The 66,941-nt window shown below is 41.1% G+C and overlaps 2 protein-coding genes across 3 annotated transcripts; both read right to left on the bottom strand.

Annotated features, from left to right (window-relative positions):
* Positions 1–9,042: 9,042 nt before the first annotated feature.
* Positions 9,043–11,220, bottom strand: LOC307136852 (uncharacterized protein). Its single transcript, XM_079834173.1, has 2 exons — positions 11,168–11,220; positions 9,043–9,875 (listed from the first exon to the last, which is right to left on the bottom strand). The coding sequence occupies exons 1-2, from the start codon at positions 11,196–11,198 to the stop codon at positions 9,226–9,228; spliced, it is 681 nt and encodes a 226-aa protein (XP_079690299.1). The 5' UTR covers positions 11,199–11,220; the 3' UTR covers positions 9,043–9,225.
* A 1,669-nt stretch (positions 11,221–12,889) lies between these two features.
* Positions 12,890–50,225, bottom strand: LOC307136815 (uncharacterized protein). 2 transcript variants are annotated; one of them, XM_079834114.1, is made up of 6 exons: positions 50,132–50,225; positions 49,625–49,744; positions 31,438–31,620; positions 26,959–27,078; positions 13,621–17,124; positions 12,890–13,410 (listed from the first exon to the last, which is right to left on the bottom strand). In XM_079834114.1, the coding sequence occupies exons 3-5, from the start codon at positions 31,487–31,489 to the stop codon at positions 15,551–15,553; spliced, it is 1,746 nt and encodes a 581-aa protein (XP_079690240.1). In that variant the 5' UTR covers positions 31,490–31,620; positions 49,625–49,744; positions 50,132–50,225; the 3' UTR covers positions 12,890–13,410; positions 13,621–15,550. The 2 variants fall into 2 exon arrangements, with proteins under 2 accessions (XP_079690240.1, XP_079690239.1); XM_079834113.1 differs by lacking the exon at positions 31,438–31,620 and having other exon boundaries at positions 50,132–50,222.
* Positions 50,226–66,941: the final 16,716 nt, after the last annotated feature.

The following is a 66,941-nucleotide window of genomic DNA, read 5'->3' as shown; positions in this document are numbered from 1 at the left end:
TCTTTCTCTACTAATGTCTCCACTGCTAAAACTACATACTACCACAACAAAATCAACAACTGCTCTGACTCTCGTGCACTTTTCAGAACTTTCTCTTTGCTCCTTTGTCCCCCCCCCCTCTTTCATCAACTCTTACAGCTGATGACTTTGCATCATTTTTCACAAACAAAACCTCCTCCATCAGCAGCCAATTCTCCACACCACAAACCGACACACACATCTCAACAGCCATCACACACACGCTCCCCTCCTTCTCTCTGCTCTCCGAAGCAGATGTCTCCAAACTCATCCTTTCCAATCATCCCACTATCTGTCCACTTGATCCTATCCCCACCCACCTCCTTCAGGCCATTTCTTCTTCTGTTACTCCTGCACTCACTCACATTGTCAACTCCTCTCTTCACACCGGGACCTTCCCCACAGCATTTAAGCAGGCTCGGGTAACCCCACTGCTTAAGAAACCCTCTCTAAACCCAGCACTTTTAGAAAACTACAGACCGGTATCCCTTCTGCCTTACATTGCAAAGACACTTGAGCGAGTTGTGTTTAACCAGCTCTCTACATTTCTTGAACAGAACAACCTCCTGGACATCAACCAATCCGGCTTCAAAAGCGGCCACTCAACTGAGACTGCCCTGCTCTCGGTTACGGAGGCACTGAGACAGGCAAGAGCAGCTTCCAAATCCACAGTACTTATCTTACTGGATTTGTCTGCTGCTTTCGACACAGTTAATCACCAGATCCTCCAGGCAACTCTCATGAAGATGGGCATCTCAGGAACTGTTCTCCAGTGGTTCAAGTCTTACCTCTCAGGTAGGTCCTTCAGGGTGTCATGGAGAGGCAAAGTGTCTAAGTCACACCTGATCGATTGCTCTCCTGCCTGATCGATTGCTCCTGTCTGCCTGCTGTGTCTGTTGCTCTGTAGCTCAAGTCTGTAGCTCTGTAGAGCCTTGCTTACATTTGAATCTTTATTTTGATATTTCCTCTTTCTTCTACTGCTAAATATAACTTACTCATCACCATACATTGTTTAAAAATTGCCTATCACGTTAAATTTGACTTTAATTTGTGATTTAATTTAAACAAATTTAGACACACTAAACTCTATTGGAGTTAGGCAACACGTGTCAGGAGCCACTCATCGCCATAATCATACTTTAGACCTAATATTGTCACATGGAATAAATGTTGATACTGTTGAAATTCTGCAGCAGAGCGATGACATCTCAGATCATTACTTAGTATCATGTATACTTAATTTAGCTAAGGTTGCAAAGCCGCCCCCTCGCTTTAAAAATGGCAGGACAATCACTGCCGCTACTAAAGATTGCTTTTTAAATAATCTCCCTCATCAGTATCATCTGCTCAGCATCCCAGATAGTATAGAAGAACTCGATGTTGCAACAGAAACTATTGACTCTCTCTTTTCCAGTACTTTAGACACAGTTGCTCCTCTGCGCTTAAAGAAGATTAAAGAAAATAGTCCAACGCCGTGGTACAATGAGCACACCCGGGCCCTTAAAACAGCAGCCAGAAAAATGGAGCGCAGCTGGAAGAAAACAAAATTAGAGGTATTTCGTAATTCGTGGAAAGAGCACATGATCACATACAGAAAGGCTGTAAAAACTGCTAGATCTGCTTATTTCTCAACTCTCTTGGAAGAAAACAAACACAACCCAAGGTATTTATTCGATACAGTGGCTAAATTAACCAAAAATAAAGCTTCAACTTCTGATGATTGTAAACAGCACAGCAGTAATGACTTTATGAACTTCTTCACATGTAAGATTGATAATATTAGGAAACATTTTTTAACCATGCAGCCGTCTAATACAGCATCACATCAGACAGAGCATTGTAGTGTCACTGAGGAAAAATTACACTCATTCACTGCTATAGGAGAAGAAGAATTGGCTAAACTCGTTAAATCATCAAAATCGACAACATGTATGCTCGACCCTATACCAACTAGGCTATTAAAAGAGATGCTACCAGAGGTCATAGATCCTCTTCTTAATATCATTAATTCATCTTTGTCATTAGGGTATGTACCGAAAACTTTTAAGTTGGCTATTATTAAATCACTTATTAAAAAACCGCAACTTGATCCTACAGATTTAGTCAATTATAGACCAATCTCGAATCTACCCTTTCTGTCAAAAATACTTGAAAAGGCAGTGTCTTCACAATTATGTTCCTTTTTAGAAAGAAATGGTATCTGTGAGGATTTCCAGTCAGGATTTAGACCGTATCATAGCACTGAGACTGCTCTCGTCAGAGTTACAAATGATTTGCTCTTATCATCCGATCGTGGCTGTATCTCTTTATTAGTGTTACTCGATCTTAGCGCTGCATTTGATACTATCGACCACAACATTCTTTTGAATAGACTCGAAAATTATGTAGGTATTAGTGGAATTGCATTATAATGGTTTAAATCATACCTATGTGACCGTTATCAGTTTGTAGTAGTAAATGAAGATATGTCACACCGATCGCAAGTTCAGTATGGAGTACCACAAGGCTCAGTGCTAGGACCGCTACTCTTCACCCTGTACATGCTACCACTGGGAGATATCATTAGGAAGCATGGCGTTAGTTTTCATTGTTATGCTGACGATACTCAGCTCTATATTTCTTCACGCCCTGAAGAAACTTACCAACTCACAAGATTAACGGAATGCATAGCTGATATAAAACATTGGATGACTGGTAATTTCCTGCAACTCAATTCAGAAAAAACTGAATTTTTAATTATTGGACAAAAAAGCTCCACAAGTAGTAACCTGAATACTGTCTAACACTTGATGGCTGTTCTGTCAAGTCCTCGTCGTCAGTGAGGAACCTGGTTGTGCTCTTTGATACCAATCTTTCGTTTGAAAGCCACGTTTCTAGCATCTGTAAAACTGCTTTCTACCATCTTAAAAATATATCTAAATTACGGCACATGCTCTCAATGCAAAATGCTGAACAGTTAGTTCATGCGTTCATGACCTCAAGGTTAGATTATTGTAATGCTCTACTGGGTGGTTGCCCTGCTCGCTTAATAAATAAACTCCAGCTGGTCCAAAACGCAGCAGCTCGAGTTCTTACTAGAACCAGGAAGTATGACCATATTAGCCCAGTTCTGTCAACACTGCACTGGCTGCCTATTAAACATCGCATAAATTTTAAAATCTTACTTATTACTTACAAAGCACTAAATGGTTTAGCTCCCCAATACTTGAGCGAGCTCTTAACATATTATACTCCATCACGTCTACTGCGGTCTCAAAATTCTGGCCAGTTGATCATACCGAGAATATCCAAATCAACTGCAGGCGGTCGATCGTTTTCCTATTTAGCACCTAAACTCTGGAACAGTCTTCCTAACATTGTTCGGGAAGCAGACACACTCTGTCAGTTTAAATCTAGACTAAAAACACATCTCTTTACTGTGGCATACACATAAAACACTTTTTCAATGAAATGATTGTTAGGCTGCATTAACTAGTTCAGCCGGAACCGGGAACACTTCCCATAACACCTGATGTACTCGTTACATCATCAGAAGAATGGCATCTACGCTAATGATAGTCTCTCTGTTTTATCCCGAGGTTTACTGCAGTCAGCCGGATCCGGGCCGTATCCAGTTCAGATGGTGGACCTGCGCCCAGAGAAGACCAACACAGGACCCTGAAGTGTCTGCAGAGGCTGTGATTGGACTCCCCCTGCAACTGCCTCATCGACACGGCATCTCAATAAACCCGTCTCCGGCGTGTTGACTCAGAATGTTCGAATATTACAATTAAATAATACTTAAATCGATATGTCATCCTCAATAAACCCGTCTCCAGCGTGTTGCCTCCGATCATTCGAATATTGCACTTTAATAATTATTTAATCAACATCATCCTCAATAAACCCGTCTCCAGCATGTTGCCCCCGGTCCCTCGAATATTCTGATCTATTATGACCTCCGAGCTGTAAAACTGCCAGAATAATAATAATAATACGCTGTTTGTTAATTGGCCAGAGGAGAACTGGCACCCCGACTGAGCCTGGTTTCTCCCAAGGTTTATTTTTCTCCATTAGGTCACCTAATGGGGTTTTGGTTTCCTTGCCACTGTTGCCTCTGGCTTGGCGTGCTCAGTTGGGGACACTAAAATTTTTCAACTAAACATCGAAATACATCTAAATAATAAACTAAATTAACCATTTAAACTAAATTACTGATCAAATTATTGATCTAAAGCCCACACTGTCACTGTATGATACTTGAAATTTTTCCAGAATGGCTATACAGCTGAATAAAATTATGCTGCATTATTTTCCTGTTTAACACTGTAAAGCTGCTTTGAAACAATCTACATTGTTAAAAGCGCTATATAAATAAAGTTGACTTGACTTGACTGACATCATCTAGCCACTGGCGTTCCCCAGGGCTCAGTGTTTGGACCACTTCTCTTCTCCATCTACATGTCATCACTGGGATCTGTCATTCAGAAACATGGCTTTTCATATCACTGCTATGCTGACGACACTCAACTCTACTTCTCATTTCAACCAGATGATACCACGGTTGGTGTTCATATCGCTGCCTGCCTAACAGACATTTCTGCCTGGATGAAGGAACATCACCTGCAACTCAACCTTGCAAAGACAGAACTGCTTGTGGTCTCAGCCAACCCAGCACTTCATCACAATCTCTCCATTCAGCTAGGTTCATCAACCATAACTCCGTCCAGGACAGCCAGGAACCTTGGGGTTGTGATTGATGATCAGCTAAAATTCACTGACCACATTACTGCAACAACCCGGTCCTGCAGATTTGCGCTTTACAACATTAGGAAGATTAGACCCTTCCTATCAGAGCAGGCCACACAACTCCTGGTACAAGCTCTTGTTCTCTCCAGACTGGACTACTGTAATGCTCTTCTTGCGGGCCTTCCGACATGCACTATCAAACCCTTGCAACTGATCCAGAATGCAGCAGCGAGGGTGGTCTTTAATGAGCCAAAGAGAGTGCACGTCACGCCTCTCTTCATCAGTCTGCACTGGCTACCAATAGCTGCTCGCATCAAATTCAAGGCACTGGTGCTCGCCTTCAAAGCAACCACTGGCTCTGCACCAATATACCTAAACTCGCTCATTTAGACTTACGCACCCTCCAGGAGCTTACTTTCTGCCAGTGAACGACACCTTGTGGTGCCATACCAAAGAGGCATGAAATCACTCTCACGGACCTTTTCCTGGACCGCCCCCACCTGGTGGAATGACCTGCCTATCTCAATTTGTGCGGCCGAGTCTGTAGCCATTATCAAAAAACATCTAAAGACACATCTCTTCCAGCCGCACCTGACCAATCAAGAATAGCACTTATCATTCTATTCATTTTCTGTCTGTCTAATTTATACAAAAAAAAATAAAAAATTCTGTTCTGTGCTAGATCAACTGTGACTTGTTACAGCTCTTACATATTGTTGCCCTTGACTGTTCTAGTTGCTCTATTGCTTTCATTTGAAAGTCGCTTTGGATAAAAGCGTCTGCTAAATGACTAAATGTAAATGTAATAAAATTGTTACATTTTGATCCTTTCTTAATTACTCCAGAATGGAACGATATAATTGCAACAAAAGGTTAAAAGGAATGATTAAATGTGTGACTAACAGCCAATTGGCATTCTATCCTAAATTCGACAATATGATAAATGGAGTCAGATAAAGAATTATAGTTAAATCCATTTTGCCCAGCTGAAACATGAACGCGCAAGCGACCTTCAGCCGCAGCTCGTTACAAGTATTGACAATTTTCAATCTGGTTTCCGACTGCATCACAGCACAGAGACGGCCCTCATAAAGATTATAAATGATGGTCTTTTTGGGAAATGATGGTCTTAATGGTCTTTTTGGGAAGGCCAGTGAGAAGACCATTACAATAGTCCAACCTGCTGGTGATAAAAGCATGAACGAGTTTCTCTAAGTCTTGCCTGGAAACAAAGCTTCTAATTCTTGATATATTTTTGAGATGATAGTAAGCTGATTTAGTTATTGCTTTGACATGACTACTGAAACTCAGGTCTAACTCCAAAATCACACCAAGATTCCTGACTTGATTTTTTGATTTTAGACCTTTAGCCTCAAGATATGGTTCCCCTTGAGAATTTCATCTTTGTTTCCAAATGTAGTGATTTCAGTTTTGTCTTTGTTTAACTGAAGAAAGTTTTGGCACATCCAACTGTTAACTTCATCAATGCATTTACACAGAGAGTCAATGGGGCTGTAGTCATTAGGTGATAGGGCTAAGTAGATCTGGGTGTCGTCAACATAGCTGTGGTAAGCCATTTTGTTATTTTTCATTATTTGGCTGAGTGGCAGCATATACAGGTTGAATAGGAGTGGTGCAAGAATTGACCCTTGTGGGACTCCGCATTTCATGGATGTCCACTCAGACTTATGGTCACCTATACACACATAATAACCTCTCCCTTCTAAGTATGACCTGAACCATTTGAGGATCATTCCAGAAAGCCCAACCCAATTTTCTAGCCTGTCAAGAAGTATGTTGTGGTCAACAGTGTCGAATGCAGCACTGAGGTCCAGTAGTACCAGAATTGATGTTTTGCCTGTATCTGTATTGAGGTGAATATAATTTATTATCTTTATGAGCGCTGTGTCTGTGCTGTGATGCGATAGGAAACCAGATTGAAAATTGTCAAAGTTGTGGTGACCCACAAAGAGGACTGTTAGAGACATTCACTAAGGGACTGTACCTTTAAGGGAGAAGGAGAAGATTAGGCGGTTCCGGTTGAAACGTTTTGTTGTGATGTTTTGATCTCACTCGCTGTTCAGTTCTGAGTTAATTAATAAGTGGAGAATAAAGCTGACTCGACGCATCTCCGTCTCTTTCTCCTCCTTTATTGCCCTCCACAAAGTATCCGTTTGAGCTCAAGAATTTGTTCAGCTGTCTGAAAACAACTTTTTCAATGATCTTGCCTATGAAGGGCAGATTTGAGATTGGTCTGTAGTTGCTCAGTATGGAGTTATCCAGATTTCTCTTTTTCAGGAGAGGCTTAACTACTGCGGATTTAAGGGAGTTTGGAAAAGTCCCAGAAAGAAGTGAGGCATTTACCACTTCTAGGAGATCTGCTTCTAAACAGTTCAACACACTTTTGAAAAAAGAAGTGGGGAGTGTGTCAAGGGCGCAGGTTGATGTTTTAAGGTGCTGTACCGTTTCTTCTAAAATTTTACCATCAATAGCTTCAAAATCTGTCATAGTAACTTTCTGAGGTTGTGGTCTGATCTGACTCACCCCAGAGCAACTCAAGGATGTGCTGATCGCATTTCTGATATTATTGATTTTCTCGGAGAAGAAGGAAGCAAACTCACTACATTTGCTGTCTGAGAGCATTTTATTGGGAATGTGACTCGGGGGGTTTGTTAGTCTCTCTACAGTAGCAAAAAGAGTGCATGTGTTGTATATAATATTTGAAAAGAAGGTCTGTCTAGCTTTGCCTAGTTCCACATTGAAAGCACGAAGACGCTGTCGCTATCGCTGTTTTTATAGATGTTGTAATGGACTACAAGTTTTGTCTTTCGCCACGCGTTCAGATTTCCTGCATTGTCTTTTCATTAATTGCACTGCTGTTGAGTTTCTCCAAGGTGCTTTTTGTTTGCCACTCTTTTTTCTGACTTTCACAGAAGCAATATCATCAATTACACTCTTAACTTTTGAGTTAAAAGAGTCAAGGAGAAAATCAACAGAGTTTGCAGATATGCTTGGTGTTAGAGATATAGCCTTCATAAACAGCACACTAGTGTTCTCATTTAAGCATCTCTTTTTGACAGTGCCACATCCTTAATAACTATTGATGAAATATTTAGACCCTTACTGATAAGTAAATCTAGAGTGTGTCCACGATCATGTGTGGGTCCGTGTACATGTTGTGTCAAATCAAAAGTGTTAAGAACAGTCATGAGATCTTTTGTTGTACTGGATTCAGCATTGTCAATGTGAATGTTAAAATCCCCAGCAATAGCAAAACAGTCATACTCAGATGAGATTGCTGATAACAGCTCTGTAAAGTTATCAATAAAGGCTGGACAATATTTTGGAGGCCTGGAAATAATGATAAGCAGGATGCGTGGAGCACCTTTTAGCACAATGCCCAGATATTCTAGAGACAAATAGTCACCAAATGATACTTGCTTACATTGATAGACATCTTTAAAAAGAGCAACTGCAAAACAACTGCACGCGTCTTGCGGAAGAACATTGCAGCCGGAGCTACTTCTCTCTGTTTATGTCTATGGCGAGTCACTCAGGGTCTGTGCTCCTCCGCAGCGGGTCCTATATATAGCTCCATATTAGCAATGTCCAGGAGAGAATACATCCAGTGAGACCAAGCTAAAGAGTGTGGTGGTTTCCAATGTAAGGCAAGCATTTTCTTAGCTGCAGTTAATCCAGAATAGCATTTTTTTCTGTGACACAGAAAAACTGTAAGATGAGTCATCATTTAAAAGCAAAAGCTTAGGGCAGCATGGTATATCAGTTTCCAGAATGTCTTTCAGGGTAGTAGATATTAGCTTCCAGAAACCATGAACTTCAGGACAATCCCAGAACAAATGCTTAAATGTGCCAACCAAACCTCCCGGGCAGAATTTACATTTGGATGAGGAAAGCTTCATTAAATAACGTTTTCTAGGGGTAAGATATATCCTGTGAGTCTGTGATTGGTTCCCACAAAAGTGTAACAGAAGAAGGAGAAATTAATGTACAGGTTTCCAGACTGATTTGCAGGGCGAAATCAAATCGCCGGCAGATCAGACTGGGTTTACCCAGTCTACTGATTCCCTGTTCAACACTTAATATTCTAACGCCACAGAACAAATGATCAACATTCACAGTCTCTGAGAGATTTCAGTGCAATAAAGTCTTTTCAGAATATTTTCAATGGATCAACTCTAAACAGCCGGACTAAAAACACCAGTTGTAGTGATATGATGATGATTTAACGGATGAATTTTTTTATCGTTTCACAAATGCTCATTTGCACAATGAATAAACTAAACGCGTTTCTTTATTAACTGATGTATTTCACAGCAACACACTAGTTTTCTGAAACATTACATTGAACTTCCCAAAAGATCAAACTATTAATTGATGAAATCACTGTTAGAACCAATTACAGCTTTTGCTGTGTCTGAATATTACATTTACTTGTAAATTATGGATCTGAAACATTTCTCATTTTGACGACTTCAGGTGATGCTTTTTCTTATGAACCTTTAGATTAGAGGAGCTGGTGAATCTCTTTCCACAGTGTGAGCACTTGTACGGCTTCTCTCCAGTGTGAATTCTCTGGTGTTTATTTAAGTGGGTGGATGTAATGAAGGTCTTCTCACAGTCAAAGCACATATAAGGTTTCACACCAGTATGAGTACTCTCATGCACTTTTAAAGAGTCCAGTCGTGAAAAACTCTTTCCACAAACAGAGCAAACGTGAGGCTTCACATCAGTATGAACTATACGGTGTCTTCTTAAGCTTGATGCCACAACAAATGTTTTCTCACACTGATCACAGCTGAATGATCTCACTCCAGAGTGACAGCGCAGATGATCATCGAGAGAGTTTTTCCGTCTGAAACTCTCTCCACACTGAGAGCATGTGTACGGTTTCTCTCCAGTGTGAATCCTCATGTGTCTGTTAAGGTTTGATTTATCTGCGAAACTCTTTCCACACTGAGAGCAGGTTAAAGATCTTTTTTCTGCAGGTTGTCGAGCACGTTTCTGTGTGGAATTATCTTCAGTCTCTGAAATGGTTTTTTCATCTTTATTTGTGAAACGATGAGGTTTTTTAAACCGACGACGTTTGTCTTCATTCACTTCCATCAGATCTAAAATCAACACAAATGAGAAACAAAAAGAAATCTAGTTTACTACTGAGTCTACTAATGTCTAGTTTTAGATGTATTGTTCTGTCAGTTTTCATCTTAAAGCAGCACTAGGTAACTTTTCAACCTTTATAATATATTTTCAAGACTCTTGTGATGATACATCGACTTACAATAGGTTGAATGACACGTCTGCCATAGCCTGACGGGGTCTGTATCGTTTTTAATCATACTTTTAAACTTTGGGTTTCGGGTAGTAACCCGAGAACAAAAAGAACTACAAAATGCGACTGCTTTACGGCATATACGTCACTTCCACCACCACCCCCACTTCCTTAAATTCAGACGTGCGAGCCAAACTATCATTTGTTTGCCGAATGTTATAGTCATGGCCGAAGCAGCACAGAAAAATAAGAAAGCAAAGGTTTTGTCGGAGGAAAGCAAAAAGAGGAAACGAGAAAGTGATGGGATTAAAGGCAGGACGAGGATCAACACTGGGCCAGCGTTTGCTCGTTGGCGTGAGCTGAAGGAGGAGGGGCTACATTCTTGCAAGTAAATACGTAAGACGTACAAAATCATATTTTAGGATACCTAACATGTCTGTGATATTTGTTTATTTGTCTTGCCTCAAGCTATAATGCAAATCGATTTTTCAAATGTGCAGATTCATCTATGGTAGCTTGATATTATAATATTGACGATATATGGTTATTACCTACCACTCAAACATTGAATTGAAGTATCATAGATTATGTAAAACGGTAACCAATAGACTAGGCTACTATAATGACGCTGGCTTGTAAACGTGAGCATCGCAATCATTTGGCGTTTGAAAAAAATAAAACCCATGAAATTATATTCATATGACATGCTGAAACATATGCCACTGTCCCTGGGATGAAGACATTTCACACGCGACGCAAGCAGAACACCTGCATGTGAACTCCTGCAGTAAAATGTAGTGAATCTTTATGTAAAAAATTATGTATAATATAAATACCGGTCCTCAAATTTGATTGGTTGAGTGCGGTTACAAGCTGAAGAAAGAATACAGTCTTGTCACCATATATAAAAATCAGTTATCAGTATAAATAATCAGTAATCAGAATTTTCAGGGCTATCATAGTTGTCATGTCAACAAATGCACGTGCAATGCATCCACTGATGTAGAATGACAGTTTACGACAGTAGTAGAGGACAATACTGTTTCCCAACTGTAGGGGGACCCAGAGAGCAAAAACTACCTAGTGCTGCTTTAATGTTCCTCATTAAAGAGAATGAAGGAAAACACCAACCTATTTGTTCCTCTGTCTCTTCATCTGTCATTCTTCCGAAGCGATGGAAACGCCACACGCTGGTGACGCAACAAAAACATGCATGAACACACATTTTACAAACCAACTGCAAATGTTTAATTGAAAATGTAATCTACTAAATGCAATTAACAAATCATCTAATACTATTAAATATCAAGTATCTGGATAATGTTGTTTTGCAATATGTGACTATTAACTACAATTCTTTCTATTATACAAACATGTCATTAAAAATGAACACAAATGTATAAAATCGATTAAAAAACGGGTAAAAACCATAAAGACAACAAACCATTGACATTACAACATTACAATCAATACATTACACACAACATCACTGGCCATACACACAATAAATTAAACCAGTGTTAGTAAACTCTTTTGTTAGGGGGTAACAGTTTAGGACCCAGGACCAGTTGTGAACAAGGAAGACCAAGAGTCAGGAGTGTAATTAATTAAAGAAACCTTTACTGAAGAATAGTTTGCAGTTTCATCAGCAGAAGCAGCTTCAGTTTCGTAGGCCGAGCTCCCTCATACAATTTCTCAACAGTTATACTGTTTTCAAGGTCTAGCCAAGTCATCACTGCAAGTTGAATGATTCTGATTGGCTCATAGAAAATGGAGTCATAGTAAATTTCCACACATTGTCAGTTGATAAGATTCACGTGTCCATAGATCACTTGTTGACGCTTTCACCCCGGAATGAGGCACTTAGAGACCTTCCAGATCTGGAGCAGGTGCTGGCTTGCCCAGAACAACATGCCCGTTGCACAGCTCTAATACTGATCTGTAACACAGAAGACTGCGCACACACACAGATACACAGGCTCTCCAAGGCTGGAGTTGACTGAGCCCCAGCTCTGACCAGAGAGTTTCCCAAAACATACTGATAACATTTTCTTCTCAGAAAGTAGGTACAGACAACCTTCACCAATGAATAGAGTAGGCTATTTCATAATCACTGTATCACAATACCATTGATATGATGGAAACATTGTATTGTGTTCAGTGTTCTTTGGCAAAGTGTCCTCCTTTTTGGTGTTATGGGCCACCCTAGTTATTGTGTGTTTTTCATGTTATCCTTTATTCATTAATTCTGTGTCATGGGTTTATTTCGTGCCTATTCACAGATAGTGTGAGGGTGTACATAACGCCATGAGTATGTATTTGAGTGAACTCGAATGTACATACATGGCATGAATAAAAAATATTTACCAATAAGTGTGAGACTGTATGCACGTGTTAATGTACATACTTTGTATTCATTAATATCACGTAAAACAATGGCAAAGAAGCATCGCGTGTGTATGTTTATTCATTTAATATCGTCCTTTACATGAGTAGTACAATGTTGAACTCCATCATATCGCCGGGATGATAATCCTCCGGTCTACAGTGAACGCTTTACACCACCGTGTGTTTATCTACTAAATTTGTGCCCTTGTGTGTTTTAAAAACATTTTAAATCCTGTATTAGCTTTTCATATAGTATTTTCATGCAAGGTTACATATTCATTTAGAAAAAAAATTCACCTGCAATATGCCCTTCAAGTAATATCACAACTGGAAATAATCATTAAATACCATTCTAATAATATAGGAGGATAATTTTGATTAATGCTTCGATTATAAATTTAATTAGGATATTCAGTCGTGTTAAAAATAATAGCAGTGTGTTTAAAAAAGTGAGTAAAGCTCAAAAATCTTATGATCACTTATTTCAATACACACAAATGCATTGGGAACAAAAATCAAAACAATTGATCAAATTTGTTATTACTTTACAGAAAGTGAAGAGACACGAATATTAGGCTGTTCAAAAAAATAGCAGTGTCTGCATTTTTCTTTACAAAGTCAAACATTTACTGTATAAACTGACAAGAAAGCTAAATCTTCAAGCTTTTCTCAATCACTGGACTAATATTTAGTCGTATAACCACGGTTTCTGGGAACTGCTTCACATCGGTGTTGCATGGAGTTGGCCAACTTCTGGCACTTGTGAACAGGTATTCTAGCCCAGGACAACTGCACTACATACTACAATTCCTCTGCATTTCTTGGTTTTGCCTCAAAAACAGCATTATTGATGTCACTCCACATGTTTTCTAGTGGGCTGGCCACTCCATAACGTTAATCTTGTTGGTCTGAAACCAATGCTGCTCGCTTACTGGTGTGTTTGGGGTCCTTGTCTTGTTGAAACACCCATTTCAAGGGCATTTCCTCTACGGCAGGGGTCTCCACACTCGGTCCTGGAGGGCCGCTGTCCTGCAGAGTTTAGCTCCAACCTCAAATAAACACACCTGAACCAGCTAATCAATGTCTAACTAGGGCCTTGTAAGACACTGATTAGTAGGTTCAGGTGTGTTTATTTGAGGTTGGAGCTAAACTCTGCAGGACAGCGGCCCTCCAGGACCGAGTGTGGAGACCCCTGCTCTACGGCATAAGACAATATGACCTCTTTAGTATTTTGATGTACTCAAACTGATCCATGATCCCTGGATTGCGATTAATAGGGCCAACACCATAGTATGAGAAACATCCCCATATCATGATTCTTGCGCCACCATGCTTCAGTGTACTGTGGCTTGAATTCAGTGTTTGGGGGGCGTCTGACAAACTGTCTGCGGCCCCTAGACCCCAAAAAAATAATCTTGCTTCCAACGGTCCACCAGATATTGCTCCATTTCTCTTTAGGCCAGTCAATGCGTTCTTTGGCAAATTGTAACCTCTTCAACGCGTGTCGTTTATTTACAACAATGAGACTTTGCGGGGGCTTCTAGCCGATAGCTTGGCTTCACATAGGCGTCTTCTAATTGTTACAGTACTCACAGGTAACTTTAGACTTTCTTCGTTCTCCCTGGAGCTGATCTTTGCCAGTGGCTATTGTTCGATCCTTTCGAATGGTAGTTTTCCATTTTCTTCCACGTCTTTCTGGTTTTGGTTGCCATTTTATAGCATTTGATATCATTTTAGCGGAGCAGCCTATCATTTTCTGCACTTCTTTATGTTTTCCCCTCTCTAATCAGCACCAAACAACATTAGCTGCCTTTGTCCTTAAATAAGGGCCACTTGTTTGACACCAGTTTCTTCACAGAATAAATAACCTCTAATTGATCACTAACTGAACTCCACACTACTATTATTTGGAACACACCCTTTTCAATTATACAAAATCAGTAGCATGCATGTCAAGACTGTTGGGTCTGTTGGTTTTATATTTCTCTACTACACCTACTAGTAAAATATTTGCCATGTAGAAATATAATTCCACCAAAAACAGTGATTGATCTGGTTAGTGATGTTGGACTTAGGCTTGCTACGATAGTCGGTGTTGCCGGTGTTACCGGTGTCCAGACTCAACACCGGTTACATCACTTGCCCACCGTGGCACCGCCCACCGTCTTTTTGATTTTTTTATAGTAATAAAATAATTTAGTTCAGTTAGAGAACAGACAATACAAATAAAAACTGAACGTATCTGCTTAATAAAGCAGGATCCGACCGTGAGTCTCGGCAGCGGCAGGAGTCATTCATCAGATTTAAGAGTGAGGAGCTGACGGAGATGATCGCGGAAGATTTGGTTTCAAAGCGAAACGTAAAAGCGCCTATTTAAGGGAGTTTGTCATTTGTTTTGTTGTTGTGTTTTTCATTAAAAATAATAGACTAATGAACCCATAATTCAAGCAACCCGCAGCCGAATTGGCGCTAATTCAAAACCGAAAGTTAAATGTGCACGGCCGCACAGAGCGCGCATTGTTTACTTTCGCCTGGCTCCGCAGTGCGAGCCTCCGCGCTACGCTGACTGCGCGCATTTATTTTTGCCGCGCGCACCCTCGCGCTCGTGCGGGCGCGTCGAGTATAAACGAGGCTTTACGGACGAACTGTTATTCAATTATGGCGTGCATCTCAATCATTGACTGATCAATGCTTGATCAGTGCCCTGACTACTGAACTAGGGAACTGATTGAGACGCACCCATGGCCTCACAGAGCGCGCATTTACAGACGAGCTGTCATTCACGGTGTGTGAATACGCAACACTGGCGCGTTTTCAGTTCAGAGCGGTCGTGTGCATGTTACTTTCGGTTAGATAGAATTAGTGATTTAAAAGCCTCCGCCGGTGATACCGGTATTACCGGTGTTGTCACACATCAATTAACCGGTGGGAAAATTTCCTCACCGTCACATCCCTAGTTGGACTGCTATTATTTTGAACACAACTGTATATAGGTATACAGAAGCGGGCTATCTATATCCAAACTTGACTGAACTAGGATACACTTTCACAGGGTAAGAGTCGTTCACATGTTAATCTTCTAACAGCTGAGTCTCTCAGTGATTTCAATTCAAGAAAGTCTTGTTCTCAAACGCTTAGAGGTGAACATTGCATTTTCTTATGATACTGTAGATTAGATGATTGGGTGAATCTCTTCCCACATGAAGAGCACTGGTGTGGCTTCTCTCCAGTGTGAACTCGATGGTGTTGTATTAATGTGCCTGATGTAGCGAAACTCTTCCCACATGAAGAGCATTTGTACGGTTTCTCACCAGTGTGAACTCTCTCATGATATTTCAGGTATGCTGCCTGAGAGAAACTCTTTCCACATTGTGAACACTTGTACGGCTTCTCTCCAGTGTGAACTCTCTCATGGTATTTCAGGTATCCTGCTTGAGAAAAACTCTTTCCACATTGTGAGCATTTGTACGGTTTCTCTCCAGTGTGAATTATATGGTGGTTTTTTAATGCGTCTGATGTAGTGAATCTCTTCCCACATGAAGAACATTTGTACGGTTTCTCTCCAGTATGAACTCGATGGTGTTTTTTTAATGCGCATGGTGTAGTGAATCTCTTCCCACATGAAGAACATTTGTACGGCTTCTCTCCAGTGTGAACTCTCTCATGTTTTTTCAGGTTTCCAGCCTGAGAAAAACTCTTCCCACAGTGTGAACACTTGTACGGTTTCTCTCCAGTGTGAATTATATGGTGGTTTTTTAATGGGCCTGGTGTAGTGAAACTTTTCCCACATGAAGAGCATTTGTAAGGTTTCTCTCCAGTGTGAATTATATGGTGTTTTTTTAATGCGCGTGGTGTAGTGAAACTCTTCCCACAGTGTGAGCACTTGAATGGCTTCTCTCCAGTGTGAACTCTCTGGTGTTCATTTAAGTTGCTGGATGAAGGGAATCTCTTCCCACAGTCTAAGCACATATAAGGGCCCACACCAGTATGAATACGCTCATGTAGTTGTAAAGCGTCCAGATGTGAAAAACTCTTTCCACAAACAGTACAAAAGTGAGGCTTCACATCAGCATGAATCTCAAGGTGTTGTCTTAAGCCTGATGCCGTTACAAATGTTTTCCCACACTGATCACAGCTGAACGATCCCACTCCAGAGTGACGGCGCAGATGATTGTCGAGAGTGCTTTTACAAATGAAACTCTTTCCACACTGAGTGCATGTGAACGTTTTTTCTCTAGTATGAATTCTCATGTGCCTAGCAAAGTTTCCTTGCAGCCTGAAACTCTTTCCACACTGAGAGCATGTATAAGGTTTTTCTCCAGTGTGAATCCTCATGTGCTCATCTAATTGTCCTTTGTGAGTGAAACTCGTTCCACACTGAGAGCATGTGTAAGGTTTTTGTCCAGTGTGAATCCTCATGTGTCTCTTAAGGTCTGATGCATTTATGAAACTCTTTCCACACTGAGTGCATGCATGAGGTTTTTCTCCAGAGTGAATCCTCATGTGTCTCGTAAGTTGTGATTTGTGTGTGAAACTCTTTCCACACTGAGAGCAGGTGAGAGATTCTTTGACTCCAGGTTTTCTGGATCGTTTCGGTGGGGAGTTCTTCTCAGTTTGTGAACTGATGTTTCTATCTTCATTTGTGAATTGATGAGGTTTTCGAAGCCGATGCCATTTGTCCTCTTTCAATTCCATCAGGTCTAGAATCAAAACATTATAAAAGGACAAATTAGAAACAAAAGAACTTAAGTCTGAAGTCACTTAAGTCAAAAACACCATAGACAAACTTTTAGTCAACTTTTTTATTGGCATATTTTGCTAAATTTATATTTGGCGATATGGCTCTGTTCTAAATTCCCCATCCTTATCATGAGCTCCATGAAAAGCCAAGACAGAGGACAGCAGCAGTTTCTGGGGACAACCTCCTGTTTTTTTTAACTGGGAGGGCAGCGTAAATCCCCCATTGAGAACAGAGCATGCCTCAATGACAACAATCAAATTGATTAAGTTAAACTCAGTTTAAGGAGGAGCTGGGGAGGAGGTAGGTTTGCAAAGCAGCGTGCAGTGGAAGCAGCCAAGCGGGCCGACTGAACTGAAGCTACGCTAAAGCAAGGCACCCTGTTTGAGAGTTGCCAATTGAGTGCATAGGAATCAGATCTGCTGATATTGGTGGAGTTGGTATTTTTCCAATCAGCTGATAGCGGAGCTTGACTACGTGGCCTGCCTGAACTAATGCAGAATGCTTGATTTATTGTCTCCAAAGAAAGAAAGAGCCCCCAAGAAAGAATTGACTCTGAACTGCCTGAACGAGCCATCAGAAACTCCAGTCTCACTTCCATGACCCACATTTGCAAATTCTCTTTGTAAAAAAGGATGAGGATTAAAGAGTTAGTGGTTTAAATTAACACAGCAATAAAACCTTTTGACGATTGCTTCCCAAATCTCTGAGGTCTAAATGGGATTTACAAAATGCTTTTCCATTAAAGAGACACGCTTTGTCGGCACCAATAGCCTCGTGGGCAGTGCGCTGACATATAGCGCTGTTGCGCTTCGGGTGACCCGAGTTCGAGTCCCGGCTCGCGGACCTTTCCCGATCCAGTCCCCCTCTCTCTCTCTCTCTCTCCCACTTCGCTTCCTGTCTATCTACTGTCCTATCATATCTAAAAAAAAAAAAAAAAAAAAAACGTTAAAAAAAAAGAGACACGCTTTATTTAGACCAACTTGCTCCTGAGAATTACAACCTGTAATTATGTTTCATTATTGACGTATATATTTTCTACTGGGTGTTCAAAGTACGTAGTTGTGTGTTTTATATTGTGTAGGTGTTGGGGTGACAGTTTAGGACCCAGGACCAGTTGTGAAAAATGAAGACCAAGAGTCAAGAGTGCACTTAATTAAAGAGAAATTTACTGAAGGATAGTTTGCAGTTTCATCAGCAGAAGCAGCTTCTCACAAGGTGTTAGTAGCCGCGCTCCCTCTACCCGCAGAAAACAGTTATGCTGTTTTCAAGGTCTATCCACGTCCTTACTGCAAGTTGAATTATTTTGATTGGCTCAGAGAAAATAGACAGTCATGGTAAATTTCCACAGAGTGTCAGTTATTTAGATGCACGTCTGTTGACGTCTCTACCCCGGAATTAGGTCACTACCAACAACTAGGACAACTAGCCGATACTGCTTTTGCTCCCTCAATTTACATAATAAAAATTACACAATAATCCCGATGATAACAAATCTCAACTTTAAAAAGGAACAGTTATTGAACTTATATATATTAGTAAAAACAGGTGAGGTAGAACAAGTTAACCCCTTAACCTGCGCCCCTATTTTTGAGAATTTTTTGAAAACGACATCCCCAAATGAAAATGTCTGCAGCTCTTAAACCCTATGGTCTATATTCATAAATCTGGTCTTATTTTAAACTAGACACTTGAAATGTTGCTACCCAAGAGTCATAATAACTCAAAGTAATATGGGAACAGAGTAATATACATGTAATGCGTTTGCTAAACTCTACGGGGATTTCCTTTCCTCAAGATTTTGAAGCAAACTTTTATCCTAAAAATACCATGTAAAACGCAGTGCAGCTGCACGGCTCTCAGCAGGAAGCAGCTGCGTGCTGATTGGCTGTGTTGCTGCAAATGCAGGAACCTATGGCAAGACCGCTGGGTGGGAAGGACCAATCAGGTCCCTCTAATATTCCCGCCACAGGGGGCAGCAGAATTTGCATATTCAAGGGTATAAAAGACCCTGTCTCGCCAGGTTCATCAGATTATTTCTTCTTCAGCGACTCACCTCGCTGAGCTCTGGATTGAAGCCCGCCGTCGACACGCACCCAGCGGTACTCCCTGCAGCCCTGAGGACGCCGGATTCCCGCCTGGTCTCCACCGTCAGCTGCCTGCTGTTCCAGCTGCGCCATCCAGTGTTAAATATCCTTTATTACTGTGTCTGTGTGTTGCCGCTACAACGCCACTTCTAAGAGCTTACTAAACTCTCCTCACTCTTCTCTCGCGTCCGCCGCGCTGGTGAAGTCTCACTACGGAGACATACGGAGCTCTCCACTTCTCTCGCTTCCGCTGAAAAGCGCCGCGGACAGAGAATGCTATACTCCCGCCGCGCTAAAAGCACCGCGGACATACGGAACTCTCCTCACTCTCCCTCTTCTCTTGCTTTCGACAGAAGACGAGCGAACTCAAGCCTAAGGCTCTCCTCACACTTCCTCTTTTCTCGCTTCCACCGCTCTGAAATGGCCGCGGACAGAGAATGCTATACTCCCACCGCGCTGAGGAAGCGCCGCGGACAGAAGACAAGCGAACTCAAGCCTAAGCTCTCCTCACTCTTCCTCTTTTCTACTCTTCCTCTTCTCTCGCTCCCACCGCTCTGATAATGGCCGCAGACAGAGAATGCTAGAGTAGACGAGCGAACTCAGGCTGCTGGGTATATCGAGAACGCAGCTTACGTCACAGCCGTTCTCGCTGCAGTGCGCACTTGCCGCCAAGGGAGTTATAAAATGGCAGCGCGCGCCCTCTCCACAGCGCGTTTGCTTACTAGAGCTAACGGTATTGTAATATGGCTGCCAAGCCTGAGCCTTTTTCACTATATCACTTCTCCCAGTCCCCTCTATTCAGGCGGCTGGAGTGGTTCAACACTGTAGGTAATGTGTCCACTACATAGTGTGCACTCCTGCATAAGCACTGTTAATTCAGTGCCACAAAATCACTCATAAATCTACCACCTGGACTTCCTTATATTCTCCCAGTACTCTAATGTAAGTGGCGCCCACTACACAGTGTGCGCCACCACACATTATTTACAATGAATCACAAGAGCTTTTTCTATGCATGGAATGCGTCCACTTTACAGTCTGCACAACTAGGGAGGTGAGGCACACGCCCACTTCAGGTGTGCGCTGCCTGACATAAACACTATCCTCACAGTGTTACGAGTTCATCTGTAGGCAGTGTGCCAACATCAAAGTTGTACCCCTACACTCAAGCACTTCCCTATGTTCCCCAGCTCCCTGCACTCAGGCGGCTGGAAACATTATTCCCACAGTCAATGAGCCCGTAAACAAACGCGCTCACCTGTACACAAGCACCATCTACCCAGCGACCCAATTAAAGCGTTCGCCCGCTATTCTGCGTTCCCCTGGCCCCCTGCACTCAGGCAGCGGGAAACATTATTCCCACAGTCAACGAGCCCGTGAACAAACGTGCTCTCCTGTACACAAACACAATCTCCTTGGTAAGCGCCACTTCCACGGCGACCCAAATGAAGCGCGTCCCGCCATTCAGTGCACGCCGCCTCTCACAGTGCCACTAGCACAATGCAACCGGGCTAACAGGTCCCTATTACTCAGTGACCCGCCCCACAAATTAATTCAACCCCTGGCTTCGCAGGCCGAGGCCTGGCAGGCTATTCCCGGCCTTTCGACATGGGTGTTGAACATAATAAAACAAGGTTACTCGCTACAGTTCGCTCGCAGACCACCGTGCTTTCGCACCGTGGTAGAGACAACGGTAAGAAGCGACATGAGTTACGTGCTTCGAACCGAAATATCAAAACTGTTAATAAAGGGAGCGGTGCAAACTGTGCACCCCTCACAGAGCGAGTCAGGCTTTTACAGTCGCTACTTCCTTGAGGACGGATCTCAGGCATCTGAAAAAGGCCCTTATGAAGCGCCTGTTCAAAATTTTGAAAATGAAACAAATCCTCGCGCACATGCGCCCAGGAGATTGGTTCTTCACTGTAGATCTAGAGGATGCCTATTCCCACATCCAAATAGCCCCTCATCACAGGCCATTCTTGAGACTCACCATCGAGGGGAAAGTTTACCAATACAGGGTGCTACCCTTTGGTCTATCTCTGGCTCCCCGCACATTTACGAAGTGCATGGAAGTGCCGTTAACCCTGCTGAGGCTTCGGGGAATGAGAATTCTCAACTATCTCGACGACTGGCTCATAATAGCTCAGTTAGAGATACAGTTATTAAACCACAGATCTTGGCTTCTCAACCATTTGAAATGCTTGGGCCTCAGAATCAATGTGGCAAAGAGCTCATTGTCTCCCACACAGAACATTTAGTTTCTGGGAACAGTGTTAGACTCACTACAGATGAAAGCGCGACTGACGTCACAGCGCGCTCTCTCTGTTAGGAACCGAGCGGTTTCCCTCAGGTACGGTGTATACACTCCTCTCAAACACTTTCAGTGGATGATGGGTCTCATGGCCTCGGCGGCGCCAGTCCTCAGACTAGGTCTGTTACACAAGTGCCCTCTCCAGCGCTGGCTGAATTGCAGCGTTCCAGGTCACGCATGGCTCTCGGGCTGATAACAAATCAAGGTAGACCACAGCTGCGTATTGGCTCTGGTTCCTTGGAAAAATCCCATCTGGTATCAGACGGGCGTTAGTTTGGGCACTGTTACGAAGTGGAAAGTTATCTCGACAGATGCACTCAATCTAGGTTGGGGAGCCCTTCACGAGGACAGGCCAGTCTCCGGTCTCTGGTCAGACTCGGAAAAGAGCCTTCACATAAACTGTCTAGAGATGAAAGCGGTCACGCTATCGCTAAGAGCTTTCTATCCGTACATAAAGCACCACCATGTCCTGATCCGAACGGACAGCAGGTCAGTGGTAGCCTATACAAATCGCCAGGATGGCCTAAGATCTATTGGTCTGCACACAATGGCGAAAAAAGTCCTAATATGGGCAGAGCACAACCTGAGTTCGCTGAGAGCGACTCATGTGCCAGGTATTCTGAATCTGGGTTCGGACATGCTGTCCAGGAGCAAAGTGTCCCCAGCCGAGTGGTCTCTTCACCCACAAACGATTCAGACAATTTGGGGCATTTTTGGAGAGGCTAAAGTGGATCTTTTCGCCTCGCAAGACAATGCTCAATGACTAATATATTTCTCCAAACACAAGGATGCGTTGGCCCACGAATGGCCCAGCCTTCCTCTTTATGCTTTTCCCCCAATCTCAATGTTACCTCAGGTCATGAGAGTATCAGGGAGAGCAAATGCGCTTTACTTTTAATAGCCCCGCTCTGGAGAAATCAACCTCGGTTCTCACAGCTAAGTCGGATGTCAGATACAGCCCCGTGGCCAATTCCGCTGAGGAGAGACCTCCTCATGCAGGCGAAACGGCAGATCTGGCATCCCCATCCCGATCTATGGGCGCTTCATGTCTGGCCCATCAACGGGTACAAGAGAACCTCTCTGAAAGTGTATTAAACACTATTTCTGAAGCTAGAGCAACCGCGACCAGGCAGCTCTATTCAGGCAAATGGTCAGTCTTTCGGGCTGGTGTAAGTCTGATCCCACATAATTGTGAAGTGTAAGAAAGTGCTCACTTTTTTACAAGAGCTACTGGACGCGGATTGTTCCCCCTCCACGCTCAAAGTTTATGTGGCTGCTATAGCAGCGTACCACACTGACAAGACATGGATATGTACCTAAGGTGCTCTCGACTCCGTTCAGACAACAGGTCATTTCACTTTCAGCACTCATCATCGCAAGATGAGGAAGATGCTAATTTGCCCTGTCCTGTCAGAGCGCTGAGAATATACATAGAGCGTTCCGGTGCTTTCAGGCAAACTGAACAGCTCTTTGTGTGCTTTGACGGCCGCACCCGTGGGTGCGTGGTTACAAAGCAGACCGTGTCACGATGGATAGTGGATGCTATCTCGCTAGCTTCTGAGTCCAAAGATCTCAGCTGCCCTATAGGGATCAAAGCCCATTCTACTAGAGGCATGGCCTCGTCGTGGGCTTGGTCTACTGGCATTTCACTGGATGATATCTGTGCGACGGCAGGCTGGGCCTCCCCATCCACTTTTATCAGGTTTTATCAATTGGATGTCCCTGCCTTACAGGCTGGGCTTCTCGCCGTATAATACATATTAACCCCTTACGGCCCGATAGTTCGGTCTGGGTTAAGTATTTGTATAAGTCATAAGCACATTCCTTATATGATTCGACTTGTCTGGTCGTTCAATATTCCTATTGGCCCGACTCTGTCTGGTCTATGTATATATATACATATATCTTTGGGTGTTATTCTCATTGAAATAGCCCGACCCAGGTCTGGCTCATATTGGGGACTTCTATGAATATCATATTTACTTAGGTCGGCCTGGGTATGGTGTCTCCAGGCTATCAGAGCCGTTAAGCGAGCACAGCATTTTGCATTGGTTCCCCGTAACATTTAGCAAACGCAATACGAGAGTACTCTCGAAAGGGAACGCTTCGGTTACTTACGTAACCTCGGTTCCCTGAGAAGAGGGAACGAGCATTGCATTTGCTTGCCGTGCTTCGCTTGCTCAGGGAATCGCTTCAGTCGATTAACCTGGTGGTAACATGGTGGTAACGGCAGTTCAAGGGGCCATGACGGCAACGGCAGTTCAAGGGGCCATGGCGGTAACGGCGGTTCAGGGGGCCACAGAGGCGTGGTCTCCATGTACCCCTTGAGCATGGCCGTGGATCGGAGACATGGCTTGACTCTGAATGTGGACGAACCCAGACATGACGATGGGGGAATGAAGGCCCTCTGGTGTGGTGGGTACTGTGGAATGGCATGGCTCTTCCGCCATTCCCACAGTAAATGCCGAGCCGCACAACAAAAGGGCCTGGTCTATATATTGGGACAGGGAAAAATTGATCTTTCCCCCTGGCATCTGTGAATGGATCGGTTCATTCAGCCCAAATCTAAAAATTTCTTTAAGCGCCACGTCATTAAAATCCACACAACAACAAAGTCCACAAAACTCCTCCACATAATCCTCTAGGGGACGATTCTCTTGGCGTAAACGCAGTAAAGAAACTGCTGGGTCCATTTTGTCGGTCTGTTATTCTGTAACGTTTATCCACTGACGAGGCAAGTTGCTGAACCCAAGTGCAGTTTATTATAACTTAGAACTTAACATAAATCAAAACAAAGACTTGGCAAAACAAAACTAAACAAAGACTTGACTTGACATACACTCACCGACACAGTGGGTTACACATTCAATAACAGACCAGGACACATGGCAAACATGAGGGCTAAATACACTGAGACAAATGACTATACAAGTGACACCTGTGACAAGAGATCAAACAATAAACCAATGACAGAACAAGACACAAGATCACATGAGGGCATGGGAGTCACATGACAAAAACCAGGAAGCAAGACAATGAACATTGCAAACTAAAAACATGAAACATGAACATGAACCAACACCAAAACACCCTGTGACAGCGAAGGGGTTGTGAATGATCATGAATAATGCTGTGATTTACACCTGAGAGGACCACATAATGAGCCGCATAATGAATGACCGTTTGAGTCAGGTATGTGAGAGGCAGCTATATATTTTTGTAATTTATTTCGAATATAGTTAACAATATCAATTGAGAGCCAAAGGCACAATGTCATATGTGGGCCAATATCAGGTCACTATGATTATCAAATCTGTGAGATAAAAGAAGAAAAAAACATTTTGGCAGGGTCAGTAATAGTTCATGAAACTAGTGTTGCTGTAAAATGTGATTTATGAAGAGATGTCTTTTGTTTCTTTGAGGAGTTCAATTGTTTTAATTGTGCTTGAGCACAAATAGAAATGATGCACTTTCTTGCATTTAAATCTTTAAAAAAAGTAATGTGAACACAAATGAAGATTTTTAACTCCATCCGTTGCTGTGTGTCACTCATATAATGCTTGTCAATGGGGTCTAATTCTATTAGAGTAAAATAAACATGGACAGACAACTTCAAATTAAACCCCGCGGCTCGTGACGACACATTGATGTCTTAAGACACGAAACGATCGGTTTCTAAGAGAAACCGAACAGTTTTATTCAAATATATCACCTCATACCAGACGAACGCTTCAGCTCTCCAGACTGCCATCACTTCCCGTGAGTGAGGTCAAAATAGCGACCTCACTCAGGGGAAGTGATGGCAGTCTGGAGAGCTGAATCATTCGTCTGATATGAGGTGATATATTTGCATAAATACCGTTCGGTTTCTCTCAGAGTTAAAAATCTTCATTTGTGTTCTACTGAAGAAATGAAGACACCTACATCTTGGATGCCTTGGGGGTAAGCAGAAAAACATAAAATTTTCGTTTTTGGGTGAACTATCCCTTTAATTCGAATAGTTATGGTGTTCATTCATGAGGCGCGCTCCATTTCACGTGCAATGCATGATCGAGCCGGCCTTTCATGATTTAGGCTTATTGTCTGCTATATTTGTTTATTATTTATTAAATCCAGGCAATTGGCTGATGAAACATTCAGTACATTTACATGGACAACAATACTGCGATATTAACCTGATTAAGACAATACTTTGATTAAGAAACTACCATGTAAACAGTGATTTCTAATTACCTTAATCCGGCTGACGTCATACTCAAAGTAAACACAAATCGAATTAAGACGTGGAGTATTCCTATTTTAGTCGCATTATCGAAGTGCGCTATACACATTTGCACACCTTAAATCAAACTACTAACGTTGTGTAGGAGATTTCGCTGAATTTTGCAACAGCACGCGGCAGTGGTCAACCATTTGACGGCAAACAAGAGAGCAGGGCTTGGCTTTAAGCAACTCTCTCCCACCAGTCCTTACTTTGTACTGTCATCCAGTACCTCAGATTTCACCGAGGTGGCAGAGGAGGCTCGTTGCTGGAGATTTTGTATCTGTCATCATCTATTTGCAAGTATAGCAGGACAAATAATTAACCACACTTGATTCTTTCTTAAAGATTACAAAATGAAGCACCAAAACTGTATAAGGTACCATAACGAAGGCAAACTGTATGTTGATAGGTGAAATTCTGGAGGGAGCGGCGGACTGCGTGGCATGGGGACGTAATGACGTGTGCCATTAATCGATCCATGTTCTATAACATGTAAAACATGAACGGAATATTCTAAAAGCAACTCATGTAAACGCCTTAATCAGAATATTGTCTTATTCAGATTAAAGTCAATAATGAATTACTGTTGTCCATGTAAACGTAGTCATTGACTAAAATTAAGATCCAATTTAAACAAAAGAAATTCACTTTAAAAGAATGGCTTTCTACAAAACAAAACGTTAATGAAGTGGTCAAAATCATGTCTGACCCACTCCATGTCTTCTGACATATTGCTCGTCGTATTTTGTCCTTTCTTACTCGTGCTGTTCACCTTCATAATCAACATAGATTTGCGAACAAAAGCTTTATTGATGTGACACTAGGCTATTTTACAGAAAACACTTTATAATCTGCCCAAAACAGGCCAAAGAGATCTTGTCTAAACAGTCTTATGTCTATGACATTTCACGTAGTGTATTTGTTATATTATAGAGCCTATAAATGTTAATCTGCAGTTTAATATGTCACAGCCGGTGGAAACATCACATAATGACTGCTACTTACTGACGGCTGCTTTTGATATTGACCTGTGGATTTTGTTCTGTTTAGGTCTCAGTTGTTTAAAATTATATTGTTTGTTTATTTTTTTGCTGAGATTAGGATCTAGTTTTAGATGCATTGTTATACACCAACCTATTTGATCCTCTGTCTCTTCATCTTTTATTCTGCAGGGTTCATCCTCAAACTCCATCTTTACAATAGTATGTCTGTAGTTTATCCTGGTGTAATTCCTCCTGCTTGCTTCTTCTACTCCTGTGGGAAGATTGGAATATGTTGTTATTATTATTAATATAATATTACTCAGGTGAAAATTATCTACTCTAATAGTAGGGTAACATGGGGGAAAATGCCCCTCTTAAGGGATAGTCCGCCCAAAACTGAAAATTCTGTCATTAATTCCTCACCCTCATGTCGTTCCATTCGTTCATCTTCTAAAAACAAATGGATATTTTTAAATGAAATCCAAGAGTTTTCTGATCTCTCCATAAACAACCATTTAATGAACACTTTCAAGGCACAGAAAGGTAGTAAAAACATTGTTAAAATAGAAAAGTTTTTGGCACACAAAAAGTGTTCTCAACACTTCCAAACATTGGTTGTGTCCACAAATCCCTCGTTAAACTCTGATATTCAACATAATACCAGATCATAAGAAATTCTCAAGCCTCTTAAATGTCCTCGTCCATACTCCTAAGAATTTTGGACCTTAAGACCTCTTTTAAAAGGTTAAGGTTAGTGCTGAGGAAAAAATAATTGTGACTAATCGGCATCCAAAATAAAAGTTTGTGTTTACATAAATGACTGCCACAAACTTGTACAAAGGATTGCAGATCTTGAAACAAAGTTTCTTAGGGGACTACCAAACCAGACAGAGCTTTATCATGGACGCCATCAGCATACAACCGGTGAGTGCCATGAATCTAGTGCTCCTCAACAGGCCAAAATGAGTGTAGAGAAACAAGCCATAACTGATCAACACACTAATCGATGACACAAACAAGGAGCGAGACCTAAAGACACCCGAGACATCAGATTGAGTCATGAGCATCACAGATTGCCGCAATAGCATCCTCTACCCCCCTACCACCGCCGCATTTTGAGAACAGATTTGAAGTGTTTAAGTCCCTGTAAAGGCAATTCTGAGATTTTTTTCTAAACAGATTATAAATGTTAGAAATGTATTGCTGAAACAAATTACAAAGACTGTGAACTATGTCGTACTGAATTCAGAAGTTAGACCGTTAAACAGTTTTTCACCGTTGCTGTGTTCAGGATTTTCTGGGCGGGGCTAAAACGGTGGCTCGATGACGCACTGGAGCCACTGAGCCTGGCTCCTCCCCTAACACGATCATAACTAGAGCACATTCGCATCAGTTTGCCCGCTCGATCGCGAGTTACTGTCAGTACTGTTAGTTACTATAGTCTACAACTTACAAAACAGCTTACAAAACAAACACGATGATCAAGAAGAGGTGGATTAATTTTGTGAACAGCCATCTTGATGGAGAGCTGAGGATCACCACCGACGCCTGCCTCCGAGTCTGCAGTGACAATACACCGGATCGTTTTACAAACTTTCACCGGAGACAACTGGGATTCACTGATAATCCGCTGCAGAACCGACTATCCCCCGCCCCGGCCTTAGTCCTCCCGTCCCGCCGACATCTGGTGCGTCGTGATCATTGACGGTCGTGATCAGTGAGTGTTGTCTTGTGTGCTACTGCCGCTTTCCCGCGAGTGGGCGTGGTTTCGGCGCCGACAGCGACACACCCCCAGCGTTTGAGAGCAGAGAATGCTGCTCATTTTTTCAAGTTTTTGATAAGATATTTTATGTACTTGGCGGATTTTTTAATGATTCAAATTTGGCTGGGTGGTTAATAACACATTTATCTGTGGTGTGAGAAAATCAGAACACATGTTTAGTTTTGACTTTACAGGGACTTTAAAGAATATGGGTGAGAAATCCCCAAACGTGATCGGACACAGATCAAAGCAACTAACAGTGATGCTAACTGGCTCACAAGGTCAAGCAGACACTCAGCTCAGAGCACAGCCGAACCCAGGACTCTGGTAATGGGTGACGCCATTATCAGAAACATTAGCAGCAGGGATACAACTACATGCTGCCTTCCACAAGCAACAGTTTCTGACTTAAACCGGGACCTTAAGAACATTCTGATGAAATATAAGACTGCAAATCGACTAATCATTCAGACTGATCTCATGAAATAGCGTATGTATGACACGCCAATTCGCTATGCCATTTTGGCGTGCTATCAAGACGCATAATCGCTTTTTAGCGTGTTTATCAACGCCGTTTCATTCTATCCCCCTACACTGCCCCTACCCCTAAACCTACCCATCACACACACACTGCCCCTGCCCCTAAACCTACCCATCACACACACACTGCCCCTGCCCCTAAACCTACCCATCACACACACACTGCCCCTACCCCTAAACCTACCCATCACACACACACTGCCCCTGCCCCTAAACCTACCCATCACACACACACTGCCCCTACCCCTAAACCTACCCATCACACACACACTGCCCCTGCCCCTAAACCTACCCATCACACACACACACTGCCCCTGCCCCTAAACCTACCCATCACACACACACACTGCCCCTGCCCCTAAACCTACCCATCACACACACACACACACACTGCCCCTACCCCTAAACCTACCCATCACACACACACACTGCCCCTGCCCCTAAACCTACCCATCACACACACACACACACACACACACACACACACACACACTGCCCCTAAACCTACCCATCACACACACACACACACACACACACACACACTGCCCCTGCCCCTAAACCTACCCATCACACACACACACACACACTGCCCCTGCCCCTAAACCTACCCATCACACACACACACACACACACACTGCCCCTGCCCCTAAACCTACCCATCACACACACACACACACACACTGCCCCTGCCCTTAAACCTACCCATCACACACACACTGCCCCTGCCCCTAAACCTACCCATCACACACACACACACACACACACACTGCCCCTGCCCTTAAACCTACCCATCACACACACACACACACACACACACACACACACACACACACACACACACACACACACACACACACACACACACACACACACACACACACACACACACACACACACACACACACACACACACACACAGCCCCTAAACCTACCCATCACACACACACACTGCCCCTGCCCCTAAACCTACCCATCACACACACACACACACACACACACAGCCCCTGCCCCTAAACCTACCCATCACACACACACACACTGCCCCTGCCCCTAAACCTACCCATCACACACACACACTGCCCCTGCCCCTAAACCTACCCATCACACACACACACACTGCCCCTGCCCCTAAACCTACCCATCACACACACACACACACACACACACTGCCCCTAAACCTACCCATCACACACACACACACACACACTGCCCCTGCCCCTAAACCTACCCATCACACACACTGCCCCTGCCCCTAAACCTACCCATCACACACACACACTGCCCCTGCCCCTAAACCTACCCATCACACACACACACTGCCCTTAAACCTACCCATCACACACACACTGCCCCTGCCCCTAAACCTACCCATCACACACACACACTGCCCCTAAACCTACCCATCACACACACACTGCCCCTGCCCCTGCCCCTAAACCTACCCATCACACACACACTGCCCCTGCCCCTAAACCTACCCATCACACACACACACACTGCCCCTAAACCTACCCATCACACACACACACACTGCCCCTGCCCCTAAACCTACCCATCACACACACACACACTGCCCCTGCCCCTAAACCTACCCATCACACACACACACACTGCCCCTAAACCTACCCATCACACACACTGCCCCTGCCCCTAAACCTACCCATCACACACACTGCCCCTGCCCCTAAACCTACCCATCACACACACACACTGCCCCTGCCCCTAAACCTACCCATCACACACACACACACTGCCCCTAAACCTACCCATCACAAGAAACATTCTGCATTTTTACATTTGAAAAAAAAAAACATCATTTGGTACGTTTATAAATCCATTTACATTCACGCGGAATCACACGGCGTAGACATACACGCAGAGATTATGGTTTGTTTTGGCGTACACATACACGCGGATAGCTCAAAATGCGTACAGATAACACGCCATTTGGCTTTAGAAAGTGGTGTGTATGTTTACGCAAAGTCATGATGTCATGTTGCATCATTCATGTGAGGAAAAACGATATTCAGAGAGAGCAGTCAGAACTCCTTAAGAAGGCTTTCAATGAACTTTTTGAAACACTTTGAAAGCTCAGCCATTCATCAGTGGACCACTTCCAGCAAGAGGAACAAATAGATTCTCACAGTTGCTTGAAGCTGCAACATGAAGGGACTGAACTTCATCGACAACTTCAATCTTTTCTGGAGTCAGAGACAACTGTTTAAACAGGATGGGCTCCACCCAAATAAACTTGGTGCAAGAGTGCTGAAGGACAATATCTACTTCTCCCTCCATCATCCTTCAGCAGTGTGTGGCAATCCACTCAACCTGAATGGCAGGACTTCACTTCAGCATCTGAATGGACATGCAGTTGATACATCCCACAAGGATAATGATAACACCACGCAGCCACTGCTCATGGACACACTCCCAGCCGAGCCCTGCCCACAGAGCTCACTACAGATGGATTAGAACTGCTCCAAGATTCAGCACCCAAGGATGACTTTCGGACTTTTGGAAAATAGAAGGAATTTTCACACACACACACACACACACACACACACACACACACACACACACACACACACACACACACACACACACACACACACACACACACACACACACACACACACACACACACACACACACACACACACACACACACACACACACACACACACACACACACACACACACACACACACACACACACTTTTATTTTTTTTACAGGTGTTTTACGTGTATTTTGAATTACACGTTGCATTAGGTTGTGTTTTGTGGAAATTACTGGATAATGTCTGGGCAGAAAATTACCAGTATATTTTCCATTTTAATTTTTTAATCTGAACCTTAACTTTGCTCACTTAGACAACTTCGGTCTAAATGACTTTAGAACTAAAGATAAAGATAACTAAACGACTTTAGAACAGCAGCATTTGTTTATTTCTACAGATATTGGTAGGACTTTTGCCATCTTTGTAGCATTATATGCCAACAGTTAAAAAACTGGAATGAAGCACTGTGATTTTTGCTCATGTGTGTAAATCATATTAGTCAAGTCAACTTTATTTATATAGCTCTTTTTACAATGCAGAACATAATGCAACATTAAGAATCATAATTTGATTCGGCCGTACAGCCGCTCCGGAAAAAACGGTGATGTCATCAGCTCATTTCAACGATCATACAGTGACAATGCGGGCTTTAGATTAGTAATTAGATCAGTAATTTCGTTTATATGGTTCATTTAATTTACTAATTAGACTTATTTGGATATTTAGTTGAAAAATTTAGTGTCCCCAACTGAGCAAGCCAAGCCAGAGGCGACAGTGATAAGGAACCAAAAATCCATCAGGAGCATAATGGAGAAAAATAAACCTAGGGAGAAACCAGGCTCAGTCGGGGTGCCAGTTTTACAGGTCAGGGGTCATGTTAGATCGGAATATTCAAAAGATCTGAGATTAAAGATATCTATATATTAAAGATATCTTAATATCCTTTTAGATTCAAATTCTTGACAAACTTTTCTTATGTTTTTATTTTGTATATAAATAAATATTTCCAGAGATATGGATCTGAATGTGGCTCCATGAGTGAACAAATAATGATGAAACTAGAAATGGATCTCGTTTTTTTTCTATCAACACAATTGAACATTCCTGTCTGAGTGCCATAAATAATATTTTTCCAAAGTTTGTGTGCCTGTAACTCTAGGCTAAATAGATCTCAATATCCTTCTATAATCTCATTCTTAATAAACTTTTCTTTTGTAATCTTCATTTTAAAAAGGTCTTGTGTGGTTCAATATGTGCCTCCAGGAACAGGGTTGGCAAACACTTTTTTTTGTGTGTGAATGATGTTGAATACAAAGCCACAACAATTATTACATGTCAACTAAAGTACATTTATTCATCAGAATGTGCAAACAGTAAATTACACATTTAAGATGCACAATAAATAACATTCCTCATGAATAAACCCCATTCCTTGATTCCCTTGTCTGGCTATCATCAGACCAAGCTCAATTTAAGATTGAACATTGGTCTGGGGAGTCTGCTGTGTATTGCACAAGAGGCATGATAAACGTGCATAAATTAAATGACTCTGTACGCAATTGGATAGTCCTTCAACCAATCAGACCACAAGAGGCGTGATCAACGGGCAGCGACCCAACGCTTCTCTATCCGTCATCGTGTTAAACCCGCCAATAGCGCGCCAGGTGGATAAGCCAGTCTGTGATTGGTTCCCACAAAAGTGTAACAGAAGAAGGAGAAATTAATGTACAGGTTTCCAGACTGATTTGCAGGGCGAAATCAAATCGCCGGCAGATCAGGCTGGGTTTACCCAGTCTACTGATTCCCTGTTCAACACTTAATATTCTAACGCCACAGAACAAATGATCAACATTCAGAGTCTCTGAGAGATTTCAGTGCAATAAAGTCTTTTCAGAATATTTTCAATGGATCAACTCTAAACAGCCGGACTAAAAACACCAGTTGTAGTGATTTGATGATGATTTAACGGATGAATGTTTCTATCGTTTCACAAATGCTCATTTGCATAATGAATAAACTAAACACGTTTTTTTATTAAAGGTCCTGTTCTTCGTGATCCCATTTTTCAAACTTTAGTTAGTGTGTAATGTTGCTGTTAGAGCATATATAATACCTGTAAAATTATAAAGCTCAAAGTTCAATGCCAAGCGAGATATTTTATTTAACAGAAGTTCCCTTTCAAAGCCTACAGCGAACGGCTGGTTAGGACTACATCCTGGTATTTCCTGCTTTAATTACGTCAGTAGAGCAGTATGTCGACTAACCTCCGCCCACAAGAACGCGCAAAAAAGGGGGCGTGGTCTTGTTGCTCCCGCGTGGAGAATAGGAAGTGTTGCGTTCGGTTGCGTTCGTATAGTTTGTTTGTTGCCATGTCGTCGAGACGCTGTTATTTTCATCCCGGAGTCAAGTCACCTTTGTTTGGCTTTCCCAGGGACGCTGTACTTAGAGATCATTGAGCGCATGCATCCCCGTTATGGTGAGAGGCGTGACCTTTCCGGTAACGTGCGCTCTGCGTGCCCTAAGCTGCTGTCGAATCACAACACGGGAACCGCTGGCACAATCAGAACTCGTTACGTATTTCTGAAGGAGGGACTTCATAGAACAGGGAAATCTTTCAAGCCGTTTTGAGGACAGTGAAAACAGCGGTATACAGATAAGTAAATTGTGTGAAAAATACTGTGTTTTTTTACACGCGAAACATGAACACGTTATGTTGCACACTGTAAACACAATCAAAGCTTCAAAAAAAAACACGAAAAACGGGACCTTTAACTGATGCATTTAACAGCAACACACTAGTTTTCTGAAACATTACATTGAACTTCCCAAAAGATCAAACTATTAATTGATGAAATCACTGTTAGAACCAATTACAGCTTTTGCTGTGTCTGAATATTGCTGTACTGCTCTGAGACTTTGGGTTGAGGATCCAAATGCAGCTTTATTTTAAAGGGTAATCCACACTCGTAGTCAACAAACAGGCGAGAGGTCATAACAGGTAATCATTCCAGTCAGGCAAACAAGACAGGAGAGATCCACGGAACAGGCAAGAAATCCAAAACCAAGAGACAAGAAACCAGGGGCCTGTACCATGATGGTAGTTTAACAAACTCAGGGTTACAGGATTAGTTTCGAGTTGACAAAACCAAACCAATCTATTCAGGCTTTGTTGGTCCCATTATGCTGATCATCAACTTTCTCTGTCAACTCAGCTAAACTCAGGATCAAAGCCTATGACATCAGCAGTGAACAGCCAATCACATGCTGTGGATCAGTAAAACTGAGATTCACTTCTCGCGAGAGAAGCAGTGTGATTCACTTCACTCTTCTGCAGAATATACATGATTTAAAAATATTAAGAATTCAAATAAATTTACACAGAAGAAAAGAGCTGTCGAGGACAACTTTAAGAAAAATCTTATACGTCAATGCAAGTAAAAGTTATGAAGTTAGTTTAGTTGACATATAGAGAAAATTTAACATTTATGCTCACATGTAATTTTTTTTATAGATTTAGTTATTGAATTTAAAGCTTATTTGTATGACCTTTATATAGGCTATTTTTTTTATATGAACAAAATGCATATTAATGATTGATTTACTAAAATTATACATGTGTAATTGATTAAGGGTATAATAATTACATAAATTATTTTTAAATAATTCAAAATTATTATTATTATAAATAACCATTGTTAAAAGCCAGAGGCTGAAGTCTTTAATAGCCATTTGCTATGTAGTGACCTTTAATTTGGAGCAGAAACAGGGGGAGTGACTTTATTGCATCAGAGGCGTGTCACTTTGCTCACAGCTGATTGGTCCAATTTCAGTTAGAGATCTCTTATCCAGAACATAACCTGCCCTGGAGCAGGTTAGCCGTGGAGCGTAAGTTACTATGGAGATGAACACTGCTAAAAGCTAAACCACTTTAATGGTACCTTAAACCCAGGATTGGCACAAACTAAGCTTAAACATATCTGGCTAGCCAGCTAAACCGGCTTCATGGTATAGGCCCCAGGGAAAACGCTCAGAAATGCAGTGTAAACAAAACACATACAAAACCTCGCAATGGATGACAGGGTGAACAGGCTACATATAGGCAGAGATAATGAGGTAAATGAGAGACAGGTGTAAACAGTGAGTGCTCATAAATCTGGGCAAAGGATTATGGGTGATGTAGTCTTTGATGGAATGACAGTCCGGGTTGGAGTGCCCTCTGGTGGTGATCAGGGGCACTCACACTGGTGAATCGTTACAATTACATGATTTACTTGTAAATTATGGATCTGAATATGAAACATTCCTCATTTTGACGACTTCAGGCAACGCTTTCTCTTATGTTTCAATAGATTAGAGGAGCAGGTGAAACTCTTCCCACATGAAGAGCACTGGTGCGGCTTCTCTCCAGTGTGAACTCTCTTGTGATCTTTCAATGTTCCTGACCGAGAGAAACTTTTCCCACAGTGTGAGCACTTGAACGGTTTCTCTCCAGTGTGAACTCTCTGGTGTTGTTTTAATGTGCCTGATGAACTGAAGGTCTTCCCACAGTCTAAGCACATATAAGGTCTCACACCAGTATGAGTACACTCATGTTGTTTTAAATGTTCCAGCTGTGAAAAAGTCTTTCCACAGAAAGAACAAACATGAGGCTTCACACCAGCATGAACTTTAAGGTGTGCTCGTAAGTTTGCTGCTGTAACAAATGTTTTCTCGCACTGATCACAGCTGAATGATCTCACTCCAGAGTGACGGCGCAGATGATTGTCGAGAGTGCTTTTCAGAGTGAAACTCTTTCCACACTGGGAGCATGAGAATGGTTTTTCTCCAGTGTGAATCCTCATGTGTCTCCTAACGTCTGCTTTACGTCTGAAACTCTTCCCACACTCAGAGCAGGTGAGAGATCCTTTGACTCCAGATCTTCCAGCTTGATTCTGTGTGAAATTCTCTTGAAAATCTCCATCTTCATTTTTGAAATGAGGTTTTTGAAACTGATGTTCGTCTTCATTTTTATATGTCAGTTTTGTTTCTTCATGTGTGAAATGATGCTGTTTGTCTTCATTCACATCCACCGGGTCTAAAATCAACATTAAATTCCCAAATTCAATTTAAGGAGGCAAATGAGAAACAAAGAAATAATGTAAATTCTTTCTTAAGCACAAATCTAGTTTACTACTGTGTCTACTAGCATCTAGTTTTAGATGTATTGCAACTCGTTCTCACTCCCAAGGCGTCAAAATCCGAAGCATGGTCAAATGCCTTCTGCGTCACAATAAAGACGCTAAAGGCACCCCTAGGCCCCGATCACACACAACGCGTTTTTGCGGCGTCATGCCCCAGGCACCTCGCGTTTTAACCACCTGCTGCGTCTCGCGTTTTAGAAGGAACGCTCTGAGCGCATGAAGTTGAAAAAACTCGGAGCGGAAAAGCGCCCGTCGTCATCGAGTTTTATTTCTATGGTCCAATCGAATGAATGGAGAGTGAATGAAGTCGAATGAATCTTCCGTTGTGGCGACCGTTACCTTGATTAGACTGACAGGACAGCTGATTCGGGGGTTTCCTAGCAACATAAAAAAACTGCAGCGCACTGCTAATGAAAAAGACGTCAACCAAAAAAGGCAGTGCGGTGCGCCTCGCGTTTTCGAACCTGAAAAACGCATTCTGTGTGATCGGGCCTAGGCGTCACTATATCGACACGCTGGGTGCTCCATTCATTTCAGTTGTTTACCCAATGCGTCAGATCAAGACGCATTTTATTCTTTGCATTTGTAAAAGCAGACATGATTTTATTAATATTTTATTCATATTTAAAGGTAACTTTTATATTTTGGAGCAGCTAACCCAACTCCTACCCTAAACCTACCCAGATAGCATTGTGACATTGAGTCAATGTTGAAATTCCATCAGAATCATCAATTTGGTTGAGGTTGTCAATGCGAAGTAATATTGGATCAATGTTGAAAATTCTATGCTAGGGTTTTTCCTACATTGAAAATTTTTTGGCGTCCGCCAAAACCAATTTTTGCCCCGCCAAAGCCTTATTTGATCAGTTATTGTGATTTATGATTGATGTAGAACAGATGACTGCTGCACTTGCGTTAACTGAGTGACAGAGAGAACGATCAGAGAGCTCCTCCCCCGCTCGCACTCTCTCTGCCTTCAAAATAAGCATTCTTAGCTTTCTAATATTTCACATATTACGTTAATCAAAATCAAAAGGTCGGAAGACCGAATCCATGTTGCACGTGGCGCTATCAGACGATGTCTTCCTTTAATTACAGCTGGGTGTGAAATGCGCTCAAAAAACATTGACTGATTCTCTGACCAGCTGACAAAGCATACTTTCAATAAACAGGAAACAAATCCTATCCTGTTATGAAGTGTTTTCTGTGTGTTGACAAATCTTTTGCGATGTTCTAAAGACGGGATTCACACACAATGCGTCTGCTAATGTCCGATTCGCGACCAAATAACTCCTTTGAACAGAATCATTTTAACGACTGGTTAGAACAACTGATCTGTCCATGACTGAACTCACGAATCAGTTTAATCATTTACTCAGAACATCTCTGAAATGAGAACACAAGTGTGCTTACCCAATTTAGCAAGAGTGGATAGTAAGAATTAGCTTTAATCATCCACAGTCTTTCAGCTTATTTATGTTGACAATGTGTAGTAAAATAAATAGCCTAAAATCATTTAGTTTAGACTGGAGTGAGGTGAACCCAGAACAAAGTTGTTGTTAGCTAGCTGATTGTATATGGCAGAAAATTGTATATGGCAGAAAATTAGGCTATTTGTTCATTTTTTTAATACAATTTTTTTAATATTGATATGATTATATACCAAAACAATTATCAGTAAATAGTGTAAAAATGAGGAACAAAAACATCAAGGTATCAAAATAAGACAAGCAAAAGTAACAAACTTTCTTTGAATTTATTTCAAATTTATTGTCAGTATTGCGCTTGCAGATCACGTGGGTAGGGTATTTTTTTTTTACCGTGCGTGTGAGTGTGTATGGATGACCATGTCTGTCAGCCACCACCGAAGACCATTTTTGACCCAGGAAAAACCCTGTATGCTAAAAAAATTGTGGACCAATGTTGAAAATTCATTGCTAAATAATATTGGATCAATGTTGATAATTCCATGCTTTTCAGTGTTGAAAAGACAAACATTGAATCAATGTTGATTTTTGATCAGCTTAATTCTCCACTGGTGAGGTTTACTCAATCTATCTGTCCCATCATTCAAAATGTTAAAGCAAATCCAAAACAATTGGGTACATCTCTGTGAAATGTGAGCACATTCATTATCCTCAAATGATGAATCTCTACCAACAAGTGTGTGGATTAACAAAGAACTACTACCATAACTTGAACTCAATGGGACGAACCAGTTGATTATCATTAGGCATATTGTTAATACTAATGTTTTAATTATTATTTTAAAATCTCCTCCATCATGGAAAACATCTCCAATCCTCTAATGTTTTCGGCTAGCTACAGCACATGCAGAGAGATATTTAATGACTGTCAAGAGTCCTTAAAGCTACACTATGTAACTTTTCCGTCCACTAGAGGTCGCCTGTTCAAAACAAAGGCGTAGTTTGATGACGGCACGTTTGAGCGCAGAATCTTGGGACATGTGGTCTTCAGCTCACAGCCGGTGGGAAAGAATCAGGATAGGACTCGGGCAGAAATGATGTTCATGGATGCGATTATTAACATTACTGTAGTGAAGCAGAGCAGGACCGAGTGTTGTGGAGCTGAGCAAGGCCGCAGGAGCGATTGAAGAGCGGGACTGTTATTATAGCATAGTCGCCGGCGGGACTTTTATTATGACACGGTCGCTGGCGCCACTTCCTCTTTTCCAGTCATGAGTATGAGGTAACGCAACTCTGTTTATCGTATTAGTAGGGCTGCAGCTATCGATTCTTTTTGTAATCGATTAATCTAGCACTTAATCGATCGATTAATCGATTAATCGGATAAAAAATGTCTGCGTTTTTAAACAACCAAAACAAATAATGCATAACGAAAATAAATGTATTAATATGCACAACAGGTTTCATGCTGTAATCTAGCCCTGACATCAAAGTAAATATATTTTATGTGGATTTCTACACCTGCAGCATTTACCATTAGGCTACTAACAAATATATCATTTCTGGGGTGAGCCTATTTGTTATGGTAACCTAGCAACCTGTGTGTGTGTGTGTGTGTGTGGCTTCATTGCAGTTTGGTACAGCAGAAATACATACATTAATTTTCAATAGAACGCTGCATTTGGCTTGCATCACTTGCATTGCGGGGCATTTTAGGTGAAGCATCCGTTCGAAAAATCGCGTCACAACATCACGTCCCGGTGTATACAGTGAATGCTGAAATTATTGTTGCGTGGCTACATAAAAGTTTAAGCATATGTGATGCATTGCCACGATTGGTCTGACTGGCGCGAGAGAGAGGAGGGTGCATGCGTGTGTGTGTGTGTGTTACTGATTTTCTACTATTAAAGTTGGAATTTTTCCAACAAATGCAAAAAGTGCATTTCTTTGTGATTTTAAAATACTTGAAGGAAACGGTTCACTTTCAGCAGTTCTTGTCTATGGGGCAGATTTATGTTTGTTGTACATCAGATACAGATACATTAACACAGTAGTAGACCTACATTACATTTATTTGGATGCATTAATGAGAGAGTGATTGTGTGTGTGAATTACTCATTCAGTCTCTATTCATTATGAAGCTGTGGTTTGTAATTACTTCAAAAGGTATTCAAATGTATGCTATAACGGTTGAGTTGAGTTTCTAAGCTACTTTAGTGACTTTACTTTAGTCACAGGACGGCGTTGACACTGCGTTTCTGCGCTGCTCTCCGCGCGCGATCTTCACGTGAAAAGAGGTCTGCCTTCAGGGCGCGCGCTCGTTGTCAGAGACGCGACACGGCTCAACTCTCCGTGTCACAGAAAAAAGCTGAGCACTGAACGGATAAGTTTTCCGTATTGTTGTTTTTGAATAGTGCACAATCGCTTCAATGTTCAAACTGGCAAGGCTTTTAAAAGCATTTACTTGACAAACTTTATGAGGACGAAAGTGAAAGCGATCTGGCTCATATAACACCGATATGACGCAATCGACAGGCGACTCCCTCAAACGCATAGCTAACACGTCCCGGTTCCTTGGTTAAAATAGCAATTTCTCACGATTTACAAATAGTTGGAAACATTTGGGATATTCTAAGTACTCAACTGAACAAAATATATAACACTGGCCTAGTGGTTTTTGGATATTTTATTGCAAAAATCTTACATAGTTCACCTTTAATTCTTGTGGTCATCCAGAAATATTCATAGCCTGTTTTAAATGTATAAAATGTAGGCTATTATTATTATTTTAAAAATCATGTATAATTTACATACATTTAATTATTTATCTAAAGAATACAGGGTTAATAAAGAATTTAGAATATTTTCCCCTACCGATCGAATGCTCCACAATCCAGTCCAGTAGGTGGCAGTAATGCACCTTCAGATCAAAGCGCGACTTAACAGACTTTAGGCGCGAAAAAGACAGGGACAGGACAGCAACAGTGTTTTTTTATAGGTAAGTACAAAAAGATTAATACAATTCCTCTCAATTTTCATTACGTGATTTTATTTATCTTTCTTGCTTACAACTTGTGCGTTCTCCTGGGCGAGTTAGAGTGAACTGCGACATTAATAAAGTCACCTGAATGCCCTCCGTACACAACCAATGGCCAAGATATTCTTTAATACATTGAATTTCCGTTTGTTTTTCACCAAACCCTATCATATGTTTTTATCTTTATTTCTTAAGCTGGGCATACACAGTGCGATTTTCGTCCGATTTCGAGCCGAATTCTGACTTGTGCAACTCTTATTTGGGTCGGGCCGATTTTCATCTTTGTCGTGCGTCGTTTGTTCACATGATTTTAGAATCAAAATGATTCATCTGTGCGTGCAACGAGTAAGATGTGCATTTGTGGATCCGGTGCTGCGCATGCATTGCCTCTTTTGTGAGTTGATCCTATTTGATTAATTTGGATTTTGAGATGATCGACTCACAAACGAGTTAATGAATGCATGTGCGGCACCGGACCCGCAAAAGCACATCTTACTCGTTGCATGCACGGATTCTGACCAACATTAATACAAAATCAAAGTTTTGCATTCTCAATTACGTATGTCTCGATTTGTACAAAATGTTGCACATTCATGTAAATCTGTATTTAGCACATACAAGTTGAAAGGCATTTGTTTGTGGACAGTGAAAATATCTACAAAATGTAGTTCAAGTTCATGGATAATTGTGCGTGTATTTATTAATCATTTTGATAGTACAGTTATCCCATATTTGTCCTGTGTACAGGGAAAAACGAGAGGCGATCGGACGAATTTCTGGCATGTCAGTAATTCTGGTCGGACCATGTGCGGGTATCACAGCTGAAGCAGAGCTACGAGCTAATTGCCCTGTTGGCATGTGAGGGGAAATAGGACAATCAGTTCGTAGCTCTGCTTCAGCTGTGCGATTAGCTCACTCAGGCTGACCAGAATTACAGAATTCCAATTTAATCTTTAATGCAGCAAGAAAGAAGGCAGCTATATCAAACTGCAGAAAGCTGCTGCGCCTCCAGTTTGTGTTGTAAAATGGATAATCTCTTCCAAACCACTGTGTAGCTTATCCAGCTCCTCTTTTATTAATTTAGCTACTTGATTATTAATTTACTTGTTTCACTTCCACACTTTATTTGTTTATTTACTATTAAATACAGTATTGATATTAGATAAAACCAGATAGATATTTGAAGATATTTTGACCTTGCTTTTCCATTCATTCCTCCTGTGTGTCTGCAGGTGCTTTAAAGGGGAAAGTCAAATTCATTAAATAGTTTAATTTAAATTCAGCATGTTTTAACTGGAATGTAAAGATTTAGATCACATTTCAAGTTTCACTTCATTCTGTAGTACATTTGTGATGTATATTTAGTCACATTTCCAAATATTTACGAACATCTTGTTGTTTTAGGTGCATTACAAGTGAATGCTGATAAAAAGGAGGCATCAGAGTGTATCTTTGCTGGGACGGTGTAAAATTGGCTCTGTTACGCCCCTGAAAGGCTTGGGGGCATTGCTCATGGTGGAAGTCCCTGAGTATTTCATTCTTTCTTCTACCTTTTTTCTTTCAGCACTACTGTTCCATTTCTGTTTTTATTGGCGAGTTTCCATTTGTATTTACTTCCATTTTGCAGATGCAGGTTGTCGTGTTTTTCACTTGTGTTATAAATTCTGATGTAATTGTTTTAAGTCAATGTGAGATTTCCTGTTGAAACCGTGGGGGCATAAATAAATACATTTGCATGTAAACTGAAGGATGTTGTTTACTTTGAGTGACTTTTTGATACAAAATAATATCAATTGCAGCCTAACATGAAAATTAACTGGCATAGAATCCTGTTGTACATAAAGCAAGATCGATTTTATAGTGTTTCTATGTTGATTCAGTGTTAAATAAGTGATTTAATTAAAGTTGAAAAAATATAGATTTTATGGCCATCTTGATCTATTTTTCATCGTTGAAATAACATTATTTCAAGGTGCAAACCTGATGAAAAATCAATGTTAAATATCAACATTGTTTCAATGATAATTTGATTAATGCATAAACATTGATTCGATGTTGATTCAGTGTTAAATAAGTGATTTAATTGTAGTTGAAAAAATATGATTTTAAGCCCATCTTCATCTATTTTTCATCATTGAAATAACATTATTTCAGGGTGCAAACCTGATGAAAAATCAACATTAAATTTCAACATTGATTCAATGATATTTTAGTTGATGCATTAACATTGATTCAACGATGATTCAGTGTTGGTCTGCTATCTGGGTACCCACTTCTAAACATTATAAAACACAAGTACAGCCATAGGTATTTATTGCAAAAACAATATAAAAGTATTCTCATGTTGCATTCCAAGTCTTCCGAAGTCACACAATGTCTTCATGTAAAGAACAGAGTTGATCTTAATGTTTTAATCGCTGAGATGATGATCCCGCCACTTCGTGAACGCGCTCATTTATATCTCATTCAAATAATACACACGACTCTTTAGCATGACGCGATCGGTCACAAGACACACGAGAGCCAATGACATTTCACTATGAAAACTGATGTAACGGGCGGCAATATCTAAAACTTAACGTGTTCATGATCTTCTGCGAATGGAGACGCTGATCGCGTTTGGGGATTTTCTTCACACAAATCAATCGGAATATTTGTACTTATTGAATAAATTGTGCATGCAGTCGTATCTGCCTGTTATATCTGTGTTTTATATACCACAAAAATGGACAGGTTTAGGGATGGAATGGGGTAGTGTTGTCACGATACTGGAATTTCTAACTTCGATACGATACCTAAAAATGTATCGATATTCAATACTATTTTTCATACCACGGGGAAAAAACGCTGCATATACTGTCAAATAGATATTTTTAATATCATTTATTTTTTTGTCCGTCTATTGAAAGTCTAGGCGATTAAAAATTTCTTCAGAAGAGATCACTTTATATAATAAAGCTTTTAAGGTTTTTCTCATATATAAACGTTGATCAATTACCATTACAATTATCTCACAAATATTTGCAAACTAATTGTGTTGCAATAGCTACAGCACAAGGAAGCTTGATTTCAAATTGAATTTAAAAAGACGAGTAAACAGTAATAAAATAAGAACAAATAAACAAATGACTAACAATAGCACAAATAAATACAATAAAATAAAGATACAAATTAAATAGACTGCTTTATTTTTTCAGGTAGCCTACGTCTAACAGTATTTAGGTAAGAAACTGAATAAAAAAAAACAAAGTAGGCCTAATCAAATTTAAAATAACATTGGATAATCTTCATTATAAAAAATGAAATACAGATGAATCCATTAGAGTTACACAAGTCAAGAGCAGTAAGTGATCGTTTGTCTTTTTGTAGTTTGAATAATAAATAACCGCTGTCCCTTTAAGATCCGCAGCACGCATGGATCCCAAACACTCCTGCTACACATTCTTCCTGAACTGTTTACGACTGTGTTTACGTTAATACTCACCAAGATGGACATTGAGACATTTTTGAGTAGGGCTGGGTATTGTTAGGAATTTGACAATTCGATTTCGATTCTTGAGGTTTCGATTCGATTCGATTTCGATTCGATTCGATATTGCTTTATTAGCTTCGATATCGATTCAATAATAAGTAAATACACAAGTAATGAAGTACCCGAGTATATTTTTAAATAATGTGTGCAGTATTACAAATGTTTAAGAACAAATTGACCCCAGCATGTTTCCTGTCATGGTTTATTTAGCAGAACAAACCGTACAATATTGTACATGTGTTGAATACAAACCACAACTGTAACAAACAGGTGCTTTATTAACACCTCTAAAGTTTAAGAACGGTGTGGCAATGCTTACAGACCACTTTGGTTTTATCCACCTCTTCATTTGTTCCCGGCTTACGGCCGTCTCACACTGGAAGCGTGAGCAGTGCGTGAGTGTCACGTCAGCGTAACCACACCGTGACTGCAGCTGCAGACGCGCAAGAGTATTCACACTGGAAGCGTTTTTACAGCGTCACAGCAGCGGCTCCAATACTACATATAATGCTCACTTATATCTAGGGTTGGGCATCGAGAACCGGTTCCAACTTGGAACCGTTTTAAAAATAACGATGCCATTGGAATCGTTTAGAAATTTTGTTTTCGATTCCGATCATCGGTTCCAAACGTGCAAGTTTTCGGAAGTGCTTGCCGCACCCGTTTGTTCTGTTGCAGCCATGGAGCACGGTAAGCGGCGCTCAAAAGTGTGGCTTTATTTCACTTAAAAAAAAAAAGCCTGGGTCGGCACAGTGCAACACATATGACAAACTTATTTCTTGCACAGGAGGATGCACTACAAATATGTGGTGTATAAATTAACGAGTGTAGCGTGTTTGAAATGCTGCGCAGGTCTGTCCTCCTCGGGCAACCCTGCGCTAACCAACGTTATTAAAGGGATAGTTCACCCTGAAATGAAAATAAAGCCTTCTTTTTCTTACCCGGATGTTGTCCCAGTGCCCTATGTCCTATGACATTTAAAATACTGTTCCTGCACGCGCTCCTTCCTATTATGGCAGTGAATGGCGATCAGCTAAAACATTACAAAAAATAAACAAATGTATCGCGCAACGATACAGGGAGACGCGCGCCATATGGAAAGTGTTCAGGGGGCACACTATAGGTTTTGCGAGAAAGAAACCGTATTATTCAGTCAAAACACTGAGCTCGGCCGTTATTCTGAGCGCACTCCTCTGTGTACATTATGAGCCGTCAGCAGCCGCCGGCGTTCATGCCTACTATAATAACTCGCACTATTGTTGTCATTGCACCCAAGATAAGCACACACACACACACGCACAATTTTGAGAAATCAAGCTCAATAGAAAAAAACGCGATTCTCGTCTTTTCTATAACGTATATGATTAAGTGAATATTGTGTACCGGTTGTCATGACAATATTGCACGAGGCTACTGCGGCTTGGAGTGCACACACAGGAACACGCGCATTTGAACAACAGCTGGGTAAGTAAAAGATGGCTTTATTTTCATTTCAGGGTGAACTAACATTATCCCACCTCGTCATAATCAGCTAAGTGATTGTAGTGTAATAACAAAGCCCTTGACCAATTGCGAATCGTGGTGAACAACAACGTTACTGAAATTATTTTTCCCCCTCGTAGATAAATGTAGCTATACGCAAATTGCCCACGCTAGTAGCAGTCCTAATATGACTGCTGTTAATGCTATTGTTAAACCGGGACTCGGTGTGAAACTCCATTCACCTTTGCAGCAAAGCAAGTGAAAATGCCAGCGGAGAAAGTCCCAAAACTAAAACTCATTATTGAATCAAAATACAATTTTCCTCTGTGAAATGAGCCTGTGACATGTTGTGACTCCACCCCTCAAAGAATCGGAATCGAGAATCGAAAAGAACCGTAATCGAAACTAAGAATCGGAATCGGAATCAGAATCGTTCAAATCAAAACGATGCCCAACCCTACTTATATCATATGTGAGAATTTCTTTATAAAGACAACTAGCCTATATTTGTTTTTAGAAGGTGGTCATTTATAAACTTGATAGTCTTGAAACTTTAACATGGGGAGGTGTAGGCTGCAACATTTGCATGTAAATGGTAAACGACAAACACAACCAAGAAAACTGCGATCATGTGGTTTCATTCATACTTCGATATGTTTAGAAGACAGCAAACTCCATAGACAAAAATAAAACGCACACTCTTGTTTGATTTATAATGCTAGAGCCTAGACCTGTCTGTGTAGCCTAAAATAATGTTTATATAGCATATATACATATATATATATATATATATATACACATTATATATATATACACATACATACATACATACATACATACACTTTCACCCAAGCTAATTAATTAAAACGGTTTAATGGGTAAATCTTCTACAAATATCTTTTTATTTTATTTTCTGACACTCTTCAGTTTTTGTTAAAACACACTGCATGTGCTTCTTGTGTGCATTTTGAGCACCTTTTGTGTGAAATCATATTTATTTTGTCCATTTAAAGTGTGCTTTCACTTTAATTGAGCGTCAGCAGCGCAGCAAAAATAGGCTCTGCGCCGAAACCCCCGCTTCACTGCTGCTCACGCGCTGCTCCTGCTCCCGGTGTGAATGCCCTCATTGATTAACATGGGCGCCGAAAAAAATATGCGCTGCTCACGCTTGCGGTGTGAAACGGCCGTTACTGTGGAATCCAAAATGAGCCCAAACGTCGGCTTTTAACGTTGGCGGTTCAGGCTTGAACGGAGCGCAGCTGCTGTCTGCCATCTTGCTGTTTTTGTAAAGCGCGTCTTGTACAACGCTGAACCGCGCTGAACGCTCTCACTAGAGTGTTACACACAGCGCCGCCACTGGCCGGTGAGCTGAATCGATTCATAGGATTTGATGAATCGATATTGAATTGAGAAACAAATAATTGCAATGCATTGATGAATCGATATTTTTACCCAGCCCTATTTTTGAGTGTATTTGACCATTAATAAGCTTGAAAAAGGAGCTCATTTTTGCCCTTGTATGTCAGAGGCGGCTTTATAATGGTATGTGTGTGCGCTTCAGATGCGAGCGCGAAATCTGCGGGAATGAGTAGAATTAATGTTATGTGCAATCCCGCGCGAAATTCAGACCCGTCACGCCAACACTAAGAGGAGAGCGCAGCTGGTATCGATACTGTAGAAAACGAGTATCGTATCGTTTCAGATATTTCAGTATCGATACATATCGAAATATCGATATTTTTGACAACACTAGAATGGGGTTGAGTTTAGGGCTGCACAATGAATCGAAATCGAACCGCAATCGCGATTTGGCTCATGTGTGATTGTGAAAGCACAAAGGCTGCGATTTTAATTTAATAAATAAATGCCCAGCGTGTTAGTGAATAGCGGCTCTGTGATCAGCAGTAAAAGCTGCTCCGTCTGAAAGACTGCGAGTTTGAGTCAAACATCTTCACAAACTAGTAATGCGAAGCGTTCATAAACCTGATGTCCAACAAAATACAACGTTTAATAACAGGTTTTAACTCACTTCATATAGTCAGTGAGCTGATGTGGCTTCTCATCACAGAATGTCAATCAGCACTGCATACTTAATTATTATGAAAATACCGAGAAGGCTTGAAGAACTCAAATACACCAGATCTTGTCCCAGAAGTATTATCTTCATGTTTAATCAGTCAAAATGTTTCTATCTTCGTTTTATTCAGCATACAGCTCAAGCTTCACATTAGGGATTTCGATACTGTAGAAAATGAGTATCGTATCGTTTCAGATATTTCAGTATCGATACATATCGAAATATCAATCCCCCATAGGGATTTCCTGAAAAAGAACGATTACTTCTTCTGAGGCAAATGTGGAGTTTCAACTTTTGGGTAAAAAATCTGAAAAATAATACTTCTAAATTAATGTATAAGAAAATTCATATGTTTTTCTTAAATATACAGTTTAAATATAGAGTTTTTTCCCCCACAGAGGATGCATAAGAGGCTCATATTTCATATTAAATACATAGACTTTAAGAAATTGATATAATATAAAATATTTTAATTTTTATAATAATTTTCTTTACAATAAATCCTTAGACCTTTCTAATGATTTTTATTCATAGGCTGTCTGCATACTAACAGGTAACCCACAGTTTTTTAGTTTTCTGTAAAATATAAATATTACTAATATTATTCTGTTATATTTATTCTTAAATGCTCTATTTAAATTTTTTAATAATGAATGTTATTGTAATAGTAATATTTCTTATTTTTATTTAGCAATAATAATAAAAATCACAATAAATATTACTAGTCATATCAATATATAAAGACAAAATGTTATATACACATACTTTTCATTTGTAAAAATAAAAAATAATAATAAAATCTCATTTTAAAAATCGCAATTTTAACCAGACTAATCGCAATTAGATATTTTCCCCAAATCGTGCAGCCCTAGTTGGGTTACATGTTAAAATGTGTCTAGATAGCGTAAATACAATTATGCTGGCTGAATAAATTGAGAATCACACTCCAACATGTCACAATAGCAAAATCATAACCCAATATATGATCATCATGACGATAATGTTAACATGCCCAACGCGTCTGTGTCTGACGCCAAAGGTTTCTCATTGAAATGAATGGAGAAATTCTACTTTGAATTTTTAAGCAAAACTGCGATGGTATTGAATTTTTGGTATCGGATTTGTTCTGAAAAAATGGTATCGGTGCATTACTAGTCTCAAGAGGATGTGTCAGTTTTCATCTTAATGTTCCTCATTAAAGAAAATGAAGGAAAACACCAACCTATTTGTTCCTCTGTCTCTTCATCTTTTATTCTGCAGGGTTCTTCCTCAAACTCCATCTTTACAATAGTATGTCTGTAGTTTCTCCTGGAGTAATTCCTCCTGCTTTCTTCTTCTTCTCCTGTGGGAAGATGGTTATATTCCGAGCATTTAAACTCTCATGAACGGCTGTGGGAGCGGCTTCACTGACTGAAGGTGTGAATTGTGGTCGCTGTTGCTCATTTAGCAGATGATCATCACACTTACAATCACTCTCAATTATCCAGCTTTAAGTGTTACTTTATATATGTTTACCAGGTTTCATTAAATCAAATAAAAAACATAACTCAAAATCTTCACAAATTGTAATGTGAAAAAAAAACAGTAACGAGTTTACGTTTCTCGAGCGTAATGAACAACATGAGTCGGTTAATTTCGATTAATTTCTGAGTGATTCACTAAATGAACCGACTCGTTTAGTCGTTTGGATTAAGATTTCTCCTAATAAATGATAAATGAATGTACTCACAGTGTGAAAACATCAGATTTAGAGCAGAATGAACGGCTGTGTTCCACTTCTCATGTTTATGTTCTTCCCTCGATCCCTTCTCTTCTTCTCCTAGACTCGGATGTGTGTCTTTGCTTCGGTTGCTCGAGCGCCTCCACTGGCGGATAACAGGCAATGCGTCGCGTAAAGTGAAACTGAAATTTACTCATTCAAATACGATAGCATTTATTCTTACACGACGTATCAAAAAAGTTTTAAAATAATACAATGGCACCGTCCAAAACTATTGCCATAACATATAGAAACACATTAACCCTTTAAAGCCTGACACATTAAAAAAATGGCAGAAAATTATATATTTTTGGAAATTAGATGTTTATTAAGCCTTGAATCAAAATCAAAAAAAAAAAATTTGTTTATGATATATTTTTTTGTATCACATTTGATACATCAGGCTTTTGGGGAACGTTTTGCTTACAACAGTGTAGACCTTATATACAAAAAATCTATTACTATTCAGGGATAAAGAACCTTATTCCTGCAGTTTTAAATTTAATATGTGCATTTTTAACACAATATATATTTTAATATGGCATTTCAGTCATTATTACCATTAATTGAATCATCCCAATATTGTGTGTGTTTGCATTGTGGTAGCACCATTAATACCTGCAGTATCAAATTTGATACACAATTTCCAACACGATTTACTTGTAATTTAACGATTCAATTATTAAGTAATTATGCATTATTTCAATTCAGAAAGTGTTAAATTAATTATATCAGGCGCAATCCAATATTATTTTTTACCTTAACAACTTGAAATTAGCCTTTATTTTCCTGCCGAAAGCGTCTGTCTTGATCCAATCGCAGTCGCCATTTTGAAAAGCTAAAAAAATACCCCTCTACTGCCTGCAGTACAGTGAAATTCCACAAGATGGCAGAATACACGTACCAAAATAGATACAATAGGTTTTCAAAGAAAGTATTGCTCTCACTGATTCAATATATGTCTTAGAAACTCGTGTATCAAATATGATACGTGCGGTTTTAAAGGGTTAAAGTTATTCAGAGAATGCAAAATAAGCTTAAAATATAATTCATGTAATTAATAATTCTTAACTTAATTTGTCATTTTCTCCAAATCCAGTTTATCAAAGGTATAAAGAAACCATTAGGTAGTTTAAATTATCTTAAAAGTTAGTTAATATTGTAACTATATGATAAAAAAAACATTATGCATTGGAATATTTATTTATATATTTTAGTTAAGGAACCAGTAGGTTGACTAATTGTGCTAGTGTCAGAGCAATGATTTGTAGCAGGTCTTCAAACTGACTTTTGTTAAATCTAAAATATTGTAAGCACCATACTGTTTTCTTCCCTGTATAATGTTGTGCATCCACAAACGTCGTTGTGAACCGACATTCTCCTCCCTGTTAACTTCAAAAGCCAACGCAAGAGCCAACTTTCTCCTTCTCAACATTTTGTATCTCTGCACAATACTGCACTTTTGTTGCAGCTGTTATAGCAACAAAAGACGCCCTCAGCTGCTATTTGAAACCAAACGCTTCCAGCTTCTTTTTTCTTTTTTTTTTACTAAAAGAGCGTACTTGTCAACTTTTTCTTGTCAAAAAACATGTCAAGTGTGAACATAGCCTAACGGTGCTCAATAGTCAGTAGCGATCCCTGTAGATCTGCAGTCTGTAATCCAAATCATCCCTTCAAGCATGTACAAATAACAGCCTATCTAATGTTGCGCTCACACCAGAAAGCTTTTTGCACGAGTGATTTACATGTTAAGTCAATGTAAAGACGCGAATAGACATTCTGCAGGGCAATTCACACGAATAATGGAGCGTTTGAGGCGAATGATTGAGCGTTTGAGGCGAATGATTGAGAGGTTGAGGAGAATGATGGAGCGGTTGAGGAGAATGATGGAGCGGTTGAGGAGAATGATTGAGCGGTTGAGGAGAATGATGGAGCGTTTGAGGAGAATGATTGAGCGTTTGAGGAGAATGATTGAGCGGTTGAGGCGAATGATTGAGCGGTTGAGGCGAATGATTGAGCGTTTGAGGAGAATGATGGAGCGGTTGAGGAGAATGATTGAGAGGTTGAGGCGAATGATTGAGCGTTTGAGGAGAATGATTGAGCGGTTGAGGCGAATGATTGAGCGGTTGAGGAGAATGATTGAGCGGTTGAGGAGAATGATGGAGCGGTTGAGGAGAATGATTGAGCGGTTGAGGAGAATGATTGAGAGGTTGAGGCGAATGATTGAGAGGTTGAGGAGAATGATTGAGCGGTTGAGGAGAATGATTGAACGTTTGAGGAGAATGATTAAGCGTTTGACGCAAATGATTGAGCGTTTGAGGCGAATGATTGAGCGTTTGAGGCGAACGATTGAGCGGTTGAGGCGAACGATTGAGAGGTTGAGGAGAATGATGGAGCGTTTGAGGAGAATGATTGAGCGTTTGAGGAGAATGATTGAACGTTTGAGGAGAATGATTAAGCGTTTGACGCAAATGATTGAGCGTTTGAGGCGAATGATTGAGCGTTTGAGGCGAACGATTGAGCGGTTGAGGCGAATGATTGAGAGGTTGAGGAGAATGATGGAGCGTTTGAGGAGAATGATTGAGCGTTTGAGGAGAATGATTGAGCGGTTGAGGCGAATGATTGAGCGGTTGAGGAGAATGATTGAGCGTTTGAGGAGAATGATGGAGCGGTTGAGGAGAATGATTGAGAGGTTGAGGCGAATGATTGAGAGGTTGAGGAGAATGATTGAGCGGTTGAGGAGAATGATTGAACGTTTGAGGAGAATGATTAAGCGTTTGACGCAAATGATTGAGCGTTTGAGGCGAATGATTGAGCGTTTGAGGCGAACGATTGAGCGGTTGAGGCGAACGATTGAGCGGTTGAGGCGAACGATTGAGCGGTTGAGGCGAACGATTGAGCGGTTGAGGCGAACGATTGAGCGTTTGAGGAGAATGATTGAGCGGTTGAGGAGAATGATTGAGCGGTTGAGGAGAATGATTGAGCGTTTGAGGAGAATGATTGAGCGTTTGAGGCGAATGATTGAGCGTTTGACGCAAATTATTGAGCGTTTGAGGCGAATGATTGAGCGTTTGAGGAGAACGATTGAGCGTTTGAGGAGAACGATTGAGCGTTTGACGCAAATTATTGAGCGTTTGAGGAGAAAGATTGAGCGTTTGAGGCGAATTATTGAGCGGTTGAGGCGAATGATTGAGCGTTTGAGGCGAATGATTGAGCGGTTGAGGCGAATGATTGAGCGTTTGAGGCGAATGATTGAGCGTTTGAGGCGAATGATTGAGCATGATTGAGCGTTTGAGGCGAATGATTGAGCGGTTGAGGAGAATGATTGAGCGTTTGAGGCGAATGATTGAGCATGATTGAGCGTTTGAGGCGAATGATTGAGCGTTTGAGGCGAATGATTGAGCGGTTGAGGAGAATGATTGAGCGTTTGAGGCGAATGATTGAGCGGTTGAGGAGAATGATTGAGCGTTTGAGGCGAATGATTGAGCGGTTGAGGAGAATGATTGAGCGTTTGAGGCGAATGATTGAGCGTTTGAGGCGAATGATTGAGCGTTTGAGGCGAATGAACGTTTGAGGCGAATAATTGAGCGTTTGAGGCAAATGATTGAGCGTTTGAGGCGAATGATTGAGCATGATTGAGCGTTTGAGGCAAATTATTGAGCGTTTGAGGCGAATGATTGAGCGTTTGAGCCGAATGATTGAGCGTTTGAGGAGAGCGATTGAGCGTTTGACGCTAATTATTGAGCGTTTGAGGCGAATGATTGAGCGGTTGAGGCGAATGATTGAGCGGTTGAGGAGAATGATTGAGCATTTGAGGCGAATTATTGAGCGGTTGAGGCGAATGATTGAGCGTTTGAGGCAAATGATTGAGCGGTTGAGGCGAATGATTGAGCGTTTGAGGCAAATGATTGAGCGTTTGAGGCGAATGATTGAGCGTTTGAGGCGAATGATTGAGCGTTTGAGGCGAATGATTGAGCATGATTGAGCGTTTGAGGCGAATGATTGAGCGTTTGAGGCGAATGATTGATCGGTTGAGGAGAATGATTGAGCGTTTGAGGCGAATGATTGAGCGTTTGAGGCGAATGATTGAGCGTTTGAGGCGAATGATTGAGCGTTTGAGGCGAATGATTGAGCATGATTGAGCGTTTGAGGCGAATGATTGAGCGGTTGAGGAGAATGATTGAGCGTTTGAGGCGAATGATTGAGCGGTTGAGGAGAATGATTGAGCGTTTGAGGCGAATGATTGAGCATGATTGAGCGCTTGAGGCGAATGATTGAGCGTTTGAGGCGAATGATTGAGCAGTTGAGGCGAATAATTGAGAGGTTGAGGCGAATGATTGAGCGGTTGAGGAGAATGATTGAGCGTTTGAGGCGAATGATTGAGCGGTTGAGGAGAATGATTGAGCGTTTGAGGCGAATGATTGAGCGTTTGAGGCGAATGATTGAGCGTTTGAGGCGAATGAACGTTTGAGGCGAATAATTGAGCGTTTGAGGCAAATGATTGAGCGGTTGAGGCGAATGATTGAGCATGATTGAGCGTTTGAGGCAAATTATTGAGCGTTTGAGGCGAATGATTGAGCGTTTGAGCCGAATGATTGAGCGTTTGAGGAGAGCGATTGAGCGTTTGACGCTAATTATTGAGCGTTTGAGGCGAATGATTGAGCGGTTGAGGCGAATGATTGAGCGGTTGAGGAGAATGATTGAGCATTTGAGGCGAATTATTGAGCGGTTGAGGCGAATGATTGAGCGTTTGAGGCAAATGATTGAGCGGTTGAGGCGAATGATTGAGCGTTTGAGGCAAATGATTGAGCGTTTGAGGCGAATGATTGAGCGGTTGAGGCGAATGATTGAGCGTTTGAGGCGAATGATTGAGCATGATTGAGCGTTTGAGGCGAATGATTGAGCGTTTGAGGCGAATGATTGAGCGGTTGAGGAGAATGATTGAGCGTTTGAGGCGAATGATTGAGCGTTTGAGGCGAATGATTGAGCGTTTGAGGCGAATGATTGAGAGGTTGAGGCGAATGATTGAGCATGATTGAGCGTTTGAGGAGAATGATTGAGCGTTTGAGGAGAATGATTGAGCGTTTGAGGAGAACGATTGAGCGGTTGAGGAGAATGATTGAGCGTTTGAGGTGAATGATGGAGCGGTTGAGGAGAATGATGGAGCGTTTGAGGCGAATGATTGAGCGGTTGAGGAGAATGATTGAGCATTTGAGGCGAATGATTGAGCGTTTGAGGCGAATGATTGAGCATTCGAGGCGAATGATTGAGCGTTTGAGGCGAATGATTGAGAGGTTGAGGCGAATGATTGAGCATGATTGAGCGTTTGAGGAGAATGATTGAGCGTTTGAGGAGAATGATTGAGCGTTTGAGGAGAACGATTGAGCGGTTGAGGAGAATGATTGAGCGTTTGAGGTGAATGATGGAGCGGTTGAGGAGAATGATGGAGCGTTTGAGGCGAATGATTGAGCGGTTGAGGAGAATGATTGAGCATTTGAGGCGAATGATTGAGCGTTTGAGGCGAATGATTGAGCATTCGAGGCGAATGATTGAGCGGTTGAGGCGAATGATTGAGCGTTTGAGGCGAATGATTGAGCGTTTGACGCAAATTATTGAGCGTTTGAGGAGAATGATTAAGCGTTTGAGAAGAATGATTGAACGTTTGAGGAGAATGATTGAACGTTTGAGGAGAACGATTGAGCGGTTGAGGAGAATGATTGAGCGTTTGAGGAGAATGATTGAGCGTTTGAGGAGAATGATGGAGCGGTTGAGGAGAATGATGGAGCGTTTGAGGAGAATGATTGAGCGTTTGAGGCGAATGATTGAGCGGTTGAGGAGAATGATTGAGCATTTGAGGCGAATGATTGAGCGTTTGAGGCGAATGATTGAGCATTCGAGGCGAATGATTGAGCGGTTGAGGCGAATGATTGAGCGTTTGACGCAAATTATTGAGCGTTTGAGGAGAATGATTAAGCGTTTGAGAAGAATGATTGAACGTTTGAGGAGAATGATGGAGCGGTTGAGGAGAATGATGGAGCGTTTGAGGAGAATGATTGAGCGTTTGAGGCGAATGATTGAGCGGTTGAGGAGAATGATTGAGCATTTGAGGCGAATGATTGAGCGTTTGAGGCGAATGATTGAGCATTCGAGGCGAATGATTGAGCGGTTGAGGCGAATGATTGAGCGTTTGAGGCGAATGATTGAGCGTTTGACGCAAATTATTGAGCGTTTGAGGAGAATGATTAAGCGTTTGAGAAGAATGATTGAACGTTTGAGGAGAATGATTGAACGTTTGAGGAGAATGATTGAACGTTTGACACAAATGATTGAGCGTTTGAGGCGAATGATTGAGCGTTTGAGGCGAACGATTGAGCGGTTGAGGCGAACGATTGAGCGGTTGAGGCGAACGATTGAGCGGTTGAGGCGAACGATTGAGCGTTTGAGGAGAACGATTGATCGTTTGAGGAGAATGATTGAGCGGTTGAGGAGAATGATTAAGCGTTTGAGGAGAATGATTGAGCGTTTGAGGAGAATGATTGAGCGTTTGAGGCGAATGATTGAGCGGTTGAGGAGAATGATTGAGCATTTGAGGCGAATGATTGAGCGTTTGATGCGAATGATTGAGCATTTGAGGCAAATGATTAAGCGGTTGAGGCGAATGATTAAGCATGATTGAGCGTTTGAGGCAAATTATTGAGCGTTTGAGGCGAATGATTGAGCGTTTGAGGAGAACGATTGAGCGTTTGAGGAGAACGATTGAGCGTTTGACGCAAATTATTGAGCATTTGAGGAGAACGATTGAGCGTTTGAGGAGAACGATTGAGCGTTTGAGGCGAATGATTGAGCGTTTGAGGCGAATGATTGAGCGGTTGAGGCGAATGATTGAGCGGTTGAGGCGAATGATTGAGCATGATTGAGCGTTTGAGGCGAATGATTGAGCGTTTGAGGCGAATGATTGAGCGGTTGAGGAGAATGATTGAGCATTTGAGGCGAATGATTGAGCGGTTGAGGAGAATGATTGAGCGTTTGAGGCGAATGATTGAGCGGTTGAGGAGAATGATTGAGCGTTTGAGGCGAATGATTGAGCATGATTGAGCGTTTGAGGCGAATGATTGAGCGTTTGAGGCGAATGATTGAGCGGTTGAGGAGAATGATTGAGCGTTTGAGGAGAATGATTGAGCGTTTGAGGCGAATGATTGAGCGGTTGAGGAGAATGATTGAGCGTTTGAGGCGAATGATTGAGCGGTTGAGGAGAATGATTGAGCGTTTGAGGCGAATGATTGAGCGTTTGAGGCGAATGATTGAGCGTTTGAGGCGAATGATTGAGCGTTTGAGGCGAATGATTGAGCGTTTGAGGCAAATGATTGAGCGTTTGAGGCAAATGATTGAGCGGTTGAGGTGAATGATTGAGCATGATTGAGCGTTTGAGGCAAATTATTGAGCGTTTGAGGCGAATGATTGAGCGGTTGAGGAGAATGATTGAGCGGTTGAGGAGAATGATTGAGCATTTGAGGCGAATTATTGAGCGTTTGAGGTGAATGATTGAGCGGTTGAGGCGAATGATTGAGCGTTTGAGGCAAATGATTGAGCGGTTGAGGCGAATGATTGAGCGTTTGAGGCAAATGATTGAGCGGTTGAGGCGAATGATTGAGCGTTTGAGGCAAATGATTGAGCGGTTGAGGAGAATGATTGAGCATTTGAGGCGAATTATTGAGCGTTTGAGGTGAATGATTGAGCGTTTGAGGCGAATGATTGAGCGTTTGAGGCGAATGATTGAGCGGTTGAGGAGAATGATTGAGCGTTTGAGGCGAATGATTGAGCATGATTGAGCGTTTGAGGCGAATGATTGAGCGTTTGAGGCGAATGATTGAGCGGTTGAGGAGAATGATTGAGCATTTGAGGCGAATGATTGAGCGGTTGAGGAGAATGATTGAGCGTTTGAGGCGAATGATTGAGCATGATTGAGCGTTTGAGGCGAATGATTGAGCGTTTGAGGCGAATGATTGAGCGGTTGAGGAGAATGATTGAGCGTTTGAGGCGAATGATTGAGCGGTTGAGGAGAATGATTGAGCGTTTGAGGCGAATGATTGAGCGGTTGAGGAGAATGATTGAGCGTTTGAGGCGAATGATTGAGCGTTTGAGGCGAATGATTGAGCGTTTGAGGCGAATGATTGAGCGTTTGAGGCGAATGATTGAGCGTTTGAGGCGAATGATTGAGCATGATTGAGCGTTTGAGGCAAATTATTGAGCGTTTGAGGCGAATGATTGAGCGTTTGAGGCGAATGATTGAGCGTTCGAGGAGAACGATTGAGCGTTTGACGCAAATTATTGAGCGTTTGAGGAGAATGATTGAGCGTTTGAGGAGAATGATTGAGCGGTTGAGGCGAATGATTGAGCATGATTGAGCGTTTGAGGCAAATTATTGAGCGTTTGAGGCGAATGATTGAGCGTTTGAGGCGAATGATTGAGCGTTTGAGGCGAATGATTGAGCGTTTGAGGAGAACGATTGAGCGTTTGACGCAAATTATTGAGCGTTTGAGGAGAATGATTGAGCGTTTGAGGAGAATGATTGAGCGTTTGAGGCGAATGATTGAGCGGTTGAGGCGAATGATTGAGCGGTTGAGGAGAATGATTGAGCATTTGAGGCGAATTATTGAGCATTTGAGGCGAATGATTGAGCGTTTGAGGCGAATGATTGAGCGTTTGAGGAGAACGATTGAGCGTTTGACGCAAATTATTGAGCGTTTGAGGAGAATGATTGAGCGTTTGAGGAGAATGATTGAGCGTTTGAGGCGAATGATTGAGCGTTTGAGGCGAATGATTGAGCGGTTGAGGCGAATGATTGAGCGGTTGAGGAGAATGATTGAGCATTTGAGGCGAATTATTGAGCGTTTGAGGTGAATGATTGAGCGGTTGAGGCGAATGATTGAGCGTTTGAGGCAAATGATTGAGCGGTTGAGGCGAATGATTGAGCGTTTGAGGCAAATGATTGAGCGTTTGAGGCGAATGATTGAGCGGTTGAGGCGAATGATTGAGCGTTTGAGGCGAATGATTGAGCATGATTGAGCGTTTGAGGCGAATGATTGAGCGTTTGAGGCGAATGATTGAGCGGTTGAGGAGAATGATTGAGCGTTTGAGGCGAATGATTGAGCGTTTGAGGCGAATGATTGAGCGGTTGAGGCAAATGATTGAGCGTTTGAGGTGAATGATTGAGCATTTGAGGAGAATGATTGAGCGGTTGAGGCAAATGATTGAGCATTTGAGGCAAATGATTGAGCGGCTGAGGCAAATGATTGAGCGGCTGAGGCAAATGATTGAGCATGATTGAGCGTTTGTGGCAAATTATTGAGCGTTTGAGGCGAATGATTGAGCGTTTGAGGAGAACGATTGAGCATTTGAGGAGAACGATTGAGCGTTTGAGGAGAACGATTGAGCGTTTGACGCAAATTATTGAGCGTTTGAGGCGAATGATTGAGCAATTGAGGCGAATGATTGAGCGGTTGAGGTGAATGAATGAGCGTCTGAGGAGAACGAATGAGTGTTTGAGGTGAATGATTGAGCAGTTGACGCTCATGATTTGTGCGAATGCCGCGTGCTGAAAAATCTGTACTTTGGCGGATATTCTCACCAAGTTTACCAATCAGGAGCTTGCTCTAGTAGTGACAACAATGAGGAAAAATCATACGTGGATACCCGGAGCTTGCTTGGAAGAAAGTGAGTGATGAGGTCGGACAATCTGGTTGTAAAAAAAACGCTCTTTACTCAATTTGAGCTATACATAGGGTGAATTCAGGGTGATTTGGACACTTTTTGCCATAAAAAAAACATGTCAGCCATTTCGCAACGAGACGAGCCGCTGGCAGAAGCCCCTCCCAATGCGCAAATTCACATCTGTTGTGAAGTGAATGTCACACGCGAATGAAACAAGTAAACTCAAAATGTTCAAGCGTCCAACTACTCGTGAATAGTGTGATTCATTAGTTTCATTCGAGTCTCGTGTGAACGCACAATAATAGTATGAGACAACTACAAAAACAGAAAAAAAAACCATACCATTCCTAAACGTCCTGTAACAGCTGTTCTTGCACAGGTTTTGATCAATCCTCTTCACTACAATTCTCTGGGTCTGATTCGGGCTCAAATTGATAAGGTTTATTACAATACACCTGAGCGCAACTAACCGTAATGGTAAGGGAAGTGACGTTTCCGGACAACGTGCTCTACGCGGTTGGCGTATCACAACTCACACTCACAACAGTCCTTAACTCACTAACCAATCTTAGCACATTAGCACTGGGCTTCATAGAACCAGGAAGCTATCCGGTCGTTTTTCCAAGAAGGGACACAGTGGTGTAGAATAAAGCTAAATTATGTGAAAAAGAATGCGTTTTTTTTTTAAAAACGGAGCATGAAATCATGTTAGACTGTATCCCATAAACACAATCAAGCCTTTGAAAAAAGCTGACCAACCACTCCTTTAATGCAATGTAAGTCACTTTGGATAAAAGCAGCTGCTGAATACATAACTACCGTAAAACTTCAAATAATAGCCCGGGCTTCTATTTACCCAAATCACCGAACTGCACCGGCTTGTATTTGAAACAGGCGTCTATAAGAGACAGGCCTCTAATTTAGTGTGGATATTATGGGATCAGTTTCCCGCCAAATTTATTGCAGTCACGCATAAAAAAATAATAAGCGTGAATCAAAATTTTAAAAGCACGTGAAAACATAACACACAAAACTGAAAAATCAATGTAAAGTTAACCAGAATCACAAACAACGCAGTCACGGAAATAAAAATAATAAGCGTAAATCAAATATTTAAACAAGTTTAAAATGATATTGCTCAAAACTGAATCATGAATTCAGAATTATCTGAATCGCTCACAAAATCATGTTTTCTGCTCTTATTTTCATTTTTTGCATGTCCGTGCGCTTTTCTCCTTTGCTCTTGTTTCTACATTCTGTGCTTGCGGTTTCAAATGTTGCAATTCAAGTTTCATGTAAATTAGGGGCGGGTCTTAGCATCACCATTGGTCCACTAGTTCTAGATTGACAGCTCATCCTCAAGCCAATCAATTGAAGAGGGAAGTTTACGTCACTCCAATGCGACTCATGCTGCAGTTCAGCCAGCTGCTGTTGAGCTACGAGTATAACGCGTTCTCTATCACTATATCTGCAAGGAAATACATTATTGTATTGTTATGAATATAATCGTAGGACTCTATTATTTTGTATGATAGACGTTTTAGGGGGGTTTTCTCACAATTAAAGCAGTAAAATTATCATAATCACTTACTGACGCTTGACTGGCCATCCAGCAGCCTGTTGAGCTACGAGTATAACGCGTTCTCTATCACCAGTGGTGGAAGTAATAGGCTACAAATAACCAGAGACATATTGACTTTAGTAAAAGTAGAAGTACCACAATGACAACCCTACTTAAGATTACCTGATTTGAAATGTACTTTATAAGAATTAAAAGTACTTGCATGACAATTTATTCTATTAATGTCTATTCTAATTATTTAAAAAAGTTTAATTAAGTTAGTTTTGGGTTAATGTAATTGTGCTTACCATTTGTGGCCCAGTTTGCATAGAAAGAGCGGTCATTTTCCTCCAGAGTGGAGAGCGACTTTCTGAAGATTTCTTTCATTTCTGAAGCTCATTCCGCTCGCAGCACCCTCAATCCAGAAAGCCATTTGTGACATGCGCTGGTTTGAATATAGGCTATCTTAAATAAGTAGTTAGAACTGCCCCCAACTAAAAAAAAAAAATTCTAGTAGCCTATTCGTTCATTTAAGCCGTTGTTCAGCGCTAGCGCCTCCATGTCATTGTCGGCTTACTCTGCTATATTTGCTTATTGTTTATTAAATCCATGCAAATGGTTGATAAAACATTGATTAAAATTAAGATACAATTTATTTAAAACGAAATTCTGTTAAAAGAAAGGCTTTCAACAAAACAAAACTTAGTGTTGTCAAAATCAGTTCTGTCCCCCATGTCTTCTGACACATTGCGCATCTTATCCTGTTCACTTTCATAATCAACGTAGATTAAATAAATAAAAAAAAATTATAATATTTGAACATATGAAATTAAATACGTGTTTAAATAAATACGTGTTCTAGTTGTGCTTCGTCGAGTTTTGATGTGTTTTAAAGATGCGATAATGTTTCTTATTCATATGTGGTTACATTGCACTACTGGCTGACCCACCAGATTTCGTCATGAGTCCTTTTGTACCCACCACTTTGTTGTAATGTACTGTTGTAGCCTACAGTTCTTAACAGCCATGGGTAGCAGGTGCCATGGGCCACTCATGATTAGCGTAATGACGGACCCCGGTGCAGCCACAAATATCATAACTATCTATAGGCCTACTGTAATTAAGACATTCAAGAAATGTATTAAAAAGAAAGACGCTTTCAGCCTTACTCAAAGTAGAGCCCTACGTTTCTGCCCGAGCACGACGGGCCCAACTTTTTTACGCCCCTAGGGCCGGGCTTCGGGCCAATTTTCCAGTCATAGCCTATAGACACGGGCCGGGCTTCGGGCCTTTTTAGGCTATAGGACGGCGCTATGCAACAAGTGAAACTGTGAAACCACAAGTGAAACTGAACGCTAAGTCTTAGATGCTCAAAAGCACAATCATCTTCATTAAAACTAATGAGACTAAAGGCTCTTACCAGTGTTTAGGTCGCTCGTTCTCATACTGCGGTCATTGATGTTGAAATGAGCTGATGAATAAAATGCTCATATCTGTTGCTTTCGTTGACATGAACTCCGTTAAATGTGCATTTAGCACGGGAATTGAAGATCGGATATATATTCATTTCGCGGAGAGGTGTAGCCTAAGGTAAGACAACCAGCATGTTTTTTTTAATTATTTGTTTAGATTGTGTAGCCATTTTCGTTTGCGCGCGCCATTGCGATCTGCCTGCCTCATCTTGTCAAAAATGCCTTTTTACTGTGATGGTGGTGATAGAGGCTAAACATTTAAAGGATGCTTTAAGTGTTTTATATGGATTTTATAGGCAAGACAAGTCAAGTGTTGATTTCAGAGGCTAAAGTGTTGGGTTAACTCACTGTCGGCCGCTGGCCGCTTGGTCGTCACTTTAAAAAGCAAAATCTTTAGTTTAACAAACAAAAAAATGCTTCAAACATTTTTCTAAATTAACTTAATAAAGAAACAAAACAAAATATAACTACTTTGACATTAAAGACAAAACTCAACTATTTTAATGGCTGCAACTAATGTGTAATAGGGAGAATAAAAAAAACACGGGCTCCAGTGGGACTCTGATAACGAAGTGGTAAAAAAATTGCAAAAATGAAAAATATTAAAGAATTCGCGGGGCGCTTTCGTCGGCATGAGTAAGATAGGCTATAAGACCCGCAATATGTATCTCAGCTGACATTTTTATTTATTTACATTAGTAAGCTACAGGACATAGTCTTTCAAAACATGACCTACGCGAAAGAGAGAAAAAAAATTAATGCATCATGTACACTTCTGAAAAAGCACTTCTGAATGCGTCTCTGTCCCCAGCACATTTCAAACCAAACTGACGCCCATGGAGCCCAGCTGTTAGTATGGAGGCCTAAACATCTCGTACATACTGCCTGGGTTTTGTTTCGATATTAGTTATATCTTAAAACAGTCAGTCATTGTAGTCACTCTGGGAATAGGCATTTAAAAGAGAGAACGCAAGAGCTAAACTTCTACAAATTCAATAACATCCACAGCAGAAAACGAAAAAATAGTCTGAAAACTTTAATTAGACGTGCAAGGCAAGCAGGCAAGTTTTGGTGTTGTTATGGACAATTAAAAATGCGAACATGTGTTGCACAGTTGTGCAGTGGACTTTCAGTGAATTTCGGTGAACGAATAGTCTGTTTTTCTTTAATAACGAGTTTGTTTCTTGAACTCCAGTTTGTTTCTTGTATGATTGTTAGGCCAAGACGCGCTCTCAAAATAACGGTTTAATTTCTTCAGGCTCGTCCTAGTCACCCTGACATTACTGTGCGTAGAGTTAATTAGCCTATAATGTGAATTACTTGTTATTTTATTCTTTTTTGCAATAGGCATTAATTAGTAGTAGGATAAATAGCAGCATGTTGAAATTATGTGCCAAATTGCGTTTTTTATTACAATGATAAAATTGTACAGTAGCCTATTCAGGTAACGTCAGGTTTTCCGATGTGCGTTTTATTTATGGTGTTTATTTATTTTTGTCCCTGTGCGCCGATCAGTTCCCTGCTGATATTCTGGAGTACAATATAGGCTATTCATAGCCAATAGGCTAGCAGGAGCACGGGAAGTGGAGGTGCTGCAAATTTGAGTTAATTTACAGGTATTCATTTTTAGCATTTAGTAATTTATTTGTACACTTTAAGTGGCCATTAAAAAAGGTTTAATATTTATATGTTGAATTATGTTTTTAAAACATATACATGAAGTCATATTGTGACCGTTGCGGTGTGCATATAGAGAATGCGTAGAGCAGTAATATTTCCTCCATAGTGAGAGCGCCTTTCTGAAGATTCCGTTCATTTCTAAAGCTCATGCCCTTTGAGTCATGCTGGTTCGAATATATGCCTATAGGAAATAAATAGCTAGGGCTGCCCCCAGCTAAAGCTTTTTTTCCTAGTTGTTCATTTAAGCCGTTGTTCATGCTGCGCTGGCGCTGCCATGCCATTGTCTGCTATATTTTCTTATTATTTATTAAATCCTCCAAATTGGTTGACAAAACATTGATTAAAATTAAGATACAATTTATTCAAAAACGAAATTCACTTTAAAGAAAACTTAACACAACTTAAAGTATTCGAAATCATTTCTGACTCCCATGTCTTCTTACATATCATAATCCAATTTCATAATCAACGTAGGCTAAATTAAATGAAAAAATAACATTATAATATTTAAACATATGAAACTAAACAAGTAAAGTAGGCTACAGAGAAATGTCATGTTGGAGCTGGATTTAAGCGCACGTTTTACTGGTGAGTGGTTCATTAACTCCTTCAGTCACATGCTCTATATAGGCTATGGTATGCAGGTTTTTTGCGTTCATTTTTATTTCCTGTAGCTGTGCAGGCTCTTTTATTGTATATGACAGTGTAAACAGTTCAATAACTATTTTAGTTAAAGGTTTAATGTAGGCCACAGTCCATTGCATTACAATTGCTCGCGTCAGCATCGCCCAACAAGGCTTTACAATCAGCGGATGGCGGGCGGGTGCGGCTTTGAACATTGGTCAAAAAACGTTGGTGCGGACGGATTTTGTGATGCGGTTGCGGATGAAATAAAAGCCCATCCGTGCATCTCTGGTAGAGGTGGGCAGATCGATACTAATATCGATAATATCGATACCAACGTTGGTATCGGTATTGATCGATACCAACGTGAAAATATCGATACTTAAGTTTCAGTTTCTCTCGTTTTGCGACCTGACTGAGTTTGTCAAAATGCTGCTGCTGTCAAAGAGCAGAGCATTGCAAGCTCTCTGTAATCCTCCTCCCAAGAGTGCTGCTCGTGCTCGACACTGCTCTCCCCCTCTCTCCTGTGTTGTACCGTCACGTGACTCACCACTAGCGCGCCGCTCCACCAGCAGTCAGGCGCGCGCGCATTTCTAGTCAGTCAGAGACGGAGAATGGCATCAGAGAGAAAGAGGAGCGTTGTATGTATTTTCAGGCCGAAAATGAGACAACAGCGACTTGTACCATTTGTAGAAAGTCTTTAAAATACAGTGGCAATACAACTAATTTGTACAAACAGTATGATTTTTTTTTTTCAAATCCTGAAAAGTGCACTAAAGAGGAGAAACGTTATTTTATTCTCATATCTTACAAGGAGAATTTATTTTACATTTTTTATATTTATTTTGAAGTGCACTAAAGAGGAGAAATATTTTTTTTGTTAACATGCTACTTGAATAATAATTTTGTAACTTTGTTTATTTAAATAAAGCAGAAGTAACCAAAAATTGTTTCTGAACAAAAGCTTTTGTAGTACTGATTAATAACCCAAAATGCAAATCACAAAAACAAATTAAAAGTCATGAAAATTCATTAAGATTTAGGTTGAAGACGCATCCACCTTAATTATTAAAAAGTATCGGTATTGGTATCGGTATCGGCGATACTGGCCCTGTATTTACTTGGTATCGGATCGATACCAAATCTAGCGGTATCGCACACCTCTAATCTCTGGGCCTATAGTGAACGTTTCGCTCACAGCCAAGCGTCAGTAAGCACCCAGTCGTGATCATGTTCATTTTACCCCCCTAAAACGTCTTTCATACAAAATAATAGAGTCCTACGATTATATTCATAACAATACAATAATGTATTTCCTTGCAGATATAGTGATAGAGAACGCGTTATACTCGTAGCTCAACAGCAGCTGGCTGAACTGCAGCATGAGTCGCATTGGAGTGACGTAAACTTCCCTCTTCAATTGATTGGCTTGAGGATGAGCTGTCAATCTAGAACTAGTGGACCAATGGTGATGCTAAGACCCGCCCCTAATTTACATGAAACTTGAATTGCAACATTTGAAACCGCAAGCACAGAATGTAGAAACAAGAGCAAAGGAGAAAAGCACACGGACATGCAAAAAATGAAAATAAGAGCAGAAAACATGATTTTGTGAGCGATTCAGATAATTCTGAATTCATGATTCAGTTTTGAGCAATATCATTTTAAACTTGTTTAAATATTTGATTTACGCTTATTATTTTTATTTCCGTGACTGCGTTGTTTGTTGATT

The sequence above is a fragment of the Gobio gobio genome, assembly GCF_949357685.1.
Source record: "Gobio gobio genome assembly, chromosome: 14".
In the NCBI taxonomy this organism is placed as follows: Eukaryota; Metazoa; Chordata; class Actinopteri; order Cypriniformes; family Gobionidae; genus Gobio; species Gobio gobio.
Note: the sequence above shows the minus strand (reverse complement) of the source record. Positions and strands in the feature narration are given on the sequence as shown.

Bases quoted from the DNA above. Each gene is read 5' to 3' on its own strand.
- LOC307136852 (XM_079834173.1), bottom strand. From the start codon at position 11,198: ATGACAGATGAAGAGACAGAGGAACAAATAG. The intron at 9,876-11,167 runs GTTGGTGTTTTC...TGTTGATTTTAG, and splicing joins AGAGACAGAGGAACAAATAG to ATCTGATGGAAGTGAATGAA.
- LOC307136815 (XM_079834113.1), bottom strand. From the start codon at position 49,682: ATGGAGTTTGAGGAAGAACCCTGCAGAATAAAAGATGAAGAGACAGAG. The intron at 27,079-49,624 runs GTTGGTGTTTTC...ATCTTCCCACAG, and splicing joins AGAGACAGAGGAACAAATAG to GAGTAGAAGAAGCAAGCAGG. The intron at 17,125-26,958 runs GTTGGTGTATAA...TTTTGATTCTAG, and splicing joins AGAGACAGAGGATCAAATAG to ACCTGATGGAATTGAAAGAG.